Raw genomic sequence first — 55523 nt, 5'->3', positions numbered from 1 at the left:
TACCCACAAAACTCCTTTTCTGTGAGGTTGGTGTGTTTTGTGTGTTTCAGTCTACATAGTAAATGATATCATATGGTATTTGTCTTTCTCTGCCTGACTTATTTCACTCAGCATAATGCCTTCAAGGTCCATTCACGTTGTCAAAAATGGTAGGATTTCCTCACTTTTCAGGACTGAATGATATTCCACTGTATATGTAATCACATCTTCTTTATCCATTCATCCATCGACAGACACTTACTTTGTTTCCATGTTCTGCTGTTGTGGACGCGGGGCGGATGAACCCTGGTGTCCCCACTGGATGGTTCACCTGTGTTCAAATAGGAAGCAGGCAGGTGGGAGTTCAGCCTGATCAGACATTTGGTGGAGCTGATCCCAGCTCAGGCCTCGTGGCTTCTGTGCTGGTGTCCTCAGAGCTGGAGGGGAGTGTGCAGTGTGACCACCCCCACCCTTGTACATGTGCTGAGACTGAGGCCCCATCTCTCCCTTTGGCTCCTACAGCACAGGGATGCACAGGCCTGAATCCCTGCTCTGCTGAGGACAAGCTGTGTGACTTAGAGCAAGGCCCTTCACCTCTCTGGGCCTTCCAGTCCTCATCTGTAGACCAGGAATGAGATGATCAGAGAAGACACATAGGCCCACCTGCGCCACGGGGAGAAACTTCTTCAGGTAGGATTAATACTCCCGGCAGATGCTCTCCTGCCCTCAGTCTGCCTGGTCCTCAGCACAAGGGGTCACTCATTCACTGACAGGCACTGGGAGATACTCGCTGGGTACACGTCCCCTCCCTCAAGGAAAGCGGAGACAAGCAGAGCAGAGGACTGCACACGACAGGTCAGGAGTGGAGTTAATGTGGAGATGAGGACAGGCAGGAGGTGAATGAGTCCCCTTCACCTTCCAATCCAGAGTGGAGCCCCCAGCGACTCCAAGGGTCCATGCAGACACCCGGGTCACAGCTCAGTCGGGCACTGACACCCTATCCCTGTCCTGGACTGGCTGATGGTGTCCCCGCAGTGGACATGTGTCCTCTGCTCCCTGGCAGCCCCGTTCTCTCTGCAGCCAGAGAGTGGGGGGCTTGGCAGTGCCTGACACACAGCCGACCCTCTGTGGAGGGTGGCACGTCACTAGGGTGTTATTACTCGGTGTTGTGGCCTGAGTGGCTGTGTCCCTCTGAAATCCATCTATTGAAGCCCTAACCCCTAGTGTGGCTGTATTTGGAGACAGAGTCTGGACAGAAGTAGTCAAGACTAAATGAGGCCAGGAGCATGGTGGCGCCCTGATCCAACAGGATCTGTCTCCTTGTAAGAACAGACCCCAGAGGGTGCTCTCTTCTGCCATGTGAGGACAGGGGGAGAAAGCGGCCACCTGCAAGCCAGGAAGAGAGCCCTCACCGGAACCCGACCGGGAACCTGACCACGCCAGCACCCTGACCTTGGACTTCAGCCTCCAGAATGGAGAGAACACAAAGACCTGCTGTTTATGCCACGGTCTGCAGTATTTGCTATGGTGGCCCCAGCACAATGACACATCGGGGGACCCCCCTCCTTCACTGCCAGGTCAGTGTAGGGCACACAGCTCAGGCCAGCCCACCAGTGCACATCCTGGCCACCGCGCTGGTCCAGGGTGGGCACGCGACCTAAGCCTGGCTGATCAGGGAAATTGGGGGCTCTTTTTTGGGAATGGAGAACAACGACTTCCTACCGCTCCTCACTGTATTTAAAGCTGGAAACACAGGGCCCACCTTGCAAGGCTGGGGGCCAGCCAGCCTGAGATCGCAGGGCCAGAGCATGTCCTGGAGCCCTCGGGCAGGCTGACAGCTGCCCCAGTTCTCCAACTCCCCGTATCCACACCCCTTGCTAACGTGGCAGAACCCTTCCACTATGACCTTGGCCCTGGCCATGAGACCTGCTCTGGCCAACAGTGTGTGAGCACAAGTGAACCACGTAAGCTCAGAGAGACGCTGCACTAGTGTCTGTGCCTGAGCCTTGGCCCACGTTGCACGAAGCGCCTGGATCAGCCGACTAAAGGGAAATGTGACGCCTGCAGGAGACCTGAGTGTCCCCGCTGACCTCTCGCCCGACTACACTGAGCAATCCCAACAGGACCAGAACTGCCCCGCTGACCTGTGGGCAATGACAAAGAGCCGCTGTTTGAAGCCCCTGGATCTGCGGTGTGTCACACAGCATCACGGCAGCAGGAGATGCCTGGCACAAGGCCCAGCCCGTAAAGGTCTGACCGCAGTTAAGCCAGGTTGGGTCGCGGTCCTCACAGACCCGTCATTTTATCTCAGCCCGCAGTCAGGAACAGTGTGAAGGGCTGAACCCTCAGGACCACGGAATTCCTACTAGAAGGTTCACCAGAAGGCCATTTAATGCAAGTTCACACAGCACGCATGCACGTGCGCAGACTGATAGACTTCACCGTGACACTCCCAGTGCTAGAGGGGTCTCCCAGCCGCGGGCAGGGGACGCGGGGGCACGGGGGGCCTGGCGGGCCCTGCAGCAGCTCTGTCTCTGGCGTGTCCGTCTCGGGCGGCCCCGCTGGCGCCGGGCTCCCCGTGTGCATCCTGGCCGCGGAAGACCTTTTCGTAGTACTCGATCAGCAGTTCAGTGAACAGGTTCAGGGGCACCAGGGCGCTCAGGGAAGAAGCCCCCTGGGATGGCCAGATTAAGTTCAGCCCGAAGACACAGGCCAGGTTGGAGCTGTTCATTTTGTTAAAAATGCTCTCCCGGGACACCTGGGTGAGAACACAAGGGGTGTGACAGTGGGTTCTGAGCAGTGGGCAGAACGCAGGCAGCCACCAGCCAGGGTGGCGACCTCGGGCAGCCACTTCCCCATTTCGGGCCTCAGTCTCCCGATGCCCTGATGGGGCCCTCTGGCTCTGATCTTCTATGGTCCCCTTCTAGAATCTCTGCAGCAGCCCCCCATCTCCTCTTCCACTCTGGAGGACTCAGGCGGTCCCCTCGTGGTGGGGGCTTGAGCACAGTGTGTATGAGCCCAACCTTCAGTGTCACCCAGCCAGATGACCTCTGACCTCCGTGCTCTGGCTGGTGAGTTGGACAGAGACCAGACCGGCTGGCATGCAAGGGTTGTTAGGGGACTGACGAGAGGGTGTAAGGAGACTGCTTCCCCGAAGGAGCTGTCCCCCTATCTCAGCCAACACTTACAGGAAGTGGGGCACCTCAAGCCTATTTTACACAGGAGGAAACTGAGGCCCAGAAGGTCCAGGAGACTTGCCCAAGGTCACATGGCTAGTCAGTGGCCACAGGGACACCTGGGCTCACCTGAGGGCAAAGCCTGTTCTCTTCTCAGCTCCCAGGTCCCAGAACCTCTGAGAATCAGAAGCCACAGATGCCAGGGAAGAGAAGAAACTGGGGTGAGGGGGACACAGCCAGGTGACCCACACGGACCCAGAGAGGATGACCAGACATGTCCAGGCACGCCTCAGTGAGCCAGCCGGTCCCCCTCCCAGTCACTGTCACCACCAGCCCCCACAGCCCCTGCAGGTGCACACCAGGGCCAGCATGCTGCAGCGCCGAGCCCCACTGGACGTATGAATGTCAGCGGCGTGGGGGAGGGCTGAGAAACAAATCTGTCTCCAGATTGTGAAAATAAAGGAGAAAAAAGAACGTGAGGGGAGAAACTTTTAGCTGTTGACCTCTGAGAAACGGAATCAAGTGAGGGGGAGGGAGAATGAAGTGGTTTATTTTAAAACCAAGAGGTGGCATCAGCTGACAGACTCCAGTACGTGACACTGGCTCTGCCCGGAGGTCCCCTCCACCCTCACTGGTCATCACATCCTCAGGCCACTTGCCACGAAGCAGGGCTCCCACATGAGCCCCTGAAGACCCTGGGCAGGTCTCTTGGAAATGCTGCCGCCTTGCGGGTGCTCAGAAGCTCGGGGTCCCTGGCTGGGACCCACACAGCCAGGCACGGCCCAGTCCACGCCTGCGTCCACACTCCACCCACAAGGGAGAGGGGAGGGGATCCGGAAGCGATTATACAGCAGGGAACGTGGGTCTGGCGGTGCCGGGGGAGGACCCATGTGGGGCTGTGGACATTCCCCGTGTTGGCCTCACAGACTGCTGCTCCCTGTCCCGGGATGGGGACTCTGAGCCCGGACCCAGAGCCGGGAAAGGTGCTCCTCACTTCTATGTCCTTGTCCTGGTGCCGGGGGCTGAATGGCAGCCCCACAAGAGAGACGCCCACCCAGAACCTGCGAAGGTGGCCGTACTGGAGAAAGGGTCTTTGCAGACGTTAAGGATCTCAAGGTGAGAGCACCCTGGATGACCCAGGTGGGCCCTAATCCAACGACAAGTAACTTTATCAGATAAAGGAGAGAGAGACTGGAGACACAGAGACACACGAAGGAGGGGAGGCTAGGTAAGACGGGCCTGGGGGATGCAGCCACAAGCCTGGGGCGCCCGGAGCCGCCAGGAGCTGGAGGAGGCAGGGAGGACCCTCCCCTGGAGCCTCCGGAGGGAGCATGGGGCTGCAGACCTCGGTCCTTGATTTTAGGACCTCTGGCCTCCAGGATGGTGAGAGCTCACATTTCTATTGCTTTAAGCCACCCAGCGTGCGGTACTTTGCTACAGCAGCCCCAGGAAACTCATGAAACTTCACAGGAATGTCCTACTGGGTCCACATACGGCCACGAGACTCCTCGCCATCCCTGGCCTGGGCACATGTCCCCGCTCCTGACACTCAGTCCGGGTGGGCGCGGAGCAGAGGGACCCGACAGGGAAGGTCTCAGCACCAACCAGGTGTCCAAGGGGGGTGGGGGCGGGCACGGGTGACCCTGCCCAGCAGCCAGGTGGGTTTCTCAGCAAAGCTGTTGCCTGGCCAGACCTTGGATGGAGTCCTCTGAGGCCTGAGTGGGGTTCCAAGCCCGAGGAGGATGTGAACCCGGACCCTGGTCTGTTGGGGCTCCAAGCGGAGCGCCTCCCCTCCGCGGCCCTGCCCGGCCCACTCACCTCGTGCAGGAAGCCCATGAGGTAGCGGAGGACGGCGTAGTTGTGTTCTGGAAGCCTCTGCAAGATCTGGCGGCAGCAGGTCACCCGCAGGCTGCTCTCCACACCTGCAACAGCACGAGGGTCCTTCCTGTGTCCCTCCCAGGGACGGCTGTGGGGACTGGGAGGAGGGCAGCTCGGGGCCCCGCCTTCTTCCCAGCTGGGCGGCTCTTCTCAGCAAACCCCTCTTCTTCGCTCTTCCCTCCCTTCTCCACGGGCACCGTAGCTACTCCCTCCCAGAGGGCCAGGGAGCCGAACCACTTCATACATGGAATGGTCCAGGCCAGCAGCGGCAAACTACAAGCCGAGGGCCAATGGCCTGCTTCTATCAATAAAGCTTTACTGGCGCAGACCCGCGCCCCTTTGTCCGTGGCTGCTTCTGCATTCCAGTTGCGTCCGGCACATAAAATAATGACTCTCTCACCCTTTACAGAAAGAGTGTGCTGACCTGGCTCTACACCAACTTAACCTGCTTAAGATTCACAGCTCAGGTGCCTGTGCCCACCAGGGGCCTGGGTGGAGCTGACCAGAGTGAGCAGCCCCAGACCCCCCCATAACTACATCCTCCACCGACCTCCATAGCCTTCAAGTCAAAACTCGCCATCATCAAGTGCGCACCAGGCCCCTGCAGCAGACACACCTGCACACACACCCACATGCACACTCACACCGCAGTCCTCTGAGCGCTAACCTCCTCCCACGAAGCCCTGGGCAGGGTTACGGTGAACACTCTGTGCTTGACACACACAGCCACTGCAGAAAGACACAGAATTCCCTACTGTGAACATCCTTGTTGGCTTTTTAATAAAAGTCATTCTTTCCGGAACTCAAGCTGTTGCTGGGTCATTTGAGCGGACCAAGAGTTTCCTTGGAATTAATATTTCCGAGGAACCAGCAGGCTTGGAGGCGGCCATCTGGCTGCCCTGGGTCTCTGCTCTCCAGCCTCCACATCTTCTTTCTAAGAACTGTGGCCCCAGAGCAGACACTGGTGCCAGGTCCTCCCCCACCCCCGGCTTTTACTATGGTTCCTTGGAGAAAGAGCACTCCCTGGTGAGCAGGAAGGACCCACTTGCTGTCATAAAGCTACTGTGTAAGGAGCATGTATCTCATGTATGTACAGAGCAGGAACCATGTCAAGAATTTTATGCACACTTAATCCTTAAAGCAGTCCCAGTTTGATACAGATGAGGAAACTGAGCTCAGAGAGGTTAAGTGACTTGCCCAAGGTCACACAGCTAATGTGTGGTGAAGCCCAGACTGGAGTCCAGATCTGTTCAGCTCTGAGTCAGGGCTCTCAACCTCCCTGCTATATACTGGGTGATTGTCCCTGTAGCAGTTTCCTTTCTCCCTGTACAACACAGGCCACCTGGAAAGCCCATTTCCTCCAGAGTGTTCCCTGCAAGGGCGGGCTTTTGCATCCCTTCAGGAAGACATGCAGCCCACCTGAGTAGGGTGGCCAGGTAAAACAGGGGACACTTAGTTAAATGTGAATTTGAGATAAACAGCGCATATTTTTTAGTACAGGTACACTCTGTGCAGTATTTAGAATATCCTTACATTAAAAAAGTATTCATGGCATATCTGAAATTCACATTTAACTGGGCATCCTATATTTTTATTGTTTAATCTGGCAACCCTACACCTGAGTCACAATTCAGCCAGGCTGCGTTGTCAGACGACAGCCAACAGCCGGAAGCCTTGGTCTTCGGTCACATGGGCATGGGGGTTCTCAATAACCAGAACTGAGACTTAAAATTAGGGAGCAAAACAAAACTGGAAGTAGTCCTAGATGTTTGCTACCTGTAACATCATAAAGTTGATGGGATGCTAGGCAGCTGTTAAAAAGAATGAGTCAAGATGCGCAGGACGAGGAAAGAACTAAAAGATGTCTCATATTTTAAAAAAAAGCAGGGCTCAAAACAGCGTGTGCACGAGGAACACTCCTGGAAAGAGAGGAAAACAGGCACAGACCCACTGCTGGGTCGATGCACGCGTGGGACCGAGGGTGCTGGCAGGGGACCCCAGCTTCATCACGGACCCTTTCGCACTGTTCGATTTTTTTCTCTTACTGTGTGCTCGTGTGATTACCATCATGCTATAATCTTCACAAGTTCTCAGTGTCTGCCCCTCCCCTGCCCCTGCTTCCTGGAGCAAAAAGACCACATATTGAGCTTTATCCCTCAGAGGCTTGGCTTTTCACAGCCTGGCCTTTCCCAGGAATTGGGCGTCCACTGTGTTCCACGGGACAGAGCCCTGCCCATCAGCATCGCCCAGGAACCAGTTGAAATGCAGGTTCACAGGCTGATGTCCAGCCCTATGGAGTCAGAAACTCCAGGGTGGGGCCCAGGGGTCAATGTTTCAACCTGCCCCCGGGGGTCGGTGGGGGAGGGAGTCCGATGCCCAGGAGAGTTTGAGAACCTCTGTCGCCCAGCCAGCCTCATGGCCACAAGCTCCCAGCTCAGTCACCCTGCCACGCCTTTGCCACCGCTCCTCCTCCCGCCCGGCAGCCTTCTCCCGTGTTCCTTCTGGAAAATACCTGTTGTCCAGGTCGAGAAACACTTCAACCATTTAACTCTGTCAACTCGGTTCAACTCTGCACCTGGCCCACAGCTAGCCCGGCACACCTTCTGGGCAGGGCCTGCAGGTTTCCTCCGCTAAGATCACCGCTGCCTGGCTCGAGGCCTGGCAAGTAGGTGCCGGCGTCGAAGATAAACTGGATGGTTTATCTGGACCCTAGTTACGGAGATCAGGATAGACTGCATTCAGTAATAACTACCCTAACGGAAGAATCTGGCATGAATGGAACCCTACCACTTGTGCAGAGGTGGCTGAACATTGTAAGGGGGTGAGGGAGCTGGGTGGGGGGCAGCGGGGGCTCGAGCAGTCAGGGAAGGGGACGTTTGCAAAAGCAGGAAGAGGGGGTTAATGTGACGAGGCTGTCTGGGTTTATTAATCAGAGAAACACACTTAGGCCTCAGGACAGGAGGCAGGTGAGCGACGCCCTCCCCACCTCCCCCTGCGGGAGGCACGGGTCTTCCTGAATGTTTGCCTTTCAAAGGGATGGCTCTAGGGCCCCTGAGAAGGCAGTCCTGGGAAGAGAAGATCTACATCTCCAAGCGGGCAGAGGAGGGCCTTACAACTGCACACTGTCTAAAGTCACTGCTCTGAGACGGGGTGGGCATCTCTATCACCAGGTTCTGTCTCTCAGGCAGGAACTGACTGAGTCTGGAGTCACCGTCCTAGGGGTGCAGCCTTGAGCTGTTGGAAACAATGCTAGTACTTATTCCAGTCTGTGTGTGGTGGGGGGGGGGGCGGGCAGGGCGTGGGGTGGTGAACTCATCCGTGCCGGGTCTGCAGATTTCACAGGCCAAGGCCGAGGTCTACTCGAGGAGGCCCAGACGAGCCTCACTCGAGTGCGGCCAAGGAGAGGCCTTGTCACACGAGTCACACAGTCCGTGCCGGCAGCATAATGGCCCACGCTGGGTATGAGGTTTCTAAGTGGGTTTTTTCCTAATGATGTTAATCAGATCTCCTGTCTCCTGAAGGTTAAGACAGTGAGCAACCTCCCTGATGGCCATGACACTGAGGGCCACGGCAGCGGAGGAGACAAGGAAAAATCCAACTTGGCTTCATGACCGTGTGTCCTGCTGACCCCAGGGGCTCTCTGAGCGTGGCTCTGTCATTGAGGCAGGGCCCTCAGAGGACTGGACTGCAGCTCACCTCCACTCACAGGGACACGGGTGGTCGGAGACCCCTGCAGGGGTTAGCGAGGTGTGGAAGAGTCTCTCTAGGGCACCGCCATCTCCCTTGCCCTGCCATCCCTGCATGGGGCCCGGCTCGTGGATGGACGCTGGATGGGCAGCCTCCCTGTCTGTCTCCTCCAGCCAATCACCTCTGTGCACACGATCACATGTTTCCCTGAGGCTCAGCCTGACTCCAGCCCCCCAGGCCCAAGTCAGTCAGCTTCGATGTCACCCATCCCCACCTCCCCCTTCAGGCAGGGCCTGGAGCTTGGGAGGTGCTTGGGTGCGCCAGCCAACTAAATGGGTGCAAATTTCCATGGGGTGTGGGGTGAGGGGAGTTGGGGTCGCATATCCCTGAAGGACGGCCATGTGGTTAAGATCAGTGTCCAGCTCCCCCCATCCCCTGTCCTCCCCAGAGGTCAGGCTCAACACCCCACCTCTAACAGCACCTGGTTGGTCTTTCCAGATTGGCCAGCCCCATCCTGAGTCACCTCATTAGCATAAACCATCAGGCCCCCATGAACAAGAACTTCTGTCACTTGGGAGATTCCAAGGATTAGAGGTTCCCTCCCGGGAGCCAGCTCAGAGGCCAGACCTCTTTTGGGTAAAACTGATTCTTCACTGCAAAGCAGAGAAGACTGATCAGGAGCAAACAGTTCAAGATTTATCTTTAAAATATCCTAAAATAGCTGTTCTGGAATTAATATAAAACCCAAGTTTCCGTCCAGGACTGCAGGGCTCCAAGAAGCCTGGTGTAGGCAGATGGGGTAGGGGGCCCCGGAGGAAGAGAACCAGGCCTGGCTTGCTTGACATAAGAGAAGCCATTTTTGGCCTAAGCCGTCTGTGATCCAGGCCTGACCACAGGGCCTGCACCTGCAGAAGAGCAGGCCTCGGCAGTTAATGATTTTGAAGGAACGAAGAATGTAAGAGCAGCTCTGACCAGGTCAGGGAGGTAACCTCACCATATCAGAGGCAATAAATCAGTTGTCAAGCCCCCACCCCAGGTCTGTTTCAAAGGTAAAGGTGAGCCTGGAGCACACCCTTGAGCTGTTTGGCAGGATCCAAGCCCCTGCGAGCGCCCAACCACCAGGTCAACCAGAACCTAAGGGACGACGGCGCTGACCTTTGCGGACCTCCAGCTGGTGGGGCTGGAGCGTGGGCTCTGGTAACCTCTGCCCCGGTTCTAGGCGGCATTCTCCTCTGCTCAAGCCCCTCATGAATATGCATATACCACCCTAGCTCCTGCATGAATATGCACGTACCCTTAGCTTAAACAGTCCCCTGTTTTGCTGCTTGAGGAGACACAGCTTTGGGAAGACCCCTGGTTGTCCTGACTTGCTGCAATAGTAAAATCTGTCCTTCTCTTGCCCTTTGGCTTGGTGTCTGTCTTGGCCTGACACCCACCAAGAGGTGAACCCAATTTTGGTCACACTGGGGCTGGAGGGAGTCCCGCCCCATTTGAAAGTGACCGTATTTGGTTCTGTTGTCTCCTGGTACGCCCCAGTTATCTCTGAAACGTGAGCAGTGCACGCGGTCCACCCCAGAGCACCCACTTCACCATGAACTGTGGTTGCAGCTCCGGCCAGGTCTCCCTGGCGTTCTCCCCCCACCTGGGGAGACACGTGGTGACAAAGATTCTCTCCTCAAGGTCCAGTCAGGCACCTCTGAGTTCTTTTTTAACAAGGCCCTGACTTCTGGGCTTCTATGTCTGTCTCTGTGTTATCCAACTTTACCAAGGACCCTGCTAAGCCAGTTTAACGAGAACCCTGATCGCCCCTGATATCTGACTGGGTTCCTCATCCCTGGCCCCACAACCCCAGGTGATGCTGGACCACCAGGCCTGCCTGCGGCAAGAATCCTGTTGGGTCAGGCTAGCCAGAACCCCCCCAACCCCTGATGTTTCCACCCAGTGACCACTCCCCAACCTGCTCCTTGGCTGTAAGTCCCCACTTTTGCTTGTTGGATCCAGACTTGAGCCGTATCTATCTCCCCACTGACACAGCCCACTGCCGGGGTCCTGCACCTCTCACAATGTCCCCTGCCCCCACTGAATAGAGGCTGTCCCGCTGTACTTTAACAAGGGTCCCAAATAGCTTTGTCTTTAACAGCAGGCGGGGGTGGTTACCCCCTTTCCAGACGACGATGAGGAGGTGCTGGAGGTGGGGGTTCCTCTGGAGCAGCACCGCGAGGCGGTGGAGGCAGCACTCTGATCTGGGTGACGTGCCCCGTCTAGGATGCCCTCTGCCACCCTGATGACGACCCCTTACCCCATGTACCCCCACCATGGACAGCGGCGGCCTGGCTGAGGCCAGCAGGGGTCCAGGTGGGGGTGGGGGTGGGGGTGGGGGTGGGCCCCTCCCCTGGCCCACAGTGCCAGATGGAAACAGGAGGAGACCAGGCAGCCCCACCCCAGGCCGGCACCTGCAGCAGGTACGTACTGGTGATCCCCAGAATCTGCTCATAGGCCTCGAAAGTCAGCAGCGGCTGGGGCAGCTCCCGCAGGAAGGTCTTCAGGATCACGGCAGGGATGTGGATGTCCCCGTAGTCATCAAAGTTCACGGGCTTCCCTGGACACAGGGCATCGCACGTCTGAGATCTGACTCTGGGCTGGGGATTCCCGCTTTCAGACAGGCTCTGACACAAAATGGCTTTAAACCTCCAAAGGGGAAGGGACTTATGCTGGACCACGTGTCTGGGACACAGCACCTGGAAATGCGGTGCCGCCCCACCCTCCCCTGCCTCTCCAGGGCACCCACTGGAGGCTGGGCATGCTACAGATTCTCAGCTAGGTGACTCGGTCCTGCCTGGGATGAGGGTGCTCTGAGGTCAGACCAGGCTCCACTGTCCCCGGTGCCTGGCACACGGGGCTGAGACAGGCTGACCCTGTCGCTTGATGAGTGAATGCATGGCTGTGGGAAAGACAAGGGTGCTCGGGAGAAGAGGGGAGGCCTCCTGTCCGCAGCCAGCTGCTTTATTAACGTCACTGGTGGCGGGCCAGCTGTGACACCACGGCTCCTGGCCAGCAGGTTTATCCGCGGGCAGCTGAGGGAGCTGAGCCAGTCCGGCAGGGCAGCTGCCCGAGCAGGTGCCACAGGACCGTTCCCTACACTTCAAACCACTGTCCGCCTGGCTTGAGAGGAGGACCCGGGGAAGTTAAGTGAAACCGTGCGGCCACCTGCCCCTCCGGGCACAGGACTCACCTGGGCATCTCCCTCCGCCCTGGACGATTCTAGGGGCTGGGGGCTGGCCGGGCGGGAGGCCCAGCGTCCCCGGGGGCCCCCTCACCTTGGTTGTAGAGCCGCTGGATTTCGCGGATAGTCTGCACACTGGCCGATTTCCGGAACAGGCCCTCGGTGCGGAGTCCTGCAGAGAGAGAGCCTCGGGGCATCTCACAGGTCCTAGCACATGAGGTTTCTAGAACACTTCGTGACTCCCTCTGTGGCTAGCAGGAAAGGCTCTTCCCCACACTATCCTCCACCCGTCCCTGTGTTTACTGCTTTTCAATCAAACTTGTCCACACTCCTCAATCCCATGTGATTCCCCACCTCTGTGGGCCCCAGAAAGGGAGAGGGGAAGAGACTGACACTTCAGACAGACAGAACCCAGGTCCTTCCAACTCTGCCTCACGCCAGCTGTGTGGGCTTAGGGAAAGCGCTTAGCCTCTCTGAGCGTCCGCGGCCTTGTCTGCAGAGTAAGTCCATGGAGCCTCTGCCTCTGAGGGCTGTAGGAAGGATAACCCCTGACACATGCCCGGCCCCCAGGAAGCCCCCAAACATGCTGCTTCCCTTTCTTCCCGTGAGTGCCTGGAGCTAATCTGTCCAACACGGGGGCCACCAGCTACACATGGTGATTTAAATTTCAGTTTAATTAATTAAAATTAAATAAAAGGAAAACTCAAGTTACCCACACTCAAAGCACGAGCCACATATTAAAATGCTCTACTTGGTGACTGCCACAAGTGCCCAGTGGCTACCACCTTGGACAGTGCAGATATAGGACATTTCCAAGTTCTATGGGACTGCGGTGGGCCTTGGACCCACTGCTCTCCCCTCCCCTCCTTCCTCATCTCTTTTCCATCCTGAAGCTGAATGGAACATGTCTATCCAAATCTCATCAGCCCCTGGATGGAGCCCCTCCTGCGTTCATCAGCTCGGGAGAGCTGCCCATAAACCCTTAGCACCCATGTGGTCTGGCTGCTGCTGCCCCACTCTCCTGTCCCACAGCTCCCCTTACCCACTCCATCCAGCCTCCAGGTGGCTCTGTGCTCCCTCCTACCTGTGTATGTGTTGTTGCCTCTGCCTGGAGGGCTGGTCCCTCTGTTTTTTGCTGAGTGACTGTAGCAGGCAGAATTCAGAGATAGCCCCCAGATCCTTGGACCCTGGGGTCTCAGGTATTCAATCAAACATGAATCTAGATGCTGCAGTGAAGGGACTTTGCAGATGGAATTCACATCCATGGCCAAGAATGTGGAGATTATCTAGGGTGGGTCTGACCTAATCAGGTGAGCTTCTTAAAAGGGACCAAGTTCTCCTGGCAACAGAGATTCAAAGCATGCGGGCAGGGATTCGAGGTGTGGGAATTTCTTCAGCTAGGGGCCCAATAGCAAGGAAAGCAGGTGGCCCCTAGGAACAGACAGAGGCCGCTGGTGGACAGCCAGCCAGGAAGCAGGCATCGTAGCTGCAAAGAACTGAATTTGGTCGCCAATTTGAATGAGCGTGGAAGTGGAGTATTGCCTAGAGCCTCCAGAGAAGAACACAGCCTGGCCGACACCTTGAGTTTAGCCCTGTGAGACCCTGAGCAGAAAACCCGACTTCTGTGTGCCCAGACTTCTGACTTCCAGAACGTAACAAATTCATGTTGTTTTAACCCCTAAGTTTATGGCCGCTTGTTACGCAGCACCGAAATCGATACAGTGACCTCCCACCCAGGTGTTAGCACCCTGGTTCCCCTGATCACTATGAACGGCTCATCCCTGTCTGCCTAAGTCTGTGGTTGTGACAGTTACAGCTTTACGGACACAAACATGATGGGCTGTGAGTCCCTGGAAGGCAGAGGCTGTGAGCCACAGTCACCATGGAAACCTCAGGGCCTGGACCAGGGTGGCTGCCCAGTGAGTAAATGTTTAATTCACATGTTCATTCAGCAAATGTACACGGAGTTCCTACTATGGGCTGTTTCTTTGTTAAAATTTTTTTAATAAAGAAAGGTATTAATATGATAAAAAAAAAGGAATACTCCCGTTCAGTGTCTGTGAAACTGTTTACTCACTATCTTTTCGTCTATCCCTGAAACACATTACGGAACGGGAAGTACTACAAACGACAAAGCAGAAGCAAATATCAAAGCAGAGACTCCCGTGACAACCACAGCTCCGCCAGCCCGAGCGGTGTTCCACACAACTCTTCACATCTGAACTCGCAGTTCCCAGGGCAGGCCGGGAACCACCAGCAGGGACCCCAGCGGAGGTGATCCCCACTTCCTGTCTGAGCACAGCCCCCTTGCAGCTCCTGCACCGACATCCGCAGGTGGCCGGCCACCCCTCCCTGGCATCCTGCTCCTCCGAGAGAACAATCTGCCTCCCATTAGGGTAAAAGTGGCTTCCGTACACCTTCCCTGTGGATCTGAGCTCTGGCCTCGGGAGTCTTGGAGGAGCCACAAGGCTCACCCTCTCCAAGCCACTGAGTGTACCCGCCTCACTGGCAGTGGCATCTGCAAACCAAGTTTATCTCTTGTAGCAAAGGAGTCCCTTTTATGGGGGGCGTCCTGTGAACCAGTGCTGTGCAAAGCACTTCCCAGTCATCACCTCACTTAGTCCCCATAACAACCCTGTGAACCAGGTACTGTTATTAATCCTACTGGACAGAGGAGGAAACAAGGGCCAGAGAAGGTGAGTAACTGGCCTGAGGCCACAGAGCTAGTGCACAGCAGAGCCAAGATTCAAACCCAGACAGTCTGGGTCAGAGCCCATAGATGGAGACACTGTGCATGAGCCCTGCCCATCCTGGTCACCCTCCCTCCTAGGTTCCAGCTCCTCCAATTCCCTGGCCTGTGGGGCACTCAGGACCCTGAAGAGGCCCCCAGGGGAGGTGTACCTGGCAGCCCTCACCTCCCCTGGCTGGAGCCAGTGCTCACCTTTCTCTCTCAGGTACGTCACCGTGAACCTCAGCACAGGGGGGATGAGTTCACCTTGATTTTTATCCTTGAGGCTGAGGAGAGAAAAGAAAGAAAGTTTTTCCCTGGGCATGACGGGATGACAGCACAGGGCTCTAGACCTTTCCACACCCCTGTGAAAACACAGGACCGTGATGACACACAGGGAGAGAGAGAGATGCTGCCTGGGCCCCAAGGAAGCTGGTGGTCCAGCGGCCAAAAGAGAGAGAGAAACAACAAAAATGATAATGCATTGTCTGCGGGCTCCACCAGAGGGATGACGTGTTACCGGGGAGACCTTGGATTGGGGAGGGCTCTACACGGGGAAACTTCTGAACTGGGTTTTTGAGGGATGAGTAGGAGCCTGCAGAGGACAAAAGAGGGAAGTGCATTACAGGCAGAAGGAAGCATACAAAGGGAAGCCTAGAGGCAGAAGAAGATCTGGCCATGAAAGCAGAACCAGGAGGCCTGAATCGGATGCTGATTAATGAAAAAACCTGTTTCATGAAAACCTAGTATGTTGCCTCCGACAGGCTGTTAACACTTAGTCTCTCGTTGTGCTAATTCGATACAGAGATTCACATAAGGCAATTTAAAATACGTGTACAAATATAAAAGAATGGCCTTCCCAGCCCCCCCCCACACACACACATGCACCCCCCTCGCCCCCATCTGTCAGGATCTGAATCTAGAGCCACTCAACATGACGCATCCTACGGACCTCTGGGCTCCCACTAAACATGTTTGTTTTTCTCTTTCCTTATTTCCTGGAATTTCTTACCCCAAACATCATATTTGAGCAACTGTGCTGGATTGTGGAAAAAGGGCTCTGAAGTCAGACACACCTGGCTGGAATTCTGCTCTGTCACTTTTTAACTGAGCAGAATATGTTTTGCTGTTCTTAGGAAGCGTGTCCTTTAAATGTCAGTTAGACTAATTTGATTATGTTGCTCAAGTTTTCTTAGATTGTTGGTTTTATCTTCTACTGGCGCTTACGGGACGCATCTGAAGCAGGGCTCAGAGAAACTTACAGCTGTAAACGCCTGTATTGAAAAGAAGGAAGATCTCAGATCGACAACCAAACTTCCACCCTAAGAAACTAGAAACAGAAGAGCAAATTAAACCCAAAACAAGCAGAAGAAAGGAAACAATAAAGATTAGAGTGAAGTAAACAGAGAATAGAAAAATAATAGAGAAAAGTCATGAAAACCAAAGGTCGGCTCCTTGAAAAGATCGATGAAATCGACAAGGCTGTAGATGAAATTGACACGGCTCTAGCTAAGGCTAAGAAAGAAAAGGGAGGAGATTCAATCACTGCAATCAGGAATGAAGAGGGTCCCTGACTAGTGACGTCACAGAAATCAAAAAGTGTAAGGGAGCACTATGAACAACTCAGTGCCAAACAATAAGGTCACTGAGATGAAACGGATAAACTGCTAGAGAAACACAAACTACCAAAACTGACTCAAGAAGAAATAAAAAATCTGAATAGAATGGCAAGTAAACAGACTGAATGAGTAATCAAGAAAACTTGCCTCAAACAAAACCTCAAGATCAGATGGCTTCACTAGTGCACTTTACCAAATGTTCAGAGAAATCCTGCACAAACGCTTCCAAAAAATAGAAGAGGAGGGAACGTTTTCCAGTTCCTCCTGTGAGGCTAGTAACACCAAAACCAGACAAGGACATCACAAGACAAGACTACAGATCAATATTTCTTATACGTGGACACAAAATCCTCAACAAAACGTTAGCAGAGCAAATCTAGCCACATATAAAAAGATTACATACTGTGAACACGTGTGATATATCCCAGAAGTATAAGGTTCGTTCAACATATGAAAGGCAACCAGTGTAACCACATTAATAGAATGAGGGACCAAAGTCAAGTGATCATCTCAACAGAACAAAGGAAGCATGACAAAATCCAACACCTTTTCATGAAAGAAAAAAAACCAACACTCAACAAAGCAGGAACAGGAGGGATTTTCCTCAACCTGATAAAAGGCGTCTATGAAAAACCCACAGCTGGCATCAGACTTAATGGTAAAAGACTGAAACGCTTTCCTCTAAGATCAAGAACAAAACAAGGACGTCACTCTCACTACTTTATTTTTTTTAATTATTCTTAATTTAAAAAAAAATTTTAGTGGCGGTACTAAGAATTGAACTTGGGACTTTGCACTTACTAAGCATGCATTTTACCACGAAGCTATACCCCCCACCCCCGCCGTCACCACTTCTATTCAGCATTGTACTGGAGGGCATAGCCAGTGCAATCAGACAAGAAAAGGAAATGAAAGGCACCCAGGTTGGAAAAAAATAACTATGTCCATTTGCAGATGACATGACCTTGGATATAGAAAATACTGAAAAAAAAATCACAAAAACCTATTCAAACTAATAAGTGAGTTCAGCGAGGTCACAGGATATAAAATCAGTATAAAAAATCAACTGTATGGCTATACACTAGCAATGAACAATCAAAAAATGAAATTAAGAAAACAATTTGATTTACAATAGCATCACAAAGAAAAAATACTTTAAAAAATATAGCAAAAAAGTTCAAAACTGGTCCATTGAAAACTATAAAATATCACTGAAAGAAATTTAAAAGATTCAAATAAATGGAAAGATATCCCCTGCTCGTGAATTGGAAGACAACACTGTTAAAATGGCAATACCTCCCACGTGGGCCTACAGAGACAGCACTGTCCCTCCTGAAACCCCACTGCTTTTTTGTTGTTGTTGCGGAATTGACAAGCTGATCCTAAAATGAATACGGAAATTCCAAGGACCCAGAAGAGCTGAAATCATCTTGGAAAAGAACAAAGTCGAAAGAGTCGCATTTCCCAACTGCAAAACCTACCATCGAGCTCCAGCAATAAAGATTGATGGCACCAGCACACAGATCAATGGAACAGAATGAGAGCCCAGAAATTAACGCTTACTTTCATGGTCAATTAGTTCTTTACAAGGGTGCCAAGGCAATCCAGTGGGGGAAAGAATAGCCTTTTCGACAAATCCCCATCTGTGTGGCGCCATCAGGGAAGGCTTCCTGGAGGAGGGGACTATGAGGGTGAATAAGAGCAAAGCACAAATTTGAGGGCAGCAGGAACTAGCTCGCATTGTCTGCACACCCTGTTAAGATCCCGTGCCCCTGGAGGGTGCAGAGGGCAGGGTTTCACCTATAGTTACAGGGAAAGAGACTGGCGTGAGAAGTTACACGCCAAGCTCGACTTCCCGAAGCTGGAAAGTGCTGGAGCTGGACTGGGACCTGTGCCCCTCCTCCGCTGACAGAGGCCCCTCCCTCTTCCCACCCCCCTACAGCTGCCCAGACAGGGCTGTACTAAACACACACGTACGTCTTCCCTGTCTCTCTTCGGGGACGGCAAGCAGGCGAAGGCCTCTTTGAATCTCTGACTTCCCCTTAATATGTTAACTTAATTAGCTTGTTCTAAGGTGATAACTTCCTGTCTGTGCTTTTGAACTTCACTCAGTGAATTAACATTTGTGAATAGGATCTGCTTATGAATTTTAATGACATTCATTCATTCATAGTCCAAACAAATTACATATTTGGTGCTTTATTTAATGTGCTTATTGCCATTTTATTATAGTCATTCGCAATGAAACAGCATAAAATATTCATTTAAAGAGGCAATTGCATGGATTCTCTCTCAAAGGGGCACGTGCAGCATGTTTTTCAAAGGTTGCCCACTGGTACGCCTCACTCCCTAAAGACACAAGGAACTGATGTGCACAGTTACAGCCAGTCCTGGGACAGGGGTGAACCAAGCCTTCATAACAGACATCTGTACTATGCGCCTCCCATCTGCTGACAGCTCTGGGGTTCAAATGCTGCGTCAGCCGTTTTCAAAAGGCACCTGCTCGAAACACGAGGCTTAAGGTGCCCTGGGGAGCTTCAGAGGGCTGGGTTAAATTACAGACAGCCCCCTGCGCTGTGCTCAGGTGGATGGCTTCAGAAGTCCACGAGTTGGGTGAGTTTCCTTTTTTTTTTTTTTTTCCTTTTTTAAGCTTTGTTAGATGGTAAGGGGACAGAAGTGGTTCTGAAAAGGCAAACCAGGAGGCACTGCTAGTCCTCGGGCTAAGGGATTGATGACAGAAATGCCAGCGGCTTCGACATAGCCGCTCTGGACCCCCGTGTGTCAGGTCACACCCGCACACAGAACCCATATTGGGCTGAGCACACAGGGCCGACAGCAGGAGCCTCGGAAACTCTGGGGAAATGGTCACAGGTGCTTGAAAATCCAGGCCCTGCCGACTAAACCTCCCTAGAACCCGCCTCTGAGCACCACGTTCTCGCCAGCGCCCCCCAGAGGGGCCCAGGGTCACTGCAGGCGCGTTCCCCAGTCACACCACACAAGTGGGTCACGCCAGCACGTTTTTACAATGAGTGACAAAGGAAAAGGAAGCGCTGTTTGGTAAACTTTTCCTCCAGACACATTTAGGGAGATCACATTTGAACATACACTATACTCACTAAGCGCTTACAAAAAGCCTCTCTGAAGAAACACCACACCCCGCAGTCCAGGGCCTCACGGCCCCCCAGGCAGCCAGTGGGCATCTCAGTTCAAAGCAGTTAAAGCTAAATAAAGTTAGACATTTCGTGCCTCACCTGCACTGCTCAAAAACTCACATGTGGACAGTACAGATCATGTCCACCACCGCACAAAGTTATAGAAAGTGACAGTCCATCTTTAGCTGCTGGGACACACCCAAGGTGGCACTCCCGCCGCCTTTCCTGGCCTGGGCTCTCCCAGAGCCACCTCGGTTCATAATCCTTCAGTGTTACAAGAACCAGCCTAGGTCTACAGGGCACCACATGCAGAGCACATGCAAGGTTCTGACCAGAAACGACGAACAAATGAAAGCGAGCAGACTGCTCCCCGGGATCCACGACCCTCCAGGCCCCGGCTTCCCTCTGCATCAGGCAGCTCAGACCCAAGTGCCCGATGGTGGTTGTGTGGTTAAAACAAGCCCTTCACCTTCCGTCATCCCAGATGCTGGAAGAAGAGGTGAGGAGGATGGGCAGGAGCTCGCCACTGGGCAGGGGAGATGGCAGGGGAGACTCCCCACGGCAGCCTGCTCAGATCGAGGCTGCCACGGAGGAGGGCCCTGTGGGCCGCCTGGAGCATCAGGGAGGGCTTCTTGGAGGAGGTACCGTTGGGATGTCTTCAAAGAGACGAAGCTGGCCTGCAGAGGTAGCCCCAGAAGCCTTAACAAGAAGTAAAGATCACATCATCCAGCTCCCTGACTGCAGAAATAAGGAAACAAGCTGAGAGGGGGAGTGAGTTCAAGGTCACATGGCTAATGGCTAATAAGGCTAAGGTCGGTCAGGAAGGGGAGGGTACACTGCAACAACAACGGTCCCTAAATACGGGCAGCTGAGCCCAACAGAAGTTCACCTGTCACTCGTGCTCCCCATCGGTGTAGGTGTCAGTGGGAGACACTCTGTAGTCACTCGGGGACACAGGCCGGCTGGGCACCATGTCCAGCTGTGTCTGTCACCACGAGAGGCAAACCATGAATTGGCCCCCAAAGCTCCCTCCTGGATGTGACCCACCCCATGGCCACTCCTATCTCCTCGGCCAGAGCAAAGCATGTGGCCACAGCTCACGTGGAAGGTGGTGGGAGGCGTCCCGGCCATGGCCTGGGGGTCACGGGCCAGAACTGGCCAGTGAGCAGTGGTGACAAAAGCTGGACGAGGACCCCAGGTCCCTGATGCCCTCCCCACCCGCTGCTGGGTCCTCTGCACAGAGACACATGGACACACACAGCAGCGACGGGCACTCCAGCCTCAGTGACAAGCTCACACTTCAGCTTCCCTGCAGGGTTAAGCTTGGCTGCTGGAGGAGAGGTCGGGAAAAGCTCCCAGCACGCGGAAGCGCTCCGCGGTTCCAGGAAGCAGAGCAGACCACGTCCCAGCTCACTTACTATTTCAGACTGACTCCAAACTGCTGGGTGGGCAGAGGGGGCCGCGGCGGCGGCGTCTTGGTGGGAGGGGGCAGCCTGCCTGTGTGCAGGTTCCGAAGCTCCTCGTCGTGCCTGGGGACACAACAGAAGTACAGCTGTCACCATGTCACCGTGCAGGGAGAAGCCTCGGGCCACCAAGGGCCACCTCCAGGGGCTGTCTGGGGCCAGATGTCCGACAAATGTCTGCAGGAGACCTGAGGGTCTCATCTTCCAGGCCTGTGTGTCATACTGCTGTCTCGCATGTGCACACACAGACACATGCACCCTCGAGATCCCCGTAGCCATGGGGTGTTCACACAGAAGCCAGCAAGGGTAATCCAACCTCTATCCAGCATCCAGTCTCTCCTGCCAACCCCTGGCCAATATTTCACCCACGTGTCTACACAACGGCTTCCCTCTGCTAGAAACATCCTTCCCTGGCCTCTCGATCTAGCCAATTGTCCCTCTGAAACTCACTTCAGGAGTCACCTCCTCCTGGAAGCCTTTCCTGATATCCCTCCTCACTAGTCCCCTCCCCAGCTGGGTTCAGTGCCTCTTTCAGCTCCTACTGTCACTGACTTGTGGCCCCACTACCTGCAAGTGTCCTGTGGGCAGACACACTCCCTAACACAGCTTGATATCCCCAGAACCTGGCTGTGACTTGGCACCCAGAGGGAGCGAAACACTGTCACTCCTCCTGCAGGGCTGTGGATTCACCCGCATGCAGCTTAGCAGGGGCCCTGCTCCTTCAAAGAAGCCCCCCCAGAGAGGGAGATGCAAAGGGCGGAGGGCACTCAGGGAGGGCTCAGAGATCCGGCTTTGCCCGGAGCTGACAGTAGGGGGCCAGGGCCGACCACACGGCCCTCTGGGCCCTCTCAGCCCGCCTGACCCTACCTGAGAGACTGTCGCTGGGGGCGGGGCGGGTGGTGGACCACTGCCATATAAAACAAAGTAGCAGACACGTTAGACAGGCTTTCAGCCAGAAGCACCAGGTGGGCTGCTCTCCAGAGCACCTGCGATGTGCTGGAGAACATTCCATTCTGTACACAGCATTATCCACATTCCCTAGAATTAGAAATCCCCCTAATTTTCTGCTCAAAAGCAAAAGCGGTCAACTCTAAGGCAGCAAACAGCATTCCCCGTCGTGGCTTATTTTTTTTAATCAGTTCTGCAACGGTGGGTGAGGAAAGCATCGCCTCCGTGTACACAGCCATCCGCAGCCTCGTCTCCCTGCGTCAGCAGTTAGCATCTTTTACTGCGAATCTTTGTTGAGGCTGCAGATTTCACAACCAGATCTGGCCGGGCACACATTTGGAAATTAAGCCTTCAGTGTTCACAGGATGGGACGGAGGCTGCGGAAGCCCGGGGGCCCAGTCCCCACCTCCCGGGACAGGGTCTCACCGCAGCACCTCCGGGGGGACGATCAGCTGGTCGTCTTTGAGGTGTTCACGGAGCTCACTCAGATAGTTGAAATAGGTGACTTTTTTCCCAAACTTGTGACTGAAAAAGCAGAAGCAAGAGAATGAAAACAAAAAAAAAAAAAGAGAAAAAAAAAACCCCGATAAGGTGGCGAGAGAGAGGCCGGGGGCCGGGGAGGGGGCTGGCAGCGGGAGCCCTGGAAGAACAGAGATGCTGGCATTTTTCATATTAAGAAAATGTAAATGCTGACACAACCTAAAGCCAGGATGTAACAGAGGCAGCGCACGTCTGCAGATGTTCGCTTTCATAAGATCTCGGATGCACCAAATACTCCGGAGAGTCTCATCTGCATAAAAATAAATATGTGCCTCCAGTTTGAATTGCGGTGAATTTGCACAGATGGAGGAGAGCGGGAGCCGGGGAGCCCTGCGCCGCCGGGGCAGAGAGGGGCACGGAGAGGGGCTCGTGGGGCCTGTGGCCTCTGGGGTCGCTGCTGGTTGCACATTTGAACCCCCCAGTCCCCCTCTCGGCGAGGGTGGTGACCACATCCAATTCCGCGTTACTGCAGGGACCGAACAAGACACCCTGGGTCCCCCCAGGGGTCCACCATGGAGCAGGCATGACGCAGGTAAGTCCTGGCGGAATCCACTCGCCCACCTTTCAGGACCCCTGCCCTCCCCCCGAATGGGGTCAGTTCTCCTGCGTAAATAGGAGGCTACTTAAACCAGTCCGCTGTCTGACACCTGGCAGACATCACAGTCCATGACTATCGTCATTAACGAGCCTCAGTTTCCCCAGCTGCAAAGTGGGGCGACCAGGAGGCACAGAAGTTAAACGCCGGGCCCACGTCAGCACCTAGTGAATGATCACCACCTGACGGCTCCGTGGTTTCCAGCTTTGTTGAAGTCTGACTGATATACACACAATTTGATGCATTTCACAATTCGATCGTGAAATCGTCCAAGCTCGATGAGTTTGGACGTATGTATACACTGGGACACCAGCACCACAATCAGGTAGCAAGTATAACCATGCTCCTACAGGTTTCCCTGTGGCCCTTTGCTTTTTTTTTCTTTTTAACTTAACATGAGGGGTACCCTCTTAACGAGTTTTCAAGAGCACGATACCGTATTGTTCACTGCAGGCTCTCCGCGGTCCTGCAGGTCTCTAAAACCTCTTCACCTTGTGTAACTGAAACCGAGCTGTTTTATCACTGACCTGGCGAGAGCCCGGAGCCCACGGGAGGCGGAGCCGCGTGCACCGGCTCCCCCTAGTGGATGAGGGGGAGTCAGACAGGGTGCCCGGACCCCTGGCCACTTGCACTGTGGGGGCCTCCCGTGATTTGTCTGCAAGGACACAGGTCCCTTGTGCCAACTCCTGTCATGCAGGAGCCCCCTTCAACTTTCTCTCTGAGTTTCTGCCTGCCCTCCAGCCAGCCAGGCATTTGCTGGATGGCAGGCTCTGCAGAGCAAACAGGGCCCTCCCTGCCTATCACACCCAGGAAAGGGCCTCTTGGCAGCCCATCCAGGGGACCCCAGCGCGGGTGAGTGGTGGCATCGCCAGGCCTCACCTCCAGAGGGTCGGAGTCAGGCAGCACGTGGGCAGTGGAGAGCCCCTGTTCTTGTCCATGTCCTCCACTGTCAGCTGAGGACTCCCGGGTTCAGGTGGGCAGCCAGCCAGGTGATAGCCATCAGGCTGGGGAGTTTTAGGGCCCCAGGCCTGATCTCTGCAGACCGCTCATGGTACCTGCTTATGTTCCTGCCTGAGGCAGGATAAGGGGCAGGACCAGACAGGCTTGAGTTGGAATCCCAGCCAAGCCCTGACTTGCTGTGTGACCTCAGGCAAGCTCCTTAACCTCTCTGAGCATCAGCCTCCTCTCCTTTGGAATAAGGAAATATAGCTGACTTCATAGAATTGTTTGGGGGCGCCTTGCATATAAAGTACCCCATGTATTGTAATTAATTAATTAATCATAAAAGGATAATTAAAAAAAAGTTTAAACAACCCTAGCAGCTAATAGTGAGTGTTTGCTAGCGCTGGGCAGGCCCTGCTCAAAACACTGCACGTGTATTGAGTCAGTTCTTGGTACAGCGGCAGAATGACTGAAGCAGCGTTGTCAGCCACAAGGACACCGAGGCAGAGGGGTGGCATGTGGCGTCTATTGCCGAGGGTGACAGATGTTCAGGGCAGCCCAGTCAAGCCAGGAGGTCCGGCTCCAGAACCACCCTGTCACCCGGGCGGCCATGCCGCCCACAGCAGGAGCTGGGGGGTGTTCTTCCAAGAAGGACTTTAGAGGTTTCCAGAACCCTCAGGGCTTCCCCAAGGTGAACGATGGCACCAATAAGCAGAGGAACATCTGAACTGCCCTCCCGGGCAGCGGGGAGCCGGCACCGGCTTTCTGTCTCTGTCAGCCGTGGCCCCAGCATGCTGGTCCTGGTTAAGCGGCAACACAGAGGAACGAGACGCCAACCACGTGGTTCACGGCGGGGGCCTCGGACTGGCCTGTCTAGGTGACTGGACACCAGGCTCGCGCGAGTTTCCCTGGGTGCGACACGCTGCTGGGGCCACACGTCGTGGCTGGGAGACCGGGGGTGGCCTGTGAATCCCCCGGGGCGGACAGCGGGCGGCTTGGCGTCATCTGCCTGTTCTCCCCCTACAGGCCTTTTCCAGACCCCACCTGGCTCCTTCTCTGCAGAGACCGTACCTGCGAGTATAACAGCTTTCCTGGGTTCGGGGAGTCCTCGTGGGGAGCCATTAAACTCGGCGGTGGTCTCGGGACCCGAGAGCACAAGATGGGTGCTCAGGCCAAGGAGGGATTTAAAACACCAGGAGCAAACCTCGCCGCGGTCGAGAGCCGGCACGCCTGTTCACGACCCCGGGCTGGGCGGGGACCCCAGGGTCAGGCCTCCCTGGCGCCCGGACGGTGAAGGCTGTCCCACCCAGGGACATCCGGGCAGAGCGCGCCCCGCACCTGATGAGGGGTCTGAGGATGTTCCACAGGACTCTGATGAAGTTGGTGGGGTGCACGACGTACAGGGCCTTCAGGTTCTTCCTGTGCCTGTGGAGGGAGGGGAGACGGCTTCAGAGCACGAGACGCAGACACACGCTCTAAGCTGCAGACCGCAGAGCCGGGGCCTCGACGACAAGTCTCAGAACCTTCCGTTTTCTGGCCAATTTAAGGACACTGAACCAAAAGTAGGAGACTGTCAGGACTCCATGGCCACCACCGCCAGTGTACACGCCGCACTTCACAGTTTGCAAGATCAGAGCCCCCACTGACAGGTGCTCACTCTGGGGCCGAGGCTGGGGACACACATTGGACAGCAACTTGGCAACAGCCCCACCTCTGCTGGGAGTCGGCCCCGGGTGGGGGACTTAGCTGTGTGCTCACGTAGCAGGGACAGCCGAGCCTCAGCACAGCCACCCGCAGCACGAGGCGCCCACGTAAACAAGGCACTTCTCAGCTTGCTGCCCCCCGTCCTTCCTGAGTAATTCAGTCCAAAGCCACTGGGCTGAGCCCGGAAGGCTGGCATCCCTGTGCTGTTCTGCCTGCTGCATCTGAGGGGTGGAACGGACACAGAGGTGACAGCCGCCCATTTCCTCCCAGGCCTGTGTCCAGGGGGAACACTGGCCACAGTGGCAGGAGTGTCACCACAGAAATCTGCAAATGTTATAAATCAATCTCCCCAACCACCCGCCTCCTGGAGTCAGCGACTAAGCCGGCCTGGGCGGGGTGGGGACAGGAGCGACGACAGCCCGAGGGAGGTGTCTGAGCCCAGGCAGGGTGGGGACAGCACCGGAGCCAGAGGCATGAGAGGAGACCCAAGGTTTGCAGCCAAGTGTGCAAGCCGGAAGGTGCTGGGTGGGGGCAGGGCAGCCCGAGCGGTAATGGAGCCTCAGGTAGTGAGAGGCGGCCACACAGGGTCGTCAGACACGTGGCAAGTCGGACAAGCAGGGGCAGCAGAAGCCAGTCTGTCACTGTCAGAGAAGAGACATTACAAACAGAGAAAGTGAGAAAACTAGAACAATCGTGGGGTAGGGCTGGAACTGGTGTAGATGTCGGTGTGAACGTATGGGTACCAGTAGGAATAGGTAAGTGTGAATGTGAGACCGAGGTTGATGTGTGTGCGTGCTTATGTACACACACACGCACCCCCCCAACTGTCTACCGACTGGCCTAGGAGCCGTAACACCCCAAGAGCAACTAGCACATTGCTTCCAGGGCCTTAGGAGCACCCTCCACTAAGAGGAACGGCAATTCCCAGGCTGGGCAGAGCATCTCCTGGTGCTAGAAAGTAACGGAAGTGCTCAGAGGGACGGGGCGTGTCTGAGGGACACAGAGCTAGGCTTAAGCCCGCTTGGCCAAATTCGAACAATTTGAGCATCAAGATAAATACAGTCATGGATTTTAACCCACCAAATAAAATGGGAAATCACAAGTCCATACTGACATAAATAAACCAGAAGAGAAGGCTCTTTCTTACAGTAAAGGGCCAACCAGGAATCCCAGTCACTGTTTGGCACCCATTTTAGTAATAATCAAGCCGAGAAACGGCAACAGAGGCCAAAGCTAGCCCACACAACTCCCATGAGGAACAGGGTATTTATAGAATCGCCAAGTGTCTCCCAAAGGAATACTAATTAATTACAAAAAGACAGGCTTGCCATTCGGAACAGGGAGGCTACGGTGACTTTCAGGTGGTCCAAGGACCCAGAACACAGCTGCCATGAAGTCCATCCCTACTGGAAGGTGGCTTCCGTTAGGTGCCCCCATGGCAGGAGCTTCTTGGCAGAGGTGAGTACTGCTGGAAGAGGGTCACGGACACTCCTGTGTGAATGGTTCTTCCTTAAAGGAGTAACCTGGCAGAATAGTCTGGAAGACGAGAAGTCAATAGCAGAGACAACAGAAAAGAACCCAGGAAACCCACTGGGGTGCAGTGATGGCGGATGGAAAATCCTTGTGTATAAATCTCATCTAATTAGATCTGGAGATCCACTTACATACCTCCAGTGGTGGGGAACTCACTATCTGATAGCAGACAGTCCACTGTTGGCTGGTTTTGAAGCCTAGGCTTTCCCTCATTTTGGCTTCCATCAAACCTAGCTCTGTAACCCTATCCCTACCCACAGTCCACCTTTGAGGGGAGTATGAGACACAGAACAAGTTAACTTCCTCTCATTTGACAATTTATCTTTTTCAGTTCAAGACAAAGGTATAAACACACATCCTTGTGCTGTCAGCCTGAGCTTCTGAAAAGGGTTACTCTGAACATGTCATTTGCTTCTCCTCAAGAACCTTGCATGGCTCCCCACTGCCTCCTAGACAAAGCTTGGCACCCTTAGCACGCTCCCTACCCTTTGCTGCCTCCCTCCATGGTTCCTATGTGAGCTCACCAGTCTAGCCCTCCTACCCACGGAGCCTCAGCCCACCATCCTTTCTTGTGTCTGCCGCCTAGCAACAGCCTGCCCATCACTCCAGGAGCCACTCAGAGGCTGCCTCCTCCATGCAGCCTCTCTGACTGCCCCAGTTGGAAGGTTGGTATTTAGTGCTAGCCCACCTCCTTCCTCCCTCCTCCCACCCAACATTTATGAGAGCCTGTCACATGCAGACCCTTTCTGATAGGCAAGGGATGCAGAGATGGATCAGGGGGTGCAGCCAGGTGCAGGGGGAAGACCTGGCCACAAATGCACACTTTGCAGGTGCATCATTGGCTCAGGGACAGTGAAGCTGCAGGGGAGGGACTGCTGATTCTCCTGGGCCAATCCAGGAAGGCTTCATGGGGGAAGGCCAGAGCTAAGGCCTGGTCGCCTCTGACTCCCCTGCATTGACCGGTACATATGGTGCCAGATAAATGACTGCAAAACGTAGCAACAAAACTTTCCCCAAGACCCAGGGCAGGAAATCGAGAAATCCCTCTAAATTAGCTTCTCTTGACAATGGCAGCAGGGCCCAAGAGGCAGTCGGGAGGGAGGGCTTTGAGAAATCAGGCACTGCCTGCCACCGTCCCACCGACTCAAACATCTGTTAGGGAGATTTCATTATAGGTTTGAAAGGACCTGGAAGAAGGAAAACCCGGAGGAGTCCCGGATTTCAACATTAACGCCCAGCAGCGCCGTCTGTGAGCCGCGTGCACTGCGAAGCCCACTGTTACGCAAGACACGGCAGGAAAAAGTCCACTAGCCCCTGGCAGTCCCCAAACAGTGCAGAACGTGGGTCTCAGCTGGGGTCCCAGCCCTGCCACGTGCCAGCTGAGGGACCTAGAGGGAGACACCCGTCCTCTGGGGCCCGTGTGTCCCTGTCTGTAACACCTGTGCCCACCTCTTCGACACGAGACACCAGAAAGCCCCCTGCAGACTGAAGCGCGCTGCAGGTGGAGGGCAGCGGGGGGATGGTTACGTTTCCTTGCCAGCAACTCACTAGACCAGAGTCGGTGCTCTCGGGTACGAGTCTGGCCTGTCGCCTGCTTTGTACAGCCCGCAAGCTGAGAATGGCTCTACGCTTTTAATGGTTGAAAAAAATGAAAAGAATAATAGTTTGTGATATGTGAAAATGACATGAAATTCACGTTTCCATGTCCATAAATAAATAGTCCTGCCTGTTTGTTACCCACGGCCACTTCCAGACTTTCCAGCAGAGTTGAGAGGTTGCGACAGAGACATGGTGGCCCACAAAGCCAGCATCCTGACTGTCCGGCCCTTTCAGAGTATGTGTGCCCACCCTGCCCCCTGTGACAGCGCTGGGCAGAGGCCCCGGCCCTGAAGGGAGGCGCCCCTAACACCCCAACTTCCCCTGGCATCCCGTCCTCCCCTACTGCAGACGCGTGACCCCTCCTGTCACCCGAGCCTCCTGCACCCTGAGGCTCCCCCCTCGAAGGCTGGAGGGCACGCACCTCCTGTCGAATTCCTTGTAGGCGCTCTGGAACCAGCCCAGGGATGGCTTGTTCTGGCTGTTCAGCCCGTAGTGGAAGTAGACGATGGTGTAATCACTCTCCACGTACTGGTCCAGCGTGTACTTCAGATACCTTGGCGCAAAGCACAGGGCTCAGTCTCCCGCTCCTCATCATTGAAACCAAATGTGCTCTCCCCGTAACAGAAGCTATAGGCACCCAGTGGGGACACGTCCAGGACAACACTAAGAATCCACAGGCTGGGGGCCTGGTCCTCGTTTCTTAGATGACGACTGAGGCTCAGACATGTTAAGTAACTTACCCAAGGTCACACAGCCAGTAAGTGGAGGGGGTAGCCTGAAAATGGTCCCCCAAAGACATCCATGTCAAATCCCCGTACCCATGAATGCGGCCTTACATGGAAAAAGGTCTCAGTGAAAGTGATTAAGACAATGACCTCGAGAGGAGGAGTTTATCCAGGAGGGCGCTACATGCAATACTGTATCCGGATAAGACGGACATAAGAGAGAAAGCTAGAGCGGGGAGACAGCCCTGTGGAGACGGAGGCAGAGCAGAGAGTGACACAGCCACCGGCTCCGGGCAGGTGAAAGGTTGCCGACAGCCCCCAAAAGCTTGAAGAGGCAAGAGGGATTCTCTCCTGGACGGGGAGCAACTTCTGGGGGATAGGGGGCCCTGTCAACACCACGCTTTCAGGCTTCTGTCCCCCAGGACCGGAAGAGAATAAATTCATCGTTTTATATCACCTAGTTTTCGGTAATTTGTTATAAGAGCCATAGGAAACCAACAAAGAGGATGAACTGGGACGCAGCCCCGGGACTCGCTCGGCCCCTCCACCTCGACTCCCTGCTGCTCTGCTGCATCTCCAGAAGCAAGCAACTCCTTCCGCCCAGAATAAATAGCTCTCAGCACCTTTTCTTTTTACTGTAAAGCACAACCCTGGCTCTGCTCTGCTTCAGTCATCTGACCACACCCCCAGCACAAGCTTTACAAGTCCCGAGATCACGGATCCCTCCCTCCTGGACACACCCATGTGGCCCACTCAGAACGGCCTCGTGCGGCCGCCGGTAGACGAGCTGCAGAAGGCCCATCCCTGAGCCCGCCACCACGCTGGCGGGGCCCCTGACACCCAGCCGTCGGGCCGAGCTCTCACATGTCAGGCTGCCAGAGTCATTTGTTACCTAGAAGTTAACCCAGCCAGGCACTCCAGGAGCTCAGACCCAGCGTCTCTGAACACAGCGGCCCTCACTGTGAGCTGTGTGAACGCAGCCCGCTGGAGCCCGGGGGTCCACCGTGCAGGCCGGTTCTCAGGTGGATAAGCGTCCCCAGAACCACTTGAGGCAAAAACCCAGGTAGTCCCCGCCGCCTGCAGGCATGCAGCTGCCCCGCACGGCCGGAATACCGCAGGGGGTCTTTTCCTTGCCCCAAAGGATGGCAGCTTCTCCTCTGCTTGTGTGATACTAAACATCAGAGTGCCCTCTGCCCAAAGCACTGACCACATGAACTGCAGGCCCTTACATGGATTTGCTCGTTTAAATCTCACAACGACCCTTTGAGGCAGGCACCAATATGCCCATTTTACAGAGGAGTCAACAGAGGCTGGCAGAGGAGAACGGGTAAGGGGCCGAGACAGGATCTGAATGCAGCAGCCTGGCTCCGGAGTCCACTTTCTGACCCACACTGTCCTGCCCCCAGAAAGCCACAGGCCCCCACCCGCCATCTGCTCTGATATAAAAACGATGCAAGTCTGACCTCACGTGGTACATGGTTTGGGCTCAGCAGCCACGGAAGCAACGCCAACGCCCAGACACTCTCCAGTGCACTGTCCCCCAGATCCTCGGGACCAAGCCCTCGGGCATAATTCACAGATACCATGCTGCCTCGAGTTGCCCTCACTGACAGGACCAGGTGGAGATCTCTGACTTCCCGCAGAGAGTCCCTCAGCCCGAGAATGCCCTCTCATTCCTGTAAGGATGGTCACTCTTGCATTTCTCAACTTTCTTAAGAAAGGAGAAATCAGGAAGCTGTCCTTGCCAGCTCACGTGTCCACAGCGGACACTTGCAGTGAAAGCGGGCACATTTTCCCCAGCCCAGCGTGCCCCGGCTCCTTCCATAACATGTCAAGTTCCTTTCAGTGCCTCAGCACATCTGCACGCCTGCTCAGCACAGGAAGTCATTAGCTAAATCACTGGTTGAGCTTCAAAGGCTCGGACTTATTTCTTCCCCTGTTTCAAAATAGGAGCACACATCTGGCCACAGGAAAGCCACCCACTGGGATGGAGTGATGGAGGATAATGTACATGGTGTTGATTTTTCCTGAAAAGCCACGGAAAAGACTAGGTATTAGGGCGTATCTTATCAAGGCCGAGAAGCCCACAGAGCACTTCTAAGCAAGTGAGAAAAAGGCGCCTCTTCCTCCAGGTAGACGCCTGCCAGCACTGGGTGAGGGGAGCACCTGCTGGTGCCCTTGTGCAGTAGACAACCTACACAACTGTTCATGGTGGCCATGCTTAACACCTCCATCCGGTAATGATGGTTTCTGAGGCAGGGCAGAAGAGCACAACATACCGACTGTTGTCAGAGGTACATTTTTTTGGATTGAGGTGAAATGTGTGACATTAACCATCTTAAAGTGAACAATTCAGTGACATTCAGTCCATTCACAATGCTGTGCAAGCATGACCTCAGCCAGCTCTAAAGCATTCTCACTGCCCCCAAAAAAAGCCCAGTAAGCAGGCTTTCCTCCTTCCCCTGGCCCTCACCCCCAACCACCAACCTGCTTTCTGTCTTTCCAAGAAAACACATCCTGAACTCACTCCTGGCCCAGCAGTGGTACCCTTGGTGAGAGCTGACCCACAGGTCACAGATTACTTGATGCCACAAAAGGAATAATCTGGCAAGGGAATGTGTTTGATCTCGGAGGACCACAGGGTACCAGTGCTCTGGGCTTGGGCACCCCTCCCTCCCCACGTGCCCTGTCTACACAGAGTGGGCGGCAGACTGGCCTGGCTCCTCAGGGAGGCCAGCACCTCCTGGGAGGGCCGGCTTGCCGTCCGGGGGAACCCGCTGCCTGGCACGCGGGCTCCCCTCGAGAACTCCACAGCCGATCCCAGCTCGAGACAGCAGAACTGGCTCTCTGGCAGAAAGACTCTGGGCCCCAGTTCCCAGCAAAGATTTTGCCATCGCCATTATATCTTCAGCAGCTACTGGAAGATTCTTTAACAAGCCAGAGCAGACACCTGGGTCAGGGGGAGCCTCACGGAACAACCAGCCCAAAGCTTCCAGGTGCTTCTGGGACCCAACTGTGCCTTTGTTCACTTCGAGTTGTGGGCTCCAGGCCCAGGGGTGGACTGGTGACCTGGCAGTTGACGTGACATCCACCTGGGGACCTGCCCGTCAGTCTGTGCATGTTAGCCTTTGACCCCGAACATCCACTTGGTGCTGAGAGTCAGAGAGGCATTTACACGGGGGGGGGGTAGCCTACAGAGGGGATGTGTGCACAAGGCGGTGGGGGTGCGTGGAGGGGGCAGGGGACGGGACTTACTCCAGCAGCCGCCTGTGGTTGAGCTCATGAGAGGGGGGCATCCGGCAGCAGCTGAACGTGACGACTCGTCTTCCAAGGCGGTCCTCCCCTGCAGGGGAGACAGCGTGAGCCGAGCCTCGTGGCACTGACACCCAAGGCTGCCTTCCCCCATCACGCCCGCAGGTGATAACAAAGACCAGTAGCCTCCTGACCAGCCCACTAGGCCACAGGTGCCCAGGGCGAGGTGGATGCAGCACCTGAGAATGGGCACCCACCACCTGACGCTCTGCGCACCTGTGTCAAGTTCACCTTCACCATCTGCATCCCCAGAGCCCACGCCTGCTGCCCACGCCTGTGGCTCAAATGATGCCCGACACCCATTCACTGACTGGCTGAGGGACTGACTGTGGGAAGATTACCAGGAACCTGAAGGAAACACAAGGGAGCCCTTCCAGAAACGTGCCCGACTCTGAACCCACTTTAAGCCCCTTTAACAAGTATTCACAACTGTTCTCAGAGGTTTGCTTAAAATGAGAAGAACGGCAGCCCCGCCTCCTCAGCCCCGCCCCCAGCTCTGAAAGGCAAGATCCTATGCGTCGGGGGGAGGGTCTAGCTCAGAGGTACCGCACGTGCTCAGCATGCACGAGGCCCTGGGTTCAATCCCCAGCATCTTTGTTAAAAAAGAAAGAAAAAGATCACACACATGCGCGGGCACACACACAGGCGCGCACACATCACGTGCCCCTCGAGGTCCCCGCCCGCTGTCCGGCCAGGGAGCTATTTGTTATTTAGGGCACGTCTGATTCTCCCAGGAGCCTGGGAGCCACTCGGACGTTCAGAATTCGAGAGTTGTTTCGGTTTCCAAATAAAGCGGCCTTTTCACAGGTTGCTTGAGAATTCTGGTCATGGTTTCCATTTGCTTAGAAAGCTCCCGCTGGGAGGGCTGCGCTGGAACCCACACATTGATCTGCTCCCCTTGCCAGAGGGGCGTTTTCCGGCACAAAGCCTTCCACGGCTCTGCCTGGACTGTTTTCCAAACAACGTTCCTACCGCCCTGGAGGCCGGGGCTCCGCGGGAGGAAAGGGAAAAGGACCAGTCGGCTTCTGAGGATGTGAACTGTCTGTGCGGCTACTGAAGGAGCCAGGAACTAAAAGCCGCTGGGGCTGAAACAGAAAGTCTGCAGCCACCATGAAGCGACGGGGAAAACGAGCACTAACATCTGAATCGGACCGAATGCAAAGTCTTGGGGATGCGCTACTTTGGTGAACGGAAGATCCGGCCAACAAGCGCTTGCTGAAGGCCCACGTGCGCTCAGCTCTGGAGACAAGAGACCAGACACGGCTCCTGCCTGGCCCCTCAAGGGGTTCAGGGGAGACTAGATCGATAGCTTGAATAGTCTTGCAGAGCTGGCACACAGCACGTGCTCAATAAATGTGACCCATGACCACGTGCCAGGTGGGATGCGGGGCGGCTTCCAGGTGTGCTGTTCATTTCCAGGTGAGAAAACCAAGGCCCGGGGAGGCCAGGGAGTGTCAGAGCTGGGTCCACCCCGCAGCCAGCCGACTCCCAGGGTGGCACACCCCCCCGCCCGGCCTCGGCAGCCCCCTCTGCCACCGGGTCCCTCACGTTCCCAGGGAGGAGGCCTTCTGCACTCCGCAGCCGCTGGGGTCCAGCCTCCTCCACAGCCCAGAGGAATCCCTGGACACCCAGCCCTCCCGCTGATTGCACAGTCGCTGGGCATCGGCGTCAACGACATCAGTCAAGATGAGTGAACACCCTCGGCTGCCCTCCGCAACACGGGCCAGCATGTCGAGAACAGGCTTCCACATGATATAATACGGCGGGAAATGAAAACTATCAATAAAACACAGACTGGACGTGGCATCGGTTTAATTCATGACCCTTTTCCTCCACTGGCTGTTTACAGCACAGCATCGTTCACTGTCTCCGAGGCGGGAGAAGCCCCGTTTATGAATAAAGAAATGACTCCCCGAGCCGCTGCCCTGCCACGCCCGCGTCGATCCATCATCGCTCCGAGAGTGAAGGATGATTAAAATGCGTAATAAAGGCAGCAGCAGCCTCATCGGGACCAACGTGGGGGCTTGTCTGTTTTGGTTTTTGTTGTCAGGTTGCTAACTTTCTTTTGCAGAAGTGAAAGGTGATCTGAAGACTCATTTTGTCTTCATCCTGCAGGGAAGGCCAGCTGGAGTCTGAATGGGCCGCGAGGAAAGCTCTGGATGTGAGGGTGGTGACTGTCCTCCAGCGGGACCAGACCCGGTGTCCCTCTGCCCTGCCACGCGCCTCAGAGATGACACGTCCCACCTCCTCGATCTCTCGGGACCCCCCTGCTCTCTGCAGGCTCATCTCCCCTCTGAGCTCCAGCCCCAGCCCCAGCCCGGAGCTTCAGATGACGACCGCTCCTCAAAATATTTAAATCAACTGTATGTACAGAGCACTGCCTTAAGAGTTAAAGTTCTACAAAGCTTCCACCTGGCCAAACATACAGCCCCTAAAGTAATGAGAGATCCTTCAATACTATTTTCAAGAAGACTCTTTGGTTTTTGGCTGTGGCTTGGACGTTCAGCGCTGGAGGAGGTGGCATTTGGGAGAGGAAAATTAGAGGAGCCCCTTCGCAGAGAGGGATGCCTGCTTACCCCTGAAGGGGGTCCCAGAGTGGCCTGTGCCACCTCCTGGAGGAGCAGGAAAAAGGGTTCCAGGTCCTGAACCGTCCCCACTTCACAGACCCACCGGACACAAAGGAGCATGGCTGAGCTGGGATGAGGGGACAACGCTGGACCAGGTGAGGCCTGGGAGGAGGGCTGGAGGGCCAGCCCTCAGGGAGGGAACCCCGGGGCCTGCCCTCACCGGGCGCTCCAACTGGAAAAGCCACGCGTGATTTCAGGGACGCTGGGTTTTGCTCTAATGGTTTTCTCCATCCTGAGCCACTGAGTCACCCAGGTGAGGCCCTTCATTCCCCTTGCCGTCGATCCCTGACTACAAAACCCCGTTCGCCGAGTGTGGAGCTGGTCCTGCTGATTCCTTCTGCAGCTATCCACGACCTCTGAGGGGGGCCGCGGTCTTCAGGATGGCTCGAGGCTATCAGGTGTTCTTTTTAAGACACCTAAACAGCTCAAGAAGCTGGTGTTTGAGTGAGTGAGAAATCTAGTCCGAAAAAACCATCCGGAATCCAAAGATGACTGCCCAGCCTCCACCCTCCCAAGGAAACCTGCAGGAGTGCGGACACAGGCCCACGTGTTCAACTGTGACGGTTCCATGCGGTGTCTCTAGAAGGGCCTGAGCACAGCCCCATGGCAGCTACAGTCCCTTAACGGTGCTGAAGGGCCCGCCACAAACCCTGGGGATGCCCACAGCCTCCTGCCAGGAAGAAACTGTGTCCCGCCGGCCCCCACCAGAGCAGCAGGTGGAGGTGAGGCACGTGAAAGAAGAGCCAGGGGAGGGCAATAGCTCAGTGGTAGAGCGAGTGCTTGGCATGCCCGAGGTCCTGGGTTCAATCCCCAGTACCTCCATAAAAGAGAAAAATTATTTAAAAAAAGAAAGAAAAATAAATAAAGAAAAGAAGAGCCAGCCTGAGTCACTGCCCGGAGACCCTCGTCTCTTAATTCCACTTTTCCTTTTGCACCCAGGAGCCTCATCTCGTCTACGAGGGCCTGATCCCAGGTGGGACTCAGCTGGTCCTCAGCATAACATCTTGGAGTCTCTCTCAGCTCCATCCACTCCCTTCTCGCTGCTGCTACGTTCTTGCTCCCGTGCGTCTCCTTGCCTCCTGCAGCCGCCGTCAGCACCCTCCACGCCGCAGCGAGAAGGATCCCCTAAATCAGACCCGATTACGTCGGTGCTGTTCAAGCTTCCCCAGAGCCATCGTGACCGAGTGCAAACTCCCCAGCACGGTATGCAAGTTGTCAAGAAGGTGGCTTCCAATACTCAGCCCGCTTCTCAAAGAAAGGAGAGAGCCAATGATCAGCTGTTTCTAAGAGACACGCTGCCCACGCAGAGACTAAGACAGGCTGGAAGGGGAAGGATGGAGAGGGCATATCTACCAACAGCAACACGGAGAAAGCTGGCGTGGCTGTCGTGACGACTGTAACATCAGACAAACAGGGCAAAGAGGATGAATAAAGGAGTATGACCCACGGAAGGAGGGCCACCCCACAATGACAAAAAGGTCAACACATCAGGAAGCCATAAAAACCCTAAGTATATATGCCGCCCCTAAAACAAAGCATCAAAACACAGAACAAAAGTGGGCAGAACCAAAGGGAGTGATGCGCAAATTCTAACTGTGGGAGCTTTGAACGCTTCCGTCAGTAACTGATGGAAGCAGACACAAAAGTGATGAAGAAGACAGAAGATTTGGACAGCACTATTAACCAACCTAACCTAATTGAAATACACAGAACGTTCCGCCCCAAAATGCAGAATATAATATACATTCTTTTTAAGTGCACAAGACAGATCATAGACAAGGCCACTGGTTCCCAGACTTTTAGGTCTCAGAACATGTCAATACTCTTAAAACTCACTGAGGACCTCAAAGAGATTTTAAATAATTTTTTTTAATGTGGGTTATTTCTATAGAAATTTACTGTATTAAAAACCTAAAACAGAGAATTTTTAAATATTTAGTTACTCGCTCATTTTAAAAGAATAATAAACCCACTGCACATTAACACACATGATGAATTTTTTACATCTTATTAAAAGTAACTAGATTTCCTGCTTTCCTGTGGTGAGCACCTAATCTGTGGGTCCACGTCCCTCACATCTGGACCAGTATCCCTCCCCACTACCTAGACGTTAGAAGTTTTCTAAAGAGGACATTTGGGGTTACGTGAGGAGCCCGTCTTGTGCCACAGGACCCACGGAAGGCTGGCCCTGTCGGTGTCCTGGGGAACCACCCAGCTGGGACTCACCGGCCACCTGCAGGATGCCGTGTCTGGCCACGTCGTAGAAGGGGTGATTCATGCTCAGAGCAGGGTCCGGGCCAGCCGTGGGCGCCACCGGGGTCCTTCTCACCGCGCCCAGTGCCGCGGCCTCCTCCTCATCTCTCTGCAGCTCTACAGCAGACAATGAGGGGGAGAGGAAGTCAGCTATATTCCCAAGGATGGAGGACAGAGAAGGAGCCTCTTGAGGTCTTTCTAAGACACACACCTTGTCTCAGCTGTGCACCCACTATGCACCCACCTCTGCTACGCACCCACTGCGCAGCCGCTCAGTGCGTAGCACCAGGAGAGGGAAAAACGACAGCCAAGGGCTGAATATTGTCCTCTGTGTGGTCAGGGGTGGAAACCGAGGCTCAGAGCAGGGAATGACTCCCCAAGGTCGTACTGCTAACTGGCAGCAAGGTGTGGCCGTGAACTCAGCTCCCCGGCTCTACATTCCAATGTGGGCCCTTCTTGAGAGATGCTGACACTGGCAGCCCCGTGATGTCCGCATCCTGATCCCCAGAACCTGAGACCAGGGGACCTTCCACGGCAAAAGAGACTCTGCAGAAATGATGAAAGACCTGAGATGGGGAGATCAAACCGGAGTATCTGGGTGGAACCAATGTCATCATGAGGGTCTTTGTAAGAAGGAGGTAGGAGGGTCAGCATCCGAGGAGATATGAGGACAGACAGACAGACAGACAGGAAGATGCGGAGCTGCAGGGTGTTGGGGGGCCACAAGCCCAGGCACGTGGAAAAGCCAGGAGACAGCTTCTCCCCGGGAGCCCCCAGGGAGTACAGGCCTGAGTACAGACCCGCCCAGTGAAACGCACTTCAGACAGCGTTGTGCCAAGACACGAGCTCTGTGGGGCTGTTTCAGGAGCTCTAGGGAACTCATGCAGTTTCTGCCCTCGAGGACCAGCCTTCGTGCGGGGTCAAGAAATAGACACCAGAGGGATGTCAGGTGTTGGGGGCAAACGGAAGATCAAGCAGCCTAAGGGGGACACAGGGTTGGGGGTTTGAGCTGGGGACCTCTAAGCAGAGGCGTGAAGGAGGGAGGGAGGCAGGTGGCTGGAACCTGCTGGAAGGGAATCCAGGTGGAGGGAACGGCGCACAGAGGCCATGAGGTGTCAGCAGGGAGTCCCGGGGAGAATTAGAGAAGACGGGTAGGGACCTATCACTCTGAAGAGCTCCATCCACGGGTTTTCCCAGGATCCCTGGGCAGTTGAGTGGCCTGCAGGCTGCAGGGGGCAGGGGCGAGGGGCTGGCCCATCCCAGGCGGTTGGAGCAGGCTTCCTGGAGGAGCTGGGTCTATACTGAGTGCTCATGATGGACGGGTATAAAATAACAGAGGGGTGAGAGGGTAAGTGGTCCAGAGGGAGGAAAGGGCCCTAGTGGGGGAAGGGTAACAGACAAGCATGGCCAGAGGGAGAGCAGGGGGTACGCAGGCAGGGTGAGGCCTGGGGGTGGGCAGGCCAGACCACGGGGCCACGAAGCTACGGTCACGAGTCCAGGAGGAAGAGCAGGAAGATGGGGGCCGTAAGTGATCATCCTGGTCAGCCTCACACCAGAGACAGAGGGGAGCGTGCGGATCAGGCTGGAGCTGAGTGAGGCCAGGTCCTGGGGACCTTCAGGCCGTGCCCCGGAGCTGGGCTGACCCATGTTCACTGAAAGTAACCCACCTCTAAACCCGCCACATCCTATAGACACAGCCCCACGGAAACCCCACAAATGCCCCACTTCTGGAAGCATCTTGATAGATGTTTATGACACTGGAGCACGTCGTGGAAAAGTTTGGCTATTCCTCAAAAAGTGGAACGCAGAATTACTACGACCCAGCGAGTCCCCTCTTAGGTGTGCACACAAGGAAAGGAGCACAAATCTTCAGACAAATCCACGTACACACCATGTTCACAGCAGCACCACTCACCAAGCTGAAAAGCAGAACCAGCCCAAGTGTCCATCAATAGATGGATAGATAAACAAAATGTCATCTATCCAGACACAAAAGACATAGAATGTACGATTCCATTTATATGAAATCTCCAAAACTGGTAAATCCATAAAGACAGAAAGCAGACTGATGGTTGCCAGGGGCTGGGGGGAGGGAGGAACGGGGAAGAGATGGCTTAACGGGTTTGGGGTTTCCTTCTGGGGTGATGAACATGTTCTGGGACCAGAGAGAGGTGATGGCTGCACAGCATTGTCAATATCATAAAGACCACTGAACTGTTCACTTTCAGATGGCTAATTTCATGTTAAATGAATTTCACCTCAATTTAAAAAGAAAAGTAAAAGCTGCTCCAGCACGTGGCAGGGACACCTGTAAAGAGACGACGAGCTGGAACCCTGGGCCCCTTAAGGACGGCGGGGGAGGAGGGAAACAAGGACCCCTTCCGGGGACAGGATGGCCCGTGTCTCAGAACTACGTCACCTCCCCTAAAACTGGCACTACCATCATCATGCTGCCAAATCGACCCGAGCGAGAAGTGGTTTGAGGCTGCATGCTTCTGCGTTAAGGAGCAGAAACTGGAAGGTAAAACTGCGGGTTCTCGAGCAGCATATGTAAAACCCAGTCAGGGTTCCTCATCTGTGTCAAATGCTGACGCAGATGGAAAATCACTTATTTCAGCAGGTCCTTAGGTGCTGCCCTGGCTCCTGCAAACCTTGAAATCTGCACTTGAGTGAAATGAATAAGACAGTCTGGCGGCGCTGCACACAAGAACAGAAACAGCGCCTCACCTAAACACGCATATGCACGTGGCCTTAACCAGCTCCACGAGCTGATGCCACGGAAAGCGGTCTCCCCACACACCTGGATGACGGGCTCTCCTCCCATCCGGGCCCTGTCCCCGGGGGACCTCGGCATGCTTTCCGGTCACTCAGTCTCAGGCTGCTTATCTGTAAAATGGGGGTCTAGAACCCGGCACCCCAGCAGGGAGCGGGAAGCAGTGAATGAGGGTATTTTCCCATTTGGGCCTCAGCACCCCAGCAGGATGGCCGTCATCACCCTTGGGGGCGCAGGTGAATCTGTATTAAAAATTCTGGAAAGAAAAAAGTCCCTAATGGTTGGCTGTTGAGGGTGGAGGTGGGAATCCAGAGATGGGGTAGAAGGACAGCTTCACGGAGCACCTTCTTAGAGGGCTAGGGTTTTCTGAGCCATATCAATATATTACCTATTAAAAACAAATGTGCCCCAGGGATCTCCCAGGATGGGGCTGGGGGAGGATGCGCGTTACCTATTTCGGCCAGCTCCTCCAAGTCCAGCCGGGACATGCTGTGACGGGGGACAGGGTGGCCTGGGCACACCATCCGGATGCCACCGCCTGAGGATCCGAGCGTGGGGTCCTTCCGACGCCCTGAGGGAGAAGCACACGGAACCCAGGGGGCATTTAACACACAAGTGCACCGGGCTTAAGGAGTAAAGGAGCGCCCTTCATGTGACCTGTTTGCTGTTTAATTTCCCTCCTTGACATTAAAAAAAAAAAACACTTACCATCTGATTCGCCAAGACTGCAGATCACTCTGGTGTTCGGGGTTCAGCCTGCCCAGCCCTCCTGCACCCCGTCCCCTCAACACGGGAGAACTACCCCTCGATGAACAACTCAAGGTCCAGCTGCACGGTGGCATCAACGCCATGTTTGGGCCTCTACATGTGACCTCCTCCTCTGCAGGCACTGCCCACCGACCAGGGCACCCACAGGGCTCCCCCTCACCAACCAGCCCCACATCCCAGGAGAGCAGGGTGGAGGGCGGTGGGATCAGGGACACATGGAGTGGGGACAGCACTACAAGGACACTTTCATTCCTGCCGAGCCACCCACCTCAGAGATACGCATACTCACTCCTGTACCCACTTTACAGATGGGGTGACTGAGGCCAGCAAAGCTCCATCTCAGCTACTCATGGCTGCATAGGGCTGGCAATCACAATCATAGCTAAGAGTTACCACATGGTCATTCTGTGCCCAGATGCTGCTTCAAAACCTGTGCACATCTTTACAAAAATCCCCATTAGTATCTGAACAATGGAGTATTATTCGTCCATGAAAAGGAAGGAAGTGCTGACACCTGCTACAACCCAGACGAACCTTGAAGACATGATGCTTGGTGAAAGAAGCCATCACAAAAGATCACACGATTCCATTCATATGAAATAATGGCCTCACCCCTCACCTGCCACCCGTTCCAGGCAGGGTCCAAGGGCCCCGACAAAGAGCAGGATGGATTTGTGCCTTCAGAAGCGCTCAGGCTGAGACAGGGGCCCAGACATGAAGTGACCAGTGTGAGGAAAGGACTGGGTGTCTACCAGACGCATGTGGAGAATGACAGAGGCAAGGGCTTGCTGAGGCCACACACGGGCAGGGAGGCCGGTGTCAGGAGACCCCGTCAGGCATCAGAGGCACGGCCTCCCCAGTCAGCACTGCTCACACTGTGCCCAAAGGGACGATGCCACACACACAGGCTCCGGCCAGGGTCCAGGCCTGCGGCCCCACAGGAAGAGGGCTCATGGCTGGACTGAGTGGACACCTCTTGGCCACCAGCATCCTCTCCCTCCTCTGCCCGTAACTCACCCACTTTCTCCCTCACACACACACACACGTGCACTCTTTCCCTCACCCACATGCACACAAGCATACACACAGCCCTGCGATGGCGAGTGAGGCTCCACCCCCGGGACCTCTGCCTGGTCAGTAACAGCACGAGACTCCCTGAGCCACGGGGATCAACCCAGGAGCGATGACACGAACAGCCAGTCCAATCAGACCGACATCTAAGACGTCCACAAAGCCACTGAAAGGAGATGCTTTTAAAATTTCTTCTGCTGGACCCAAACCTGAGAGGATGTGAGCCTTGAGCTAGCCAGGGTCACCACATGAACTTAAGGAAAATGAAAACAGAATGGCAGAAGAGAAATGTCCCTAGAACACTGTGCACCTGGATCCAGCTGTACCTGAGTGTGAAGAGCCAATAAATCCTCTTTTCTGCTTAAGCCAGTTTGGGTTATAGATGACCTGTCACTTCCACCAAAACTGATATTTTTTTCTTTGAAAAATCAGTGATACTGAAACACTTGATGAAATCTGCCTCAATATTCTCTTCTTTGAGGGAATGGAATGATCAAGCCCACGAGTTTCCTGTTGATGGTGGTACAGGTAAACAAACTGCATTTCTGAAAACTCTCTGGGGGAAATCTGACTCAGAACAGAGCTACAACCGACGCCAGCCCTGGCCCTGCACACAACCCCATCTCTCCACTCCGCGGACACAGTAAGAAACGGTAGCACCAACGCTGACTCAGCAGGGCACCTGAGGACGCTGCTCTCCCCTGATCCAAGCTTCTCTGTGCCAGGCAGATAACACAGCCTTGTAAGGAACCTGGTCCGCTCCACGTCGCCGTGATTAAGTCCCCCAGACCTCCCTCTACTCTGCAGTTCATTTCTAAACAGCAAAATGGTGTGACAATCACACTGAAGGACTGATTTAAGGGGTTGGGGGGATGTCTCTCATGACCCTGTATCCAACTTTTATTTCTGCACACTTCCCTCCGGTCTTTGTCTGCACGCACCCATATTTTACAGTCACAATCAGATTGCACGTACATGTATGTTTTATAACCAGCTCTGTCTGCTTACCCACTACCACCTCCATCAGCCCAGAGCACCCCAGACCCTGGAATATTCAGCCCAGCGCCTGGGCCACCAGCAGCACGGCCAGCGCCATCTGGGATGGGAGTTGGCGTCTCTTGCTGCAAAGAGGAAGATGTGGGGGTCAGGAAAGGGGTGTGGACAACACAGCTGGGTGCTGGACAACATGTGACGTGCTGGTGGCCACCCCGCAGTCAGGCGAGCCCAGCACCACGACTGCAGGACAGCCTGACCTCCGCACCTTCAGATACATTGCAATACTCTTGCCCGAAAGGTCCAACCCGAATCTAATTAAGCCTCCAGTTCTATTGTTCTAGAGGAAACACCCCAGGGAATCAAAGAACACAAGAAATATCACAATAATGGGGGAAAACAAGCAGAGAAACCCAGAATGAGAGCCATCTTACCAGGCAATTTATTGGCCTGGCCTCTTTAAAAGTTGATGTTATTTTTTAAAAAGGCAGGGGAGGCGTGGGGGTGGGGTGGGGTGGGAGCACTGTTCTAGACTGAATGGAGCCGGAGAGACAGAACAAGCAAACGCAGCATGTGACCCTTGATGGAATTCTGGTTTATAAAGGAGCCGCGAAAACATCCCTGGGACAACTGCGGAAGCGTGAACGTGGCCTGAATGGACGATGATATTAAAGGAATTACGGCTCATTTGCTGAGCTGTGAGAATGGTATCAGGTTGTACAGGAGAACGTCTTTATGCTCAAACAGTCGGCAGGGAATGAATGGCGTGGGTCTGCCACTTCCTTTCCAAGAGTTCAGCTCGGAGAGAGAGAAAGAGAGAGAAAATCCATAATGAACGGTACCAACTTCCAAACCAAGGCAAAAAGTGTGTTTTCTTACATGTTGCTATACTCTGAACAATTTTCATAACAATGGTTGGAGACAGAAGGCAGGAAGGAGGGAGCCACTCCGTTGCCTCCCCATTTATCGGAGAACAAGAGGAAGGCCAGTGAGGTGCAGACAGTGGCTCACGGTCACACGGTGACATGGCCCCAGGATGCCTCCTATTACTCCGATCCCTTTACAGTTTCTCTCACCTTGGCACAGACACACCTGGGGGTTTTGTGTGTCCCTTCTGACAGCTCTCCACTGTCTAGGGGCCATGTCACCAGTGACCATTTCCAGTTTCAACCAGCCTCCACCCCCTGCTGTGTCCCCCACCCCCACCCCGCCAGCACTCCCTGCAGCCCAGGCCACCTGCTCCCTCAGGTGGGCTCTGCGGCCACTGATAGCTGTGTCGCCCTTTGTGCCCTCTCTGAGTTGAGATGGACCAAGAGCCTTGCTGGTTGCTGGTGGAAGACGCTGGACAGAGCACAGGGAGGGAGCCCAGGATGGGGAAGGCAGGGAAAGAGGGCAGAGACCCCGGAGAGAGGGACCCCAGGAACAGGCAGGCGAGGTCGCAGGAGTCACCTGCACCACCTTCTCCACTTCTCTCTGTGTCTCTCACACACTCGCTCACACTCACACACACACACACTCGTCCTGGCTCCCCTGTGCCTACAGTTCTGGGCCACCACCTCCAGCAAGCGCCCTCACAGACAGTTCCAGATCGGCCCCCTAACCACCCACACGTCTCACCCTCACCAGCGACTGGACCTGCGACCACCCCCACCCACTGCCCCCGTCCCCAACCCCTGTACCCTCTGTGTTCTCCAGAGGCTGCATCTCCTGAGGGCAGGGGAGGCGGACGGGATGGCAGCTGAAGGCTGGCGGGCGGGGCCAGGTGAACACACAGGCTGGGGCTTGCTCCCTGCGGGACGCAGGGCACCGAGCACCAGGCAGCGAGGCCCCGCGCTGCCCCACCACCCACCTCCTCCGCATCAGGACACAGCACCGTCTTCCACGTCCAGCCTTCCCCAAGCCAGGTACCCGGGGGCAGCGGGGTAACACCCAGGCCTGGGACCCTAGAACCTACGCCTGGCAGGGAGCTCCCCTCTATCTGCAGTGAAAGTGAGAAAATAAACTCAATCACCTACACCCACAGCCCTGCACCCGCCCAGGCAGCTGGTCCGCAAGGAGACCAGGCCGGGAGCCCGCCGAGCTGCGAACTTGGTGCATGTCTGTCCTCGTCACTCCAGGCACAGGGGTGCGTGTGAAGACCGCTGCCACCCTTGGGGGCACTCAGTCCTGTGGGGGACTCACAGCCACCTTGTCATTCCACTGACCCCTCACGACAGGCAGGAGGGGCTCCTGAAGTTTGAAGAAGGTGGGAAGCCATCCTGTCCCCACTCCACCGCAGCCCCCTCCCCCCGCCAGCCTTCAGCCCCACGCGCCCCCTTTTGCTGGGCTACCCTGGAAAAGCCTGTGAGAGCTGGATGAAGAGCTTGGAGGCAGCCTTCTGAGGACATCAGGGGCCCTGACTGGCCCCCACCTGAGGGCCCTGCCCGCCCAGAGGAGGGAACATGCCTGGAACATTCTTGCTTGCAAGCCTCGCAGGCAGGCGGCCCGACTACCCGGGTAGACAGTGGAAGGGCCCAGGCCGAGTCCTCGTCCTCGGCATAGGGAGGACTCCCACCGCAGAGGGAGGACTCCCACCGCACGGTCCAGCAGCACAGCCCGGGGCTGAGAGTCTCTGAAGCCAAGAGGGCTTTGTTTCCCCTCCAGACTCGGCTTTAACCAGACAGAGTGATTTTTTTCCTCTTTTTGTTCTCTGCAAGCTCAAAACCTTTACCCCATCGCCTATCTCACACAGCACAGGCAGCACGATTTGTTTTGAAGTTTGCGCATTCAGGCCTGAGCGTGTCATCCATCTGTGTTTTGTTGTGGCAACAGATGGTGAGTTAGGGGGTAACTGCTGGGGTGAGCCCTGTGAGCCCCCAACCCCACAGGCCCATAATCGAGACTCACATGAGGCTCTCCCTGCTGCTCCTGCAGCTCCAGCCACAAAACCTGCCCATCTGAGCTTCTCCCAGAATCCACGCTGCTTCCGCCGCCCCAGGACCTTTGCACAGACTCTTCCCTGGGCCTTGTTCTTTCTGCTCCTGTACAGGGTTTTCCTCTAACAACAAATACGTCATTCCAACACCAACCCTCTGATGCCAAGTCCGTGTCCCACAGTCTTATTCTTACATAAACTACCCAGAGTTAGCAGCAGACCCACAAGTTAAGGGCTCAGTCCCATAAGACTGCCCCCGCTACAGACACCAGTCCAAGTCCTAGGTCCCCAACCAGGTACACGTCTGTCTGAGTTGGCTACAAAGTCGGGGGTTCCCATGACCAGCCGTGCTCTGGTTCAGTAATTGGCTAGGATGACTCACAGAACTCAAGAAAGTGCTTTACTTACAAAGACAGGTTTATTTTAAATGCTACAAGTCAGGAATCACCAAACGGAAGAGATGCAGAGGGCAAGGTATGGCGGTTGGGGCTGTGCATGGACGGGGCTTCTGCACCCTCGCTGGGTACCACCCTCCCGGCACATGCGTGTGTTCACCAAGCGGGAAGCTCTCTCTGCCACATGGCTTCAGTGTTTTGATGCAAGTTCCATTACAAGTTTCACTGCACAGGTATTACTGATTAAACCAAGCCATTGGTGGTTAAATTCAATCTCCAGCCCCCTCCCCTCCCTGGAGGTGGAGAGGTGGGGCTGATGGGTCTAACCTTCCAGTCAGGAGGGTGGGTCCTCTGGTGACCAGCCCCCATCCTGAAGCTGCCATCCCGAGTCACCGCATTACCGTGGCCTCAGGCGAGGTCAAAAGGGCTCATTAAGAATAACAAAGTGAGGGGGGCGGGTATAGATCAGTGGTAGTGCACACAGCACACAGGAGGTCTGGGTTCAAGCCCCAGCACCTCCATTTAAAAAAAAAAAAAAGAATACCAAATTCATCCTGTCATGCAGGAAATCCCGAGGGTTTTGGAAGCCCTGTGCCAGGAACTGAAGGCTAGCTCTAGGACACTTCAGTTCACAGGACCTCACTCCCACAGGACGAGGACTGGGCTTCTACCTGGATTTGCGCAAACGGGGTCCCTGGCACCAGGCCCGGCATATGCAGCCCTCCAAAAACGCCGAAATGATGTGAAAATAAACCAGACATCACAGGTGGGCCCGTTTCCCTCGGCAGCGGGCTTCAGAGCACCCGTCTCACCCTCCGCCCGAGTCCACACGCACCTCGCCTGCTTCCAGAACCTCTCACTGCCCAAAATCTTCCCTCTGGGAGGGCCTCCGTGGCCCAAGGGTGGGGGGCATGGGCACCGTGGAGCTACCAGCATCGTGAGGCCACAATGACAGAGGCGTGGACCAGAGCTAGGGCAACTTGACGTCATGCAAAAGAGGTGCCGAATCACTCAACGGCTCTATTTATAACTCACAGCAAAACGGTTTGTTGCTATAAAAACATACTTGCACGTTACCCAGATAGACCCTCATAGCAATTATCCTAACGTTGTACAAATTATCACCTGCTTACCTCGGGCAAATCAGCACCAGATTTAACTTGAGTGGTGCGGGCGCTGTGCAGGGCGTACAGAGGAAGAGCTCGCTGCTGTATCTGCCCGACCGGCTCCTGTCTCTGAACAGGGCCTGCGGATAAAGGGCTCTGTGGCAGGAGGGGCTGGGCTGCCATCCAGGCCTGGCCCCGCACTTTACAGGGAGGGCACCGCCGCGAGAGGAGGGGGCCGGCACAGGGTCACACCTGAGGCAGGGGCAGGGACTCTCACTCCTGGCTGAGTAGGGGCCGCCACGGAGCTGGGTGCCAGGCTCTCCCAGGTGCACCCCATAAAGAGTAATTCTCACCCTTTTGTCTCAGCCGTTTCACAAATTTATTGATAGAAACCCCTGTGACCCACTCTTTACCACAAACACCCCTGGGTCCCCAGTGTTGGCGAGAAGGCGTGTGTAGACCGCTTGGTTTGTCCAGGTACCGGGGCCAGAACCACTGGAACCTGGGCATGACACCCGGGTGAGACACCCAAAGGTGGCAGCAGCAAGGTCCAGGTGAGCTGTGACCTGCTACACGGCTCTGTCAGAGGCCTGCCCACAAGTCCCCTGACACTCTGAAAGGACAAAGGAGTCTGTAAAGAGCTGCTGGGGCCACCCACTCGCTCCTGTGGTTCTGGTAGACACCAAGCTCAAGACTCAGGGCCACTCCCCTCCCCAGCATCCCTGTGGCCCTGCCCGTGGTACCCAGGTGCTCCTCTTACCTGCACAGCCCTCCAGCTGCAAGGAGCTGACCCACCCCACCTCCTAGGACCTGCCAATTACCTAAGGGTAAGCCAGTCTCCCTTTTCAAAGGTTTGTGGGGGAAGTCAAGTTGAACCAATCAGCACCTAGCAATCTTTCTGGCCAATCGGATAGGTTCATTGAGGCCTGCGAGAGACCAGGAAAAGTTTTCCAGATCATTTGCTATCAGGAGATGGCCAATAGAGGAGTTTCTCGCCACACAGCTGTGTATAAAGATGTGGCCTAGAATGGCTGTAGCCAATCACTGCCACCCTGAGGAGCCAGCAGCCCACAAAAAGCACAGGAAATTGCTAAGGCTTGATCAAGCCATATCTGATCTCCACAGCATCCCCAGACCATTTTGGCTACAAGGGCCAGTGGGTCCCCTTTGACTTTGGGGCTAGTTCAGAGCTGGGTTTTCTGTCTGTCACAGTCAGAAGCGTTATGATGCCCCCTGATCCCCCACCCACCTCAGGCTGCAGGAGCTTCCTCTAGGCTCCGGCAGCCCTCACCAGCCAACATCGCGTGTCCATGCGCCTCTCTGGACCCATCACTGGGTGTCCCCTGACAACCGGGGCCATTTCTGACGCATGCTTGAGTCTCGGCTCTCATCCAGGACATGAAAGGAACGTGGGGTGCCTGCTGAACAGGAGAACAAACAGAGCGCAACGACAGCGCCCGGCTTTCAAGGCCTTCCCGGCCCGTCTCACCAGCACTCTCTGGTCACTCCCGGGCCACTTCCACTCCAGCTGGCTCCACTGGCTGCCATCCTAGGCTTCTCTGTCCCAGAAGAGGACACAGTTGTGGCCCCTGTCATGATCTCCATCATCCACACTCAGACCTGTTGGGTGGGGGACCCTGGGCCCTCTCCTCTCCTCCCTAAGGGATATTAAATCCCACGCTCTCCACCCCTACACCCAGATCTCAGGCCCAAACCTCTCCCGGAGTCCTGGACTCGAATATCCCAGCTGCCTACTCCACACTTCCCATGACACCCTCTGAGTGCCAGCAGCACCCTGCAGTTCTTGGAATAAAATTCGAACCCCTGCAGACACCTGAAAGACTTTTGTGGCCTGGCCCTGCTGTCCTCAAAAACTTGTCTCATATCACCTCCCCTCCACCCTGGTTCTTTCTGCTCCAGCCACACAGGCCTCAGGGCTGCCCCTCAAACATGCCAAGCTGTTCCCACCTCAGGGCCTTTGCACATGCTGTCTATGCTACCTGGAACACATAGCTCCTGCAGGTGGTCAATGATCCATAGATGGTTCCTATTACTAGCATTGGCTCAAGTCCAGTTCAATAATTCAGTCTGAATTCAAATCTACCTTCCACACTGGCCTCTTTGGAAATCAAAGTGGGACCCACAGGGCCCAAAACCCCTCTACCTTCAGATGTTTCTGTATGGAAAGATCTGGTTAGAGCTTAGCTGAGTCAAATAGATTTTCCCTCCATGTAGCCAGAGAGAAAAGCACCCCAGGTCCCTGGGGGAAGGTCAGGCCACCCATACCTCCCAGAGCCAGGGACCTGGTTCTGATCCCCTCTGCACTCCACCCAGAGACCCCTCTGTACCTCCATGCTGGCGCTGTGAGCAAACGGCATGGACGAGGAGTCAGAGGAACAGGTTCCAGCCTGGGTCACCCCTACTCAGGGTACCTCCCTGCTGAGGTCAATCTGCCCCTCTAAACCCCACTTCCCCGTCTGTGAAATGGGCACAAGCTCTGCCTGGCCAGTGCCTTGAAGATCAGATAAAGTGACAGGCGTGACAGCACACTGAAAGGTCGGGCGCTCCGAGGCTAATGCATCGTAAGAGTCACCAGGGCTGTGGGAGCCAAGGACAGACCATTCCTCAAGAGGTGAGGCATGGCCAGAAGACAGATCAACCTTATTTTTATATTTGAGGCAACTGGGAATCTGACTGCCAACTGGGTATTGGCTATTAAGGAATTACCGTTGTTTAAAGTGTGATAATAGTATTGTGGTCACATTGTATAAGGGGAGGCACACTGCAGTGTTTATGGAGAACAAGTATTAAGATGATACGGGAGCAGGAGGCGGGGCTGAGTGGGTGGGGGGTGAGCAGGTGGGGGAACGGAATGGGAAGGCGGCAGGGTGAGCCCCCGGCCAGGCTTGGCTGCAGCGAGGCAGTGGTTGACGCTGGGACGTCCTGCTCACTTCTGAATATCTGAAATTTTCCTTAAAGAAAAAAACTTTGAGTAAAATCCCCAAAGCCCCCCCACCCTAGATGCAAGGTGCCATAATAGCACAGAAGCAAATGCGGTGACCCTGCAGCTTTAGGAATCCGGGGGGAGCAGAGACCCTCACAGCTGCGGGGGTCTCGGAGGCACCTACAACTTGACAGAGACCACGGCCCAGAGGGGAGGCGCTTTCCAGAAGCCCCACACCTGCCTGGCTGGTTCAAGCCTCCGCCTTCTGCCTTCAGCCACCTGAAATGAAGCTTTTCTGTAGAGGACAAATGGCCCAGCCCAGACAGCCTCCTGCCCGCCAGCGTGTCCTTGGCTTCAGTTCCACGACCGGATGGGGGAAGGGACCGGGCAGTCCCCAGGAGTTCCTGGACTCCTGACCTGCCAAACCAGTTCCTTTGGATGGACAGTCACCAGTCACGAGCTCTGACTGAAGCGAACTTCTCAAGCCTTACTCTGCCCAGGGGCACTGAAGAGAGAACCACTTGGCCCCGGCCCGGGCAGAACAGGCTCCACACAAGCTCAGTCCTCCCCCGTCTCCCCTGGTTGGGGGTGATGGTGGGGGGTGGGGGGGGTCTAGCACAAATAAATGTAAACACCTGTAAAGGTGCCACAGCCTGTTTTAGGCTCTTTATGCAAATTATCTCATTTGTTTCTCCCAATAACCCTATGATAGGAGATAACATTGTTCATATTTTACAGATGGGGAAACTGAGGCACAGAGTAACTCGGGTCAGCAATTCAAAGTCACATGCCAGGATCCTGGCTGGGTCGGGGAGTCAGGCTCCAGTATCAGCTGTTAACCCGCGCACCGCTCGGCCTGCACTGAGCACCCACGTCATTTCCTCTGCGCCTCAGGACCACCTGCTGCTTGCGATGCCTGCCTGAGAGGTGGGACAACAGGGACCTGACTCAGCCAGGTCTCCTGCCTTTCAGGGACCCAGTAACCTGGACAGTGGCCAGGTCCAGCTGCCAGCAGCTCCAGAAGCCGCACACGAAGGTGGCTGGGGCAGGACCCGGGAGCATCGCGTCTGCCTGCAGCTGAGCCCCACACAGCATCTCTGAGGCCATCCCTACTCCCACAGTGCTTGGGCCAGAAGGGGACCCTCAAAGGCACGCCGGGAGGCCTCGAAGCTCTGGATGCGTGGGGCACATCTTCTTTGAGCACCAATTTTAATCAAAGGATTGGGGGAAAAGTTGAAAAATTGGTCTGAAAAAAACCTCTAGACATTTCTATATCGACATGCTAACTTCACAGAGATCTGAAGGCAGTCACTGGCAGGCTTGGAATGTCTCCACCCAGGAGGCAGACCTCAGTGCCGGTGGGGAGGGTGTGGACACTGCGGCTCTCCACTCACTGGCCGTGTGACTTCGGAAAGTCACCTAAAGCTCCCTGCTTCAGTTTCCTTATCTGTAAAAGGGGACAATAACAGTTCCTGCCTCACGAGGATGGCGGGAGAGAGGAACGAGGCAACCAGTTGTGCAGTTGGAGCCTGAGAGCCATTAGCAAAGGTGACCATGACCCTTTGGGGGAAGTACAGCCAAGAAGGTCACTTAACAGGTCAGGAAGCTGAGTCCCCAAGAGAGAAAGTGACCTGCTCAAGTCTCTGACTCTTCCTGCGGCTCTCACCCTCCTGCTGCCTGTCTGTTTCTCCATCAGTGAAAGAGGGCAAAATCAGGGAACGGATCTGCACCTCGGCACCTCCACGGTGGCCTGAGCTCTTGCTGTCCTCTCTTTAACAGAAGCCACCTGCTACGGCATGCCCCCCACCAAGTCAGCTGGAACTAGCTTGTCAGGGAGACGCATGTGTCTGTGAGATGTTTAGTCAAGTTTCCAGACCTCAAGACATCTCCCTGTAGTACCCATCAACAGATGAGTGGATAAAGATGTGGTTTGTACATACAATGGAATATCACTCAGCCATAAAAAGAACGAAATTTGCTATTTGGAAAAACATGGTTGGACCTGGAGGGTATTATTATGCTTAGTGAAGTAAGTCGGACAAAGAAAGACAAATACCATATGATTTCACTTTTATGTGGAATCTAAAAAATAAATAAATAAATATAACAAAAATCTCACTGAGGTTGCATTTCAATGACTCAAGTCATTGAGTCCAGGTAAATTCCTACCGGCTCCACCTGTCAGGTACTCTACAGGCATTTCCAACCCCACCTCACAGGTGGTTTATCCCCAACCAGCCAACTATGCCAACCAGCCTGTGTGTGACCTCAGCGTGCCACACCTCCTCCGCCTATCTCTCATCCATCCTCCAGCTCAACGGTCGTCTCCTCCAAGAAGCTGTCCCTGATCTCCTATAAGCCCCTAGTTTCCTTCTGTCACACAAAGGCTAGACTCTGGGTTCTCTGTGGGCAGGGTCTGGGGAGGGGGCTGTCCTCAAGGACTAGCTGGACTCAGGTGGTGCCCCGCGTCCCTCTTCACCCCTTGGCCCCTGCCCTGGTGTTAGTTTGAGAAATAGTCATTGCATTAAAGGAGAAACTCATAAACAAGACCCTAAAATCACCAACAGAGACCGACCAAAGGATATTTACTGCTGAGTCTCAGGTTTTGCATTCTCACCCAGACAAACGTCAACACCACACTTCACTGACAAGCAGCGCCGTGCTCTCTGGAATCCACACAACCTCTCACACAAAACTTTGAAGTCTGCACCACCAGACAGCCAAGGCCCAGTCCCCACCCTCCCAACTTGGCCAAATAAGGACTCAGGAATTCCTCCCCTCACACCCTGCTTGCCTCTCCAGGGGCCTGAGCTGCCACTCTTCACACACCTGCCAGGCCCTGGGCAACCCTCAAGCCCGTGCTGTTGACAGTGGCCCCATGCCAGGTTTGGGGAAAAGTGAAAGCAGTCAGGGCCTCTCCCCTAACAAGCGATTCTGGAGGTTGATTAGCCTCCGGATTTAAGTTTTCGGCATATTTGGTCTTGGTGATAAACGGGCCAGCGCCCGCAGCCAGATACTCTGAGTGAGCGCAGCACCTGCTGTGCCTCAGTTTTCACATCTGTGAAACGGGACGATGCCTCCCGCCTCCCAGGTTCGGAGTGAGGGAGCTGATGTGTCGGCCGGATTGGAGACCCCGAATTAGAGGAGGGAAATGGGCGGCCGGCAAAAGCCTGGGCTGAGACCAAACCAAAACGCGAAAACGCGGGAAAAGGGAGGGAGCAGAAAGGGAGGGGACGGGGGTGCAAGGAGGGGGCAGGGAGCAGGGGCAGGGGTAAGGGGGAGGGGAGGAGCGGGAGGAGCGGGAGGAGGGAGAGAAGGGCGCTTGTGCAAAATGGGGAGGGGGAGGGGCCGGGCCGGGGCGAGCGCGGGCACTCGGGTCCCCGCCGGTCATCGCACCGCGTCGCCTGACGCCGCGCCCCGCCTCGGCGTGTCCACCTGAGCAATGGGCCCAACCTCAGAACCCGCTCTGCGTTCCCACCCGGGTACAGGCGGGCTCCCTCCCGCGAACCCCGGGCCCTACCTGGCTCCAGCCCGGCCGGCTCCTCACCTGGGCTCCGCTCGGCCCGCGCCTCACCTGGCCCCGCCCCGGACGTGGCTCCCGCGCAGGCCCCGCCCCTCGCCCCGCCCCGCGCGTTACCCCTCCGGCGCTGTTTTCCTGCAGCACCGGCCCCGAATGACCCGGGGTCATTCGGGGCCGGTGCTGCATTTCTGCGCGTGTGCGCAGTCACTGCCCCAGCCCTGAGGCAGGGGTCATATAATCAGGAAGGCCCTGGCTGGGGCCCAGTTACCCTTGGAGGTGCCATTGACTGCCCCGAGCCCCAGGCAAGCAGATGGCGGGTCCTCCGATATGGTCACATTCCAATCCGGAGAGCTGCTCAGGAAGTGGGGTTCTAAGGGTGGATTTCCATCAGACCCCTTGTCAATCACGCCCCCCTCTCTGGTGCAGCTCTCAGTCTCCCCCCATCTCCCTGGTTTCTGAAGGACACGTTCCAGGGCTGGGACTGCACCTCTTCCCTTCTGTAATCACTCCCCAGCCTCCTGCTTTCAATACAGCCTATGCCCTGATGGTACCCAGCTAATGTCTCCTGACTCCAGACCCCTGCCTCCGACTGCCCACCTGCTGTCTCCACGGGGAGATCTCGGCAGGCAGCTCAAGGTCTGCACTTCAACGTCGGCTCTTCTCCTGGGCTTCCCATGTCCATCTCCACCAGCCCCATCCAAGCCTGCAGGGCCATCCTTGACTCCCCCATTCTCTCACACCCGTACGTGGTCCCTCAGTGCTCCGCAAGCGTGATAGCTCTTCCTTCAAAATGTGTCACAATGCCTCCACTTTCTCCACCCGCACTGGCCCACGCGGTCCAGGCCAACATCTCTCGTGGCTCAGTGCAGCAGCCTCCGAAGCCATCTCCTTGCTTCTGCCCTCGCCCCCTTCCATCTGTGTCAACACAGCAGCGAGGGGAATCCTTTCCTGAGATCCTGTCTTGTCCCTGCTCAAGTGCCCCTCCCCCTTCTCCCCCTGCTCGGGGTGGGGGGGAGGGTGGGGGTGAGAACAGCCCCACAATCCCGGGCTGCCTTGCGTGGTGGGTGGTGTGGCTGCTGTCAGCTCTGAGGTCATGTGTGGCAGGCTCTGTGGTCCCTGGTGGCCAGTGTACAGCAGCTAGGACAGTCAGATGTATTGGCCTCTCCCCATTTCTAGAGATGAGGTCTGATTGCACAGGCCAGTCGGTGTAATACCGCTCCACTGCTCCAGCAGCTGGTTCAAGCTCTGGAAGTAACTGGGCCTAAGCCAGTCATGCAGGCCTTCAGGGGGCCGTAGTGAGCCCATAGTCAAGACAGTCAGCTTCACACCAGTTGTGCTAATGGTGACCATGAAATA

At 55.2% G+C, this 55523-nt stretch overlaps 1 protein-coding gene across 2 annotated transcripts; it reads right to left on the bottom strand.

Moving 5' to 3' along the window:
- Window positions 1–981: 981 nt before the first annotated feature.
- Window positions 982–54230, bottom strand: ARHGAP8 (Rho GTPase activating protein 8). 2 transcript variants are annotated; one of them, XM_072973666.1, is made up of 13 exons: window positions 54168–54230; window positions 40908–41027; window positions 37657–37800; window positions 32747–32834; window positions 29188–29319; window positions 25269–25355; window positions 22280–22378; window positions 20861–20971; window positions 14885–14958; window positions 12038–12115; window positions 11191–11319; window positions 4974–5077; window positions 982–2737 (listed from the first exon to the last, which is right to left on the bottom strand). In XM_072973666.1, the coding sequence occupies exons 2-13, from the start codon at window positions 40978–40980 to the stop codon at window positions 2438–2440; spliced, it is 1419 nt and encodes a 472-aa protein (XP_072829767.1). In that variant the 5' UTR covers window positions 40981–41027; window positions 54168–54230; the 3' UTR covers window positions 982–2437. The 2 variants fall into 2 exon arrangements, with proteins under 2 accessions (XP_072829767.1, XP_072829768.1); XM_072973667.1 differs by having other exon boundaries at window positions 54195–54226.
- Between the last annotated feature and the right edge of the window lie 1293 nt (window positions 54231–55523).

Source organism: Vicugna pacos, chromosome 12 (assembly GCF_048564905.1).
Source record: "Vicugna pacos chromosome 12, VicPac4, whole genome shotgun sequence".
Taxonomy (NCBI): domain Eukaryota; kingdom Metazoa; phylum Chordata; class Mammalia; order Artiodactyla; family Camelidae; genus Vicugna; species Vicugna pacos.
The sequence above is the reverse complement of the archived record's forward strand: the minus strand, read 5'-3'. Positions and strand labels throughout refer to the sequence as shown.

Bases quoted from the DNA above. Each gene is read 5' to 3' on its own strand.
- ARHGAP8 (XM_072973666.1), bottom strand. From the start codon at position 40,980: ATGGTGTGCCCAGGCCACCCTGTCCCCCGTCACAGCATGTCCCGGCTG. The intron at 22,379-25,268 runs GTGCGGGGCGCG...CTGCTTTTTCAG, and splicing joins ATCCTCAGACCCCTCATCAG to TCACAAGTTTGGGAAAAAAG. The intron at 14,959-20,860 runs GTAAGTGAGCTG...TTCTCTCCTCAG, and splicing joins TTTGGAGTCAGTCTGAAATA to CCTCAAGGATAAAAATCAAG.